The sequence below is a fragment of the Chaetodon trifascialis genome, chromosome 16 (assembly GCF_039877785.1).
Source record: "Chaetodon trifascialis isolate fChaTrf1 chromosome 16, fChaTrf1.hap1, whole genome shotgun sequence".
NCBI lineage: Eukaryota > Metazoa > Chordata > Actinopteri > Chaetodontiformes > Chaetodontidae > Chaetodon > Chaetodon trifascialis.
In genome coordinates, this window is record NC_092071.1 from 25,351,900 (window position 1) to 25,405,891 (window position 53,992).

The following is a 53,992-nucleotide window of genomic DNA, read 5'->3' on the forward strand; positions in this document are numbered from 1 at the left end:
ACGCCGCAAAGTGGACGTGGCGTTCAGTCCCAGGGTTTCTGCAAATTTGTCTGCTGTTACGGCTGAACAGGTGAAGCTGCAGAGTCGAACAAAGCTTTAACGAGTAGAGTGTGGACGTGGGTGTTCTAGTTTTCGATGTGCGTTTGTCGGTTGATGGACGGATAGGCGAAGCATGTACTCCGTTATTAATCTGTTATTTGGATTCGTGTAACAGAATCGTGCTACTCTTGTTCATTCATTTTTTTCTTTCTCTGAACAGAAATCTGGACTGCAAAACGGTGGTTTTTCATCTCTTAGTAAAATAGTCTAATTGTATGTTCCGTAAGTGCATGGTAAGGGCTCAGTGGAGACTTTCCTGCAAGAATCATTTATCTAAAACTTCAAAAATGAAAGAAAAATGCAAGAACGCAGCGAAGACCCGTAGAGAGAAAGAGAACGGAGAATTTTACGAGTTGGCCAAGCTGTTGCCTCTGCCGGCGGCCATCACCTCCCAGCTGGACAAAGCCTCCATCATCCGGCTGACCAGCAGCTACCTCAAGATGAGGACAGTCTTCCCCGACGGTAGGGCACTCTGGGGGAACAGTCAGAAAGCGGCACGCTTAACTGTAGACTATAAATGTTAATAATACACAAGAAGGGCCCATTCGAATTTCTAATTTTGCAAATAAATTTATATTCATAACCGACATAGACAACAAACATATGCGCCTACAAGCTACAGTGACCTATTCAAATGTTTAACCAATGTAATACACTCATATGCACATAAGTCAAAAAAGCACCTTCCATATGTTGTGTTATAATAGGCTACAGTAGGTGTAGTGAATTCATAGCCACTTCTTTAGGGAAGCATCACAAAATCACGGATCATCGCCAATTTTCTAAATCAAATTTTTTTGAGGAAAAAAAAAACACACACACAACAGAATTGAAATATGAAAAATATATTCAATTTTTATATGTTTGTATAAAATATGGAGAAACTATATTTGTTCCGGTGAGGCATGTAAGACGAGGAAATAAGGAATTCCGTAAGAACATTTGTATAACAGCATAAACATCAGCCAAAGGGATTTTTCACGACCTGGCAGCCCCAGTGTTGTTCTTGTTAATAGATTCTAAAATAAATGATTTATCAACACTTTAAAAAGCCATAAGTTACGTCTTATAAAACCTATATCACGGGTGCGTAATTAGAAAGTGATTCCCGTCTTTACCGATTCAAAAACAGTGCTAATATAGTAAATAAAGCTTAAGATAAGCTTTTAAAAAGTTAAAAGAAAAATGAAAGCTACTTGAGTGTAAATACACTGTAATAGACTCTATATTATCATATAAAGTCATCATCATCATCATAGAAAATTATTATTATTAGTAGTAGTATTGTTATTATTATTATTATTACTATATAATAATAATAATAATAATAATAATAATAATAATAATAATAATAATAATAATAATAATAATAATTGTTTTATGTGTTTTAGTATTACTTCTGCACAACGATTCTCCACGCAAAATTAAAGTGAATTTCAGGCTGGAGGTTTCCACCTTCACTTAATCTCTCCGCTGTTAAACTAATTTTGTTAATTACTGTGTCAACAACGTTGTATAATTTAATTGTATAATTTGAACGCCTTACTCATTTATCAAGTTGAATTATTTCATTAGACCACATACAGCTATGTTGGGGCAGGTTAGATTGCAGGCAAACAGAGATTTTCCTCTCTGTCATGATTCATAAAGTCAGAGTCAATACATGGCCTTGTATGGCCGGGCCACCCGTTGCAGCAAAGCTGTCAATGCGCCCTCCTTGTCCGAGACGCAGTAAAGCCTCAACGACAACACGTATTTGTATAGTACATTTGTATTTGCCTGTGTATTCATTCACTCCATTGGCATCTGAATTCTCAGTGCTCATAATACCAACGACTGCTCCAATGGCGTTCTTTAGGAATCAGAATGTCATGGATCCATTTTGTGAATTTGATGTCTTGTATTTCCACTAAAGCCGCAGGATGTGAGACAGCACGATTAGCATAACAATCTTTATTTCACAGGTCTCGTTCTTGTTGTCATTTGTAATCATAAATTAATGTAGGAATAGTCAGACCATAATTGGCCGATTATAGCCTATGAAATGACTTTTCAAACTCAAGTTATCTGTGGGTGCGTGGAAACAATTTGATGCATGTATGTGTTATAATGTTAATATAGACAAAATATAGAAGACAGGATCAGACAGTCACACATTGCCGTTGATCTCCTTCTGGTGCCAATACAATTTTATATTTGATAATAGCCTCGCATTAATACGCGCAGTGGATGAAGCGTCACGATTTCTTGAATCAATTTAGTGACTCACCTGAATGGGGCCACTGTGTCATTTGTTAATTCAAGGCGTTTTCCCTCAGATTGGCCAAAGCAATATTGAATCCCGTGGGCAGCAGTGGCCTACAACTGAAGCCATTTCGTTGTTTGAAAAGTAGCTGAGGTAGTTCACTTGAAATGTAGCTTTTATTGTATGCTTTTATCTCGACTGTTTAAACATTTCATTGCTATTTGATCGGCTTCACATAGTATATTTATGTGTCTGTGTGTGTGCGCGCGCGTCTAAAATGAATGGTGACTAATTCAAACTATATGACACCGATAGAAAAAACTAAATCTATAATTTTCAGAGTTTGTTTCATTAAAGTTTAAGTTTCTTTGATACCGAAGACTTAATGGTCAATTGGTCCAGATACTTTGACCTGTTCTGTCCCGTAATGCTCTGTTTGACCTGGGGGTGTTATGCAGTATCAGTGGTGCTTTACTTTAGTAATTCCATTTTAATAGCCTCTTCATAATTAGAATCTAAATACTTTATTGATCCCTGAGGGGAAATTAGGTCAGTTGCAGTTGCTCCAACAGTATTAAGAATAGAAAGGCAATAAGAATGTCTTAGAGAATGTAAAAGAACATGTAAAAATATGTGAAATACATATGTAGAAATATGTACACTATACAACAATTAAAATCAACTTGCCTTTAGAGATAGTATTCATTGTGTGTTATGTTGAACAATATACTCAACCATACATTTATTTTGGATCACTCTCACTGTTACCAATATATTTTGGAATTTGTTTCTTGAAAGATTATTGTGTGACTGGGACAGACACACACAGCCAGGAGCACCTGATTGTATTTTGTGACAGGCTTCTATCTTGTCTACTACAAAACAGAAAAAAAAAAAAAAAAAAAGTATTTGATACCAGGCTGGCAATTTAATTCTCAAAAATAATTATCGAGAACTAGCTGGGACTGGATTTGTCACACTGTTGACTCTCCTAGCTTAATGACAGTTGGTAGCCTATTTGATTTACATTGAAGAACTATAACATTGTGACCACACTGAAAAAAACTAATTTTGACTTGATTTTAATGTGTTAAGTCTTCTTATATTATTTAATTAAATCCACAATATACTGTCTGTGAATTCAACAACTTAATTTTATGCAATTAAAAGTAACTAGAATAAAATATGTACAACTGAATTCAACACATCATGCTGGTTGCCACCCACCATGTTCATACATGTTACCGCTAATTTACAGAGATGGGACTGAATTTTCTCTGTGCAACTTGCTGTCTACAGTTTGAAAAACACTCCATAAGGCTTTCTGGTTTCGGTAAGTAAGAATTTCATAACCATTTGTATGCTGTACTTTTACTTTGATGGTGCCCTGTTTAAGCTTTTAAATGTGTTTTGAGCTTGAAATAAGTAGTTATGGCTATGAACTAGCTAAGTAAAAGGTCAGCTAGTCAACGTTAGATGTAAGTTTAGCTAACTAGGTAGCTAACCTCACTAGGGTTTCAAAAAATGCACATAAGTTAAGTAATAGTGGTTGACCATATGGGTTTTTCAGGAACTGATGTTTCCACTACTAACATCAAGCACATGAGACACGCTTATCCTGGAATTAAAGTTTTTACTTTTTTTTTTTTTTTCAGTCATAATGTCTGGTGAAAATAATTCTTGCATTGAGCGCGAGTGATACCAAACTCCCTTCAATAAATACACAGTTGTTTTGTAGATGTAGGACAAGCAACATGGATGGTATTTAAAAAAAATAAAGTAACATTAAGAGCTACTGATTAATTTGGAAGCTATTTTAGCGGTAAATGTAGTTTTAGTAACAATGTAACTCAACAAGCTGTCCATCCTCTCACTTCTCTGCTGAAGTTGGTTTCATTTTGGAAGTGGCGCTGGCGGTATGAGGATGAAGCCGACTTCAGTGAAGATAGTCAAAGAGGACTTAGCCTTAGTTTAGCCCTTGCTAGCCCTCCGTCTCCTCCCCCGCCTCCTAGTTCTCCCGGCTGGCGGAGTCCGGTTGACAGCCTTCTAGTAACCTGAGGAACATTTAGTAACTGTGCTGCTGTTTTACACTAAACCTGCATGTGGTGTGAACGCTGTTGTTTTACTACTGCAGTTGAGTTAAGTGAGTTGTATTGCATCTTTCCATGGTTTGGTTGTTCAGTCCATGTTCTTTTAAGTATTGTTGACTGTGTAACGTTATAGAACAGGGCATTTTATTATGGTTCCTTCTGGAAAGAAATTGACCTATTGCTAATCCCCACCCATGCTCACTGGGACAGAGGATCTACATAGCCAACTTCTGGAGAGAGGATTCTGTGGGCACACCTGGTTTCTGTCTTATCAAGTAGAATGCCACAGTGATCAAACTAAGGAGTATGATTTGCAGGTTCACATGAGTACATAGTCAGATGATTTGCAGGTTACATAGGGACAGAAAAATACATGAAAAGAAAAAGGAAATAATTCACAGTGATTAAAATGGAGCCTAATTATAACATGGGGATGAGGGATATTTTTTTCCATGCCGAGAAAAGAATGGATACGTTAACGTTATTCAGAATTCATCAGGGTTTCTGAGAATAGTGCATGGTCTAGCTGCTAGTCAGTACCGATAATGCTAAAATTAACTTTTTGACTATATTCTCCCTCTATCAAGATTAATATTAAAAAAATATTTTCAAAGAAGGAAAAGGACTCATTTTGAGGAGGAGCTGGACAGTCTGGACCAGAGTAGCTGCTAAGCAGTAAAACAGTAGATAATGTAGCGATATTGAAGGCTGCAATATAGCGATGTAAAGATACAGGAGAGACTGACTGTACAGAGAGATGTAGCAGGGCAGAGAAGCAGATTTCTCAGTAAAAGGGGCCTAATTTGCAAATCAAAATCAAGCAACAAACAGAATAGTGTAGCACTGTTTATATATATTTTTAAGTTAGCCTCTATCTTTGTTGTCTTTTTCGCCATCAACTCCTGAGAAAGAAAAACACATTAAACCTAGTCATCTGACCAGCTTTAAAGAGAAAAAAATGAATCAAGTTTAAACAACCATATAGCCTGCAGATACAGTGTTATTTTTTTTAACATTACCCTGGGTTAACCGGAATAAGTTTGACTAAAACAAACTGTAAACTAATGTCTGTGCTATCAACAATCTTAGTTGATAGGAGGACAAAATTAAGACTGGGTGCAACATTTGGATTTATAGGGATAAAGTAGCTACAAAATATCCTTACACCAATGACTGAACACAGTGCTCTTTGATTTAGAAATGTAATTTTCTTCTGTGCATAACAGATAATGCTGAATTCTAGCGCATAGCAACAATCCCACTCGAGTCAACCTTCATGGCACAGTAAGACAGTCATGTACCTCATTTGACAGCTGTTTTCCTGAAGAAGGGAGGCGGGGGGGGTAGTCCAGAGCTGTAGGTGGTGGTGGTGGGACCTTGATGAGGGTTGGAGCAGAGGGGTTTGAGGGGAGCTGAGGTATCAAGGACTGCAGCTGAGGGGAGACGACTGGCCTGGAGAGGTGTGAAGAAGTGGGGCCCCAGTGAGAGGAGGCTGGAGCGGGGACAGAGTCAAATCTATTATATTATATTATAAACAACTTTAACTCATTTGCCCAGGCCTGATCTCCAGTGGTGGCTTGTCCATCCCCACTTTTGCCATGGCCGGAGATATGTTTCAGACCTCTCCACACATCTCGGACATTGTTCTTCTCCAGGCGCTGCTTCAGTTTCTCCATGTAGTTTTTCTTACACCTCCTGATATTATGCTTCAGCTCCCGCTGTACTCTCCACCGCTCCTCCTTGTACCCTGAGATGAAGGCCCTCTTCCTCTCATTTAGCAGAGCCTTCAGTTCAGGGGTCACTCAGGGGTCACCCAGGGCCTGTTGTTGGGAAAACACCATACTCTCTTGGATGTCATAGTGTTTTCCACACAGAAGTTGATATAGTCTGTGATGCAGTGAGTCAGACTGTCAGTGTCCTCCCCATGAGAGCTGCATAGTATGTCCCAGTCCTTCAGTTGCTCACATCTCCTCAGTCCAGATCTTCACAGCCTTCCTCTGTGGAGACTGTCTTTTCAGTACCAATGTGCATTCTGGCTGCAGATGGACAAGGTTGTGATCAGAGCAACTGAGAGGGTGGAGGGGGGTGGAGGTGTATGCGTCCCTGACATTAGCATAGCATTACCAGTGATGTGGTATGCATCTGTGAGGAGGTTGTACTGCCTCAGAACACGGTATCAACATACTGTGCAGTCCTTGCACGATGAGCACTTTTTGTAAACCATCTCCACCTCATCTTCGGCACCCCCTGGGCCATCCTCTGTTGTCTTGCTTGTGTATTCCTCAAATACAGATGTCTTTAACCTCTTCCACTGTCCTGCCAGACCAATGAGTTTGCTCTGTAAATTGGCAGCCATTGCTCTGTCATCAAATGGCAGCAGACACTTGCTCAACTGTTGAAATGCTGCCTCTGGGAAACCACCAGCAAAAGATGTTACCTGGTTGAAGTTTTTTGGGTCCAGAAGTGCCAAATCAGTATACAAAGTTCCATTTTTCAGGAATCGCTGATGGATGCTCCGTAAGACGGTGTCCATGATTTGATTATGGACATCAATCTCGTATGATGTTTCAGCATCAGTCACAGCCTCATCTCGGCACATCTCTCCAGGCATGGATTTCTTCCTTCTGCCACGTTTCTGTGGCAGAGAGGCCTCAGCCTGCAGCTCAGTCTCCTCATTTTGCTCCTGTATTCGATTGTTGGCCCACTGGACAAAAATGTCAGCCGCTGCCTTGACCTTCTGGAAATCTCTGCTCATATCTTTCAGCTGTGTTTCTGCAGCCACAGCCATCTGGTGAGCTGTCAGAATGTCCATTCCACTTGTCTGGAGGTATTTCAAGACTGGTGAGGTGACTTGAAAAATTCTCAGGAAAATCTGAGCTGTAAGTATTGTTTCATACTTCAGGAGTTGGGTGATGTATCCCATTGCATTGACTCGTGCAGTGGTACTGATGGTCTTTACATCTTTAATGGCTGAGAGGGTGTGGAGAACATCAACATACAGGGCCCCATCTGGCTTTCCAAAAGAGCCAAATACCTTTGACAAAGCAACATCTTTGGACCACCAGCGCGTTTCTCCAATGGTTGCAAGACGTCTCTGTCTTGGGTCTTTGCTCTCCTTCTCCCAGATGTTCATCCTCTGGTAGGAATCTCTGATGAAGACAGCAATGTTGTTTAGCAAGGAAAAAAGAGAGCCACTTGCCAATACACACTGTGTTGTGTCTGCCAGCACAAGGTTGAGGATGTGCCCGTAGTACTACACATGGACTTGGGTGGGGGACTTCTCGGACAGCAGTGCAGAAAAGCCATTGTATTGGCCTTGCATGTTGGAGGCCCCATCAGTGGAACTTCCAATACACCGCCTCACATCCAGGTTCATGGTCTCCAGTACCTCATTCACAAGTTGTGCAAAGTACAGCCAAGTGGATGCTTCACATCTGATCACAGTCACAAGTCATTCGTTAACAATGTCTGTCACATAAATATCATGTTATGGATGGAGTACATGCCAGATTCCTGGATTTCAGTGGCGATAGTGACCTTCATTAGGTATTGGATAGTGGTGATAATGTAGTTGATGGTTGTTTTGGATAGGAAAGTGACAAGGGAACCTCTACCTCCTTTTGAGTCAGACTGATGGATTTGCTTGCTTTTTTCAATGCTGAGAGTGAGATGTTCCTTGAGACAGACATCATGTTTTCCCAGCAAAAGAATTATCTCTAAAAAAAATCCCGTGATCAATAGTGTCATCATCCAGTGTGTATGCTGCCTCCACCTGCTTGCCTCTGTGGCTCAAGCCCCTTTTGCCGATGAGCTTCATCACGTCTATGATGCGCTCCAACACTTGTCGCCTCCTGCAGACTTGCTGTCTGTGAAGTGACATCTGAGGTCCCATAAGAAGGTCCTTAATAGTCTTATTGGAGGACCAGAGGAAGTATGCCTCAGCGCAATTTCTTTGATTATCACTTTGCTCGTGCTCATTGACTCCAAGGTGTATGTGTGTGAAGTTGGTCATGCCAGTGATGAAGGAGCTGCTATCTCTAGGATTAGCATAAGCCATGCAAAGAAAGCAGAAGAGTGCTTCTGCGTCTTCATTGTACGATAGCCATTTCCTGTTCCATCTTTGTGAAAAAATGTCCTCTGCACTACAGGCTTGTCTGCCTTCTGCTGGGGTTGAAAATGGAGGAAGAGGTCTAATGTCTCTGGCTTTGGCTTGGTGAAATAATTCACTGCTGCATGGTGGGCACTGACTTCCTGGTCCTGGCTATCTCTGTCAACAGCGGGAACATCTTCAGACTACAAAAATGATTAGCATTGATAATTATGTTAGTAAACCACTAAAACTGCACTATCAACAAAATATAAGGATGGCAGTATTTGCTGTTAGTGCATGAATTAATGGATAAAAAGCAAACAAGGCAAACAAGCATTATTGTCATCGGCCTTACCATAACAATAACAATGCTTTGTCTGGGATCTTCTCCTCTGTCCACAGCTGGATCATCTTCAATCTAGATAAGAGATTAGTATTGTTAATTATGCTAGTTAACCAATACAACAACAACATCATAAGTAAATATTTAAAAGAAATAGTTTAGTATCAGTAAAGTATGTACATGAGATGGTGTACGGGTATTAATCCTTATTAAGCCAGACACATACACATTAGGGCTGCACAATTTATCATATTTTGATTATGATCAAGATAATGACATACATACTAAATATAGCCGAGACAACCTGAACCAAAATAAATAATAAAGTTAATTAAGACATGGTAATAAATTATATCTTGTAGCCTCAAATTATGACTTAATGAGCTGTATCTTTTGTGCACATCAGCACATTATTTATTTTCCTCCCCATGATCACCATTGGGCTCCATACATGTTTATTTATCATAAGTCATATTGTTATCGCAATATTAAACAAGGTTATCGCACATTGCGGTTTTTCCTAATTTCGTGTAGCCCATCTGTCTGATGATGATCCCATGTAGGATGGGCCATGTATAGACACATAAATAAACTATTCATTCATTTATACTCATCAGAATCAGAATCCGAATCAGAATCAAAAAAAGCTTTATTGCCAAGTACGGTTTTACACATGCAAGGAATTTGTTTTGGTGAGGTTGGTGCATGACACATCTATTAAAAAGAGCTGATGTTCAGCTTCCGCTTGAGGTCCTGGGACATGATAGTTCCCAGGAAACGGAAAGACTCCACAGTGTCAATAGTGGAGTCACAGAGGGCGATGGGGGCAGGTGAGGCTGAGTTTTTCCTGAAGTCCACAACTATCTCCACTGTTTTTAGAGCGCGAGAGCTCTAGGTTGTTCAGATTGCACCAGGTCTCATTTCGTATTATAGTATATTGATTAATTGACTATAGTATAGTCAATTCAAATACAGTAACAGGTTGATTTAATTTGATTTGATTTTGCCTATGGATAATGTTATCGTCTGGTTTAAATCAACCTGTCTGTGAATATTCTCATTCATCCAGGTCATTGTAAGCTTCAGGGAATTCAGTCGATCGCAACTGGGCTTTGTCAGTTTGTCTTGGAAGACGTTTCGCCTCTCATCCGAGCAGGCTTCATCAGTTCATGCGCACCAGACTAGATAGGACAGCTCTAGTCTAATGAAATGGTGTTAGGTTCAAGTATTTATCCTCTGAGTGAGGCCAACCCCCAAAACCAAGGATGGTATCACTCTATTGTGAGGCAAACGATCCCCCATTAAGCGTCTGCCTCGTTAGTGTCCCATTCTTGTCATTGGGAGGCTCCTTGAGCCATGTGTGAATGGCTTTGTTGTATATTTTTAGAGGCTAAGTTTTTGATTCCTTTTTCTCATGGCCCGGCCCAACGGCCCACCAGGGTCATCCCCAGTATCGCCTTACGCCAGTCCGCCCTTACCTTTGACCACCAAGGTCCAATAAGATCATGGTCAAAGGTTGAGGTCACTGTGACCTCACAAAAGATATTTTTGGCAAAGCTCAAGAATTCATACTCTAAATATGACAAAATTCACATAAATCTCTAATGGGATATGTATATTTTTTTATTTAACCGAGTCAGGCCCATTGAGGTATATCAACCTCTTTTTCAAGGGAAAAACTTATTACATTTTATTAAATTCCTTCAAAGTCTTGACTATATATATTTTATATTTTTGTCTGAACAGACATGGGTGTAAACTGCATCTTTACTTGTTGGCAGGGGCATACAACCCTGAGGCAGTTAAATCTATAGTTTTAGGTCAGGGTGGAAGTGTTCTACATTTGTAACATATGTCTTTGTAATTATTTATGTAGTTTTAATCAATGGAATACTTTTACACAGGCTACAAGTGATAATCTTTAAAAGGGCTTCAGTCCTCAAGGGACTTTGCCTCTACCTTGGTGAAGATGATGGACATCTCATTCTGGAGTATATGGTAGGTCACTGTAATACCATTTTCCAGGCAAGTATTGTGTATTGTATTGTCTTTATTATAGAAAATGTTTCTAATGTCATCACCCACTATTACTAGCCATTGTGTCAACACCAAGAACCTGTTGAAAAGGTTGAGAAAATAGCTTTCACAACAAGAAACACAAATTTGAGGGTCTCTCTTCAGCTCCGTCCAGCTCACTGCCGCGTGAACGTCCAGTCAGGTCACCTCTGGTCAGTCTGACCCTGACTGTCACACTAGTGCTTGGTGTGTTAAAGTCTTATTTAGGCTCTTTCTCCTCTGGCTCTCAACAAAGGTGGACGCTTTTTCTCTTGCTCCCTCCCTGCCCTCATCTCCCCTGCTGCTGCTCTTTGTCTTGTGCTGTCTCTGTCTGATCTATTGGAGCCTCTGTCTGCGTTCTCTCCGAAACCTAAAATCATGGACTTGATCAGCTGATCTCTCAATGCAATCGACCAAATTTTTTCGACAAAGGGACTGGGTCAAGGAGAGCCCTCCTGCCCTGATGGAACGTTTGCAGCCGGATACACGATGGACTCCTGGGAGAATTGGAGGATCGTGTGCCTGTCGATCCTTTCCGTTTAGGATGTTGAAGATGTCTACATATTTGGATTTATGATGACAGGCTTTCTGCTGTTTGGAGTTAGCAGCTTCCTGATTTATCGCAAAGTTCGGAAGATGTTGGCAGCACTTTTGGCTATCGAGAAGCTGCCCGTCATGACTGAGGGAATGTGCAGGGCTGTCAACACTCAGACTCAAGCGACTTGTGAGCTCGATTGCAAACTGGATGCGATTCCTGAACTCATTCGCAGGGTGGATGCCAACTTGCAGAAGTTGTCAGCTTGGCTCATGTGAAATTGGCCACCGAATTTCGATATATTTGAATTATAGCCACTGGGAGACTCAGAGAGACTCAAGGCAGACAAAAATTGCAGTGTCGGCCTAACCCAAACAATTGTTATCTTCATTGGCTCCCCGAGATAACTGGCCTTCCCAAGGTCGGTATCTCTCCACTCTCCTGGATTATGCAGACAAGACGCTCTGGCCCTATCTTCCTCCCCCAACACCCTCTACTCCTGTGAACTTTGTTTCTGGATCAGAACTCTCCGAGGTCGTCTCCATGGCTACGGCTGTGTCTTCGTCATCGGTTATCAGACGGCAGCGACAATGTGTTGGACTGAGTGGAGATGAAGTACACGGCCTTACACATACGCACACACGAAGACACATATAACACGCACACCCCCTCCAACTCAACGCCTTCGTGGCTCCCTCCTCACTTCTTCCTTGTCGCAATGTAGAATGGAGGGTTGCTGCAAGGTGCCCAAATGTGGCTGCATGCACGCACCCTCCCAGTGTCTGTGCTGCGACACCTCCCCTCCCCATCACACCCCCCCACCCCCACTCCACATGTAAAAGTCTTCGAGTTTTGTTTTAATGTCTTATTATGTTGCTTGTGTGCCGAGGTGTTTTTTTCCTAATCCCACACTGTGCCCCACCCCCCACCCCCCCACGAGGATTTGCTTTTTTCCCTCTTCCACCCTTTTGTTCTCCTTTTTTTCTCAACTAAGTACAGGGGCGCTGTTTGTGAGAGATTGTGCGACCCACAATTCTCCCGCTCCTGTACTCCCCATGTTATGTGTCATTGTCCTTTTTTATGTTTCTTGGACGGGATGTAACTGAAATGGAATTTCCCCTCTGGGGGACTAATAAAGGCACTCTGATTCTGATTTTGTTTTGCAGAGGGTCCAACAGTCTGGTCTTCCATCTCAGTCCTGTCTGCCATATTGATTAGCTTTGCACTGTTCAATTTAGGCAACTAGTCTGCATTCAAACTGCGTCTGTGTCCTTCCTGGTTTGGTTTGACTTCCTGCTGGTGGCGGTCTGTATTGTGTGTACTTCAGGTGGTAACCCGTTAGGTGACATAGTAGCTGTGATATATCACCGAAAATCCTATTAGTAACATGTTATATTACTTCTTAACTACTGAGAGTAATATATTGCCTGTAATATGTTACTATTGTAACGCCCCAACACTGCTGCCATATGGTCCCATTCCAGTATGGGAATTTTTTTATTACATGTCTGTGTTTTTGTCACTCATTGACAATGTTGTCATTTGCCACTAAATCACATAGTATCGGCTCGACTTGACTAAGAACACCTCGAACTGCAAATGGGGTCAATTATGATTCTTTCTATTATGAATTTTTGATCTATGAAGGTTTTATATGAAGACTCAATTGTCCAAAAGCAAGTTTGAATATGGCTGCTGCTGTGTTTCTCTGAACCTGTGGCTGATTCTCAATCTAACAAAAATCTGAGGAATCCTGTATAAAACTTAAAATTTCTGCTGTTGTTTGAAGCAAGAGACTTAAAACCAACTCAATAGTGCAAAATTGTGGACATTGCCTGTATCATTGGAGGTTTTTTGCTCTATTTTGGATCTTTGCTGCTGAACTCTGGGCCTGGTAGGCCCTGATGACCACCATGCCTCCTAAAGGTCTGCAGTGTGAAGGTTTTTCTGAAGCATCCTGAGCAGCCTTTCCTCAAATTCTTCCTGAGCTAAAGGTGAATAAGTGAAGAAAACAGCGAAACCGATCTTAAGATGCCACCAAAGAAAGTCAACTCTGGAGTTGAGGAGGAGTTGGAGGAGATCAGGAAATCGCTAAACTTCATGTCGGATGAACTGAGCAAAGTGGCTAAACAACAAGGTATGCTACTTGGTTTAATGGATGAGATAAAACAACTGAAAAACCTGATAATGGAGAAAGACAAGAAAATAGACAACTTGGAACGGCGAATCGATGAACCTTGAACAATACACAAGAATGGATGATGTAATCATAAATGCACTGGAGACTTCACACCGAACCTATGCTAGAGCTATGGCAGGTGGAGGTAAAGACGGTGAGGATGCCCCAGCAGAGGAGCTACAAACACTTGAACAGCAAGTTATACAATTCCTCGCAACTAAAAATGTGCATATTCAAAGTCATCATATTGCAACCTGTCACACGCTCCCCAAAAAAGACAGCAAAACAAAGCCGGTAATCATTGTTCGGCTTGTGAGCCGTAAAACCAAGATTGAACTACTGAAACAGGCAAAGAAACTAAAGGGGACTGGTGTGTATCTGAATGAACATTTAACAAAAAAGAACGCTGACATCGCCAGACAGGCACGTAGCCTGAGAAAACAAAATAAGATACAAGCTACGTGGACAAGAAATTGCAAAGTAATGATTCGACTGAATGGTACACCCGAGGAAGCAAAAGCTGTATTGATAAGAGATCTCAAAGACTTAGAACAATATAAATAAAAGTGAAATGATCGCAGCTGTCAATGAGAACTTTGCTCTTTCCTATGGAAATGTGTGAAGACTGGAAATTATGGACAATGGATTGTGGATAATATTTTGGCTTTTGTGGGGGAGCACTTCAGCGGACAGTGAAAACAACACAATAAACAAATGACAAGTGTGGATGAGGATTATATGTTTCCATTCAGAGACTTTGAAGAGGAAGATTTCTGTGGAGCCGACTGTCAAGGTGGGCAGTTACCCAACACACAGACTGAAAAAATTAACTTTAAAACCTTTGAATATGCAGAGCACAAGATGTATGATCCTGAAAGTAATTTTGATCCAGACAATTACTATTACAATAACAACACCAACAACAACATTTGTGAGTATTACACAGATGACCAATTCAATATAAGTATTAAAATGGAAAATGCATTGTCAGTTATACATTTCAATAGTAGAAGCCTTTATAAAAACTTCTCTAAAATTAAAGAATATTTGAGTAAATTTAATAAGTTCAGTATAATTGCAATATCAGAAACGTGGCTTGATGAGGAGAAAGTCAGTGATATGAAACTGGAAGGATATGAATTATTTACAATGAACAGGGTGAATAAAAAGGGAGGGGGGGTTGCCTTATATGTGGATAGAGCTTTGAGATGCAGCCAGATTGAATGTATGTCAAACACCATAGATAATGTATTGGAATGTTTAACCATTGAAATTCATATTAAAAAAGCTGATAATATAATCATAAGTTGTGTTTATAGAACACCAGGATCATGCCTAGACACATTCAATGAAAAACTAGCGACCATGTTTAGCAATTCAAATGATAAAAAAGTGCAAATAATTTGTGGTGATTTTAATATAGATTTGCTAAACCCAAATGGACACCAAAAAACAACAGACTTTATCCATACAATGTACAGCAACTGCCTTTTCCCTGTAATTATAAAACCAAGCAGAATAACAATTGACACAGCTACACTGATAGATAATATATTCACAAATAAAATTGATTATGACATAATGGGTGGACTTCTTATAAATGATATAAGTGATCATCTTCCTGTCTTTGCAATTTTTCAAAATTATTTCAGGATAAAAGCTAAACAAAAGACTTGTACACTTGAAATGAAAAGATATCGAACACAAAGAGCCATCGCTGCCCTTAAGGTGGACCTAGGGGAACAAAACTGGAATGAGGTTTATGTTAATAATGACCCTAATAATGCATATGATGCATTTTTGTCAACCTTAATCCTGTTATATGACAAGCATTGCCCTTTAATGAAAGTCACCAGGAAGCACCAGTGCTCAAATAAGCCATGGATTACAAAGGGAATAGGGGATGCATGTAAAAAGAAAAATATTTTATATAAGAGATTTATAAAACAGAGGACAAAAGATGCTGAAATAAAGTATAAAACATATAAAAATAAATTAGTAAATATTATAAGAACAAGTAAGAAAGAATATTATCATACATTATTGGACCAGAACAGGAGCAACACACAAGAAATATGGAGAGTATTAAATAGTATAGTCAAAAAGGGTGCTAATAAAACTGGTTATCCAGAATACTTTATAAAAGATAAAGATATTATTATTGATAAAATTAAAGAAATAGCCAATGAATTTAATGATTTTTTTGTACATGTTGGTTATAACTTAGCAAAAGACATCCCCGAGACAAGAACTAACAATGAAATAGATCAACATATAACTAAAAACTCCTCCTCCATGTTTATTAGTGCTGTAAATGATAGAGAAATAATTGATATTATGAAAACACTCAAGAATAAAAAGTCCACTGATTGTTTTGATATAGACATGACATTAGTAAAAAGTATTATAGAATATATTGTGCAACCATTTACATACATTTGTAACCTGTCTTTTCAAACAGGTATTTTTCCTTCGAAAATGAAAACAGCAAAAGTTATTCCTACCTATAAAAGTGGAGAAAGGCATCAATTTACCAATTATAGACCAATATCACTACTTCCGCAGTTCTCAAAAATCTTAGAAAAATTATTTGATCATAGACTTGAAACATTTATTGAGAAACATAATCTTTTAAGTGATAATCATTATGGCTTCAGGGCAAAAAGGTCCACCTCGATGGCAGTGATGGAACTTGTGGAAGGGATATCTACTGCAATAGACAACAAGGAATATACAGTTGGTGTTTTTATAGACTTAAAAAAGGCATTTGACACTATTGATCATAGTATATTAATGAATAAACTAGAGAGATGTGGTATTAGAGGATTAGCATACATGTGGATGGAAAGTTACCTGGATGACAGATATCAGTATGTGCAATTAAATAATGTAAAATCAAATCAATTGAAGGTCACTTGTGGAGTCCCTCAAGGGTCTGTGTTAGGCCCTAAATTATTCATATTATATATCAATGATATTTGCAATGTTTCCAAACTGTTCAAATGTGTTTTGTTTGCTGATGACACCACTCTCTACTGCTCTGGTAAAAACCTAGAACAGCTTCTGACTACAGTTGAAAAGGAATTAAATATTCTGAAATATTGGTTTGACATTAATAAGTTATCTTTGAATTTAAATAAAACAAAGTTTATCATTTTTGGCACCAGAAAAATAAAAACTCAGGTTAAAATCAGGGTCAATTGCATTGAAATAGAAAGAGTGAATGAAAACAAATTTCTTGGTGTGATAATTGATGATAAACTTTGTTGGAAGCCACATATAAATAATGTGAAAACCAAAATGTCAAAAACCATTGCTATACTTTATAAAACAAAGGATGTTCTCAACAAGAAATCACTATACACGTTATATTGTTCTCTGTTACTTCCATATATGACCTATTGTGTGGAGATATGGGGTAGCACATATAAAACCAACACTCATCCTATTTTTAAGTTACAAAAAAGAGCTATAAGAATTATAAATCGATCACACTTTCTTGAATCAACTAATGCATTGTTTCTCAAGTCAAATACCCTTAAATTTTATGATTTAGTTGAATTTAAAATGGCACAGATAATGTACAAAGCACACAATAATTTACTTTGCCGTAGTACTCAAAGGCTGTTTGAAACCAGAGAGAGTCGGTATGATTTGAGGGGAACAGGTTTCTTCAAAAAAACTAAGACAAGAACGAATATTAAGCAGAGGTGTGTTTCTGTTAGAGGTGTTAACTTGTGGAATAGCTGTGATGATGAATTAAAAATGTGTAGTTCACTTTCCTCATTTAAAAACATGTATAAAACGAAAGCAATAAGAAAATATGTAAATCAGGTATGAAGAAGAGCAATAACAAAATATTGAAATTTTTGGTTGTGTCTGTATTATTGTTATGGAATCTTATTGGTTTATTTATTTTGTAACATGTTTTGAGAATTTATCCTTTTTCTCTCTCTCTCTTTTTTTCCTTTTCTTCAGAAGACTTATGGTGTAACTCAGACCATGTAGTTAAAGAGTCGCCTTGCCAAAGGTGTTTTTGTAAAAACGGTAGGCAAAATAAGCATGAGCTTCAGCCTACACCTTTTCGATTAGCTTTATGATGCTTGTTGAAATCTACTATGTATTTGTTGTGGGTGGATTTTAAATGCTAATAGGAAAAAAAAAAAAAAATATTTGTAAATTGTTCATCAAGCCAAGGAAAGTGATTTTAAAATCTGTGACATTGTTCCAGTGTAACGTCTATGGGCCGAGCGGGAACTAACGGGCAGGGCCAGTGGGAGAAACACTGCTGCGCATATTCAGTGGGCCGCACACCCTGAAGTAAATCTGGAAGCTCGAAACATTTTTGGCTCATGCGCCAGGCGAGCAATTCTTATGTGATTGAAAAGGCACCTTCATTTAGTCTGATATGAAGTTTTTATAATACATCCATGTGGTCAACACTCCAGAGAATGGTCTCTGGCCACATTAGCTCCCAGAAATTAATTTCTTCAGACACATGACACATGTATTGTCCTTTTGTTCTTATCACTCAGAAGATGTATGTCTCACCAACAGTGTTGAAATTCAAAAACACCTGGGCCACAGCAATGCACATAAAACATATCTGGTGTAAGCATGATGTTTATGGCAAAGTACATGTGAACAAAGATTTTTAGATTTTTTGATTTTTTTTTTAAATTCAGCCTTTATTTACACTGCTGAACAAGAAAGAAATATAGAAAGACAGAATATCACCTCACTTCTCTGAAGAGGTTGTTTGGTCAGATGAACATTTCTCATCAAGTAAAGTTCATGCCATTAAGATTAAATAAATTCCATAAACTAATGTTTTCCTTTATCTCTTATTTTCTTAAAATATACAGGACATCCCTGGGGTTGGGGCTCGCTGGCGAGCGCCTGGTGGCCGGGTCTTTGCCCATGGGACAGCCCGAAGGAGCAACGTGGGCCCGCCTTCCTATAGGCCCACCACCCGCAGGAAGGATCAGAAGGGGCCGGTGCTATGTGATATGGGTGGCAGTCGTGGGCAGGGGCCCCGACGACCCAAACCCTGGACAACGACTCTGGCTATGGGGACATGGAATGTCACCTCACTGTGGGGGAAAGAGCCTGAGCTAGTGCGGGAGGTTGAGCGGTACCGGCTAGAGATAGTCGGGCTCACCTCCACGCACAGTCTGGGCTCTGGAACCCAACTCCTTGAGAGAGGCCGGACTCTCTTCTACTCTGGAGTTGCCCACGGTGAGAGGCAGCGAGCTGGTGTGGGCTTGCTTATAGCCCCCCAGCTCAGCCGCCATGTGTTGGAGTTCTCCCCGCTGAGCGAGAGGGTCGCTTCCCTGCACCTTCGGGTCAGGGATAGGTCTCTCGCTGTTGTTTCGGCCTATGGGCCGAACAGCAGTGCAGAATACCTGGCCTTCTTGGAGTCCCTGGGAGGGGTACTGGAAAGTGCTCCAACCGGGGACTCCATTGTTCTGCTGGGGGACTTCAATGCTCACGTGGGTAGCGACAGTGATACCTGGAGGGGTGTGATTGGGAGGAACGGCCTCCCCGATCTGAACCAGAGTGGTGTTCTGTTATTGGATTTCTGTGCTAGTCACAGTTTGTCCATAACGAACACCATGTTCAAGCATAAGGGTGTCCATCAGTGCACGTGGCACCAGGACACCCTAGGCCGGAGGTCAGCCTAACCTTCGGCAGTATGTCTTGGACACTCGGGTAAAGAGAGGGGCTGAGCTGTCAACTGGTCACCACCTGGTGGTGAGTTGGATTTGCTGGCAGGGGAGGAAGCAGGACAGACTTGGCAGACCCAAACATACCGTGAGGGTCTGTTGGGAACGTCTGGCGGAACCCGCTGTCAGGGAGGTTTTCAACTCCCGCCTCTGGGAGATCTTCAACCAGATTCCGAGGGAGGTTGGAGACATTGAGTCCGAATGGACCATGTTCTCCACTTCCATTGTTGATGCAGCCGTCCATAGCTGTGGCCGTAAAGTCGGCGGTGCCTGTCGTGGCGGCAACCCCCGAACCCGGTGGTGGACACCGGAAGTAAGGGATGCCGTCAAGCTGAAGAAGGAGTCCTATCGGGCCTGGCTGGCTCATAGGACTCCTGAGGCAGCTGATGGGTACCGGCAGGCCAAGCGAGCGGCAGCTTGGGTGGTTGTACAAGCAAAAACTCTGGGAGGAGTTCGGGGAGGCCATGGAGGAGGACTACCGGTCGGCCTCGAGGAAATTCTGGCAAACCATTCGGCGCCTCAGGAAGGGGAAGCAGCTTTCTGTCAACACTGTTTACAGTGGAGATGGGGAGCTGTTGACCTCGACTGGGGATATTGTCGGGCGGTGGAAGGAATACTTCGAGAATCTCCTCGATCTCACTGTCATGTCTTCCGTAGAGGAAGCAGAGACTGGGGACTTGGAGGTTGATTCATCCATCACCGGGGCTGAAGTCACTGAGGTAGTTTGCAAGCTCCTCAGTGGCAAAGCACCGGGGGTAGATAAGATCCGCCCTGAGCACCTCAAGTCTCTGGATGTTGTAGGTTTGTCTTGGTTGACACGCCTCTGCAACGTCGCGTGGCAGATGGGGACAGTGCCTCTGGACTGGCAGACTGGGGTGGTGGTCCCTCTTTTTAAAAAGGGGGACAGGAGGGTGTGTTCCAACTATCGGGGGATCACACTCCTCAGCCTCCCTAGGAAAGTCTATTCCAGGGTACTGGAGAGGAGAATCCGGCCGATAGTCGAACCTCAGATTCAGGAGGAACAATGCGGTTTTCATCCTGGCCGTGGAACACTGGACCAGCTCTATACCCTCCACAGGGTGCTTGAGGGTTCATGGGAGTTTGCCCAAAAAGTCCACATGTGTTTTGTGGACTTGGAGAAGGCATTCGACCGTGTCCCTCGCATCATTCTGTGGGAGGTGCTCCGGGAGTATGGGGTTGGAGGCCCTCTATTGAGGACTGTATAGTCCCTGTACAACCGGAGCAGGAGCTTGGTCTGCATTGCCGGCAGTAAATCGGACCTGTTCCTGTTCCTTTGTTCCTTTGTGACCGGTTGTGTTCATCATTTTTATGGACAGAATTTCTAAGCGCAGCCAGGGGCTGCAGGGGGTTCGGTTCAGGAGCCGCCAGATTTCGTCTCTGCTTTTTGCAGATGATGTTGTCTTGTTGGCTTCCTCAAGCCAGGACCTTCAGCATGCACTGGGGCGGTTCGCAGCTGAGTGTGAAGCAGCTGGGATGAGAGTCAGCACCTCCAAGTCCGAGGCCATGGTTCTCGACCAGAAAAAGGTGGCTTGCTCCCTTCAGGTTGGGGGAGAGTTCCTGCCTCAAGTGGAGGAGTTTAAGTATCTTGGGATCCTGTTCACAAGTGAGGGAAGGATGGAGCATGACATTGACAGGCGGATCGGTGCAGCGGTTGCAGTAATGCAATCGCTGTACGGGTCTGTCGTGTTGAAGAAGGAGCTGAGCTGAAAGGCGAAGCTCTCGATTTACCGGTCAATCTACGTTCCTACCCTCACCTATGGTCATGAACTTTGGGTCATGACTGAAAGAACGAGGTCCCGGATACAAGCGGCTGAAATGAGTTTCCTCCGCAGGGTGGCGGGGCACTCCCTTAGAGATAGGGTGAGGAGCTCTGTCACCCGGGAGGAGCTCAGAGTAGAGTCGCTGCTCCTCCACATCGAGAGGAGTCAGCTGAGGTGGCTCGGGCATCTTTATCGGATGCCCCCTGGACGCCTCCCTGGGGAGGTGTTCCAGGCATGTCCCACCGGGAGGAGACCCCGGGGAAGACCCAGGACACGCTGGGGTGACTATGTCACTCGGCTGGCCTGGGAACGCCTCGGGATTCCCCCGGAAGAGCTGGGGGAAGTGTCTGGGGAGAGGGAAGTCTGGGCGTCCCTGCTCAGACTGCTCCCCCCGCGATCCAGCCCCGGATAAGTGGGAGAAAATGGATGGTGGATACAGGACATCGAAGCAGATGACATCCAGAGAGACCTGCAGAAGACTCTCATGGCATATATGGCATCAACAAGGACAGCGGAGAAACTGGAGAGTATGATGACATTGGCATCTTTGTTGAAGGAGTCATCATTCTGGACAACATTGGCTCTGCACCCCGAGCTTGTGCGCTGATGCAAGGAGTCATCTATGCACTGAACTTGGCTTTCCCTAAGGAGCTGAGATATTACTATGAATTCCTTCAGAAAGTGCTCATGCAAATGGATGGTGAAAGGCTTTCTGCCAAAGTCTGTGGACAAAAGAACAACATCTGTGTTTTGTAGGACATAAGGATCTCTTCAGCCGCACTTGTGAACACCGTGAAGGTGCATTGTTGTTTCTTGTTATGAGGGGCAGGGGTAATGCAGAGCATTTAAGGTGATGTGAAATGTAGATCCAGAAGATTTTGCAATTTCTGGAACAACGCAGGGCAGCGCAGGGCAGAATAATTAACGTGGTGAGGATCGAACCTGTGATTTGTTTTGTTTTGTTTTTGGTTCTAGAATTGCTTCTTTGACCACAAGGCCAGCCTGCCACCAAAACCCAAAAAGTTTAAATGCCATACTTGTACTCCATGTTTTGTAATGTGTAACATAGCAAAATAAAGTTGTTGTTCAAATATATTTTGTTTAGTTTATATGTCTCTACTAATAATTTAATAGTTTAGATTAATCTTAATTTTAGTATGCAGGAATTAAATAATTTAATTGATCACAATGTACAATAACCAAGTTGAGCTAGTATTACAAATACAATTAATTTAAAATTACTGAAAAATATTGAGTATGGTCAATTTAAAAAAATATAAATTAGGATTTAGATTTTTTAATGTATTTTCAAATGAATTAAATCATCTAAATCTAGATATATTTTCAAATTGTATATACTAAATTTTTTTTAATGTATTTTCAAATGAATTAAGTATATACAACTTCAAAAAATATATCTGGATTTAGATAAATTTGTTGCTTGCAACCACTTTCAATAATAAAATTAAATAAATTCAACAAAACATTTGTCAAAACACAGGTGAAGTGCATAACATTGATTATCTCTTCATCATGGCACCTGTCAGTGGGTGGGATATATATTAGACATTTTGTCTTCAAAGTTGATGTGTTAGAAGCAGGAAAATGGGCAAGCATAAGGATTTGAGTGAATTTGACAAGGGCCAAATTGTGATGGCTAGATGAGTGGGTCTGATGGAAAGGAGTCAGAATACATTGTGCATCGCATTTTGTTTCGTATGGGGCTGCATAGCCGCAGACCAGTCAAGGTACCCATGCTGACCCTTCTACTGCCTAAAACGCGAACAATGGGCATGTGAGCATCAGAACTGGATCAGAACAATGGAAGAAGGTGGCCTGGTCTGATGAATCACGTATTCTTATACATCACGTGGATGGCCAGGTGCGTGTGCATCACTTACCTGGGGGAACACATGGCACCAGGATGCACTGTGGGAAGAAGGCAAACCAGCTGAGGCAGTGTGATGCTTTGGGCAATGTTCTGCTGGAAAACCTTTGGTCCTGCCATCCATGTGGATGTTACTTTGACACGCACCACCTACCTAAGCATTGTTGCAGACCATGTACACCCTTTCTTGGACATGGTATTCCCTGATGGCTGTGGCCTTTTTCGGCAGGACAATGCGCCGTGCCACACAGCAAAAAATACTGTTAGAAAACACTCTTAAGATCAGATATTGATTGCTAATCTGGAAAAGGTTCCACAGTCTAGTACATCTGGGAATAACGTATGTATTGGATGATTTTATCATGGCAACCCATCCAAAATTTGTTGAGACATATTCAAAACCATACTGAACATCATAGTGGTACCAGAGTGAAAGTAATTAGCCAAGTGTGTAATAGACCCGCCAGTCCACAGTGTCAGTGTCATGTTATGTCGAGCCAAGGCATGACTAGAATATATAGAATGGAATTTATGGAAGTGATGATACGTGTGTGTGTGTGTGTGTGTGTGTGTGTGTGTATACACAGTATATATCAGTCTTTGTCCTTATGATTTTCATACCATGTTTGTTTCTCTCTGCAGGTCTTGGTGATGGATGGGGTCAGTCAACAAGGTTTAGTCCTCTGGACAGCATGGCTAAAGAACTGGGTTCACACCTTTTACAAGTACGTACAGGAAACAGCAAACAATGTTCTAGCACTGTTTACTCTTCCATACTCTAGTAGTGCTGCTGTTTATGGGTGGGCAATGCTATACTCTATAGAGTGGGGGTCAGGAAACAGTAGCAAATAGCCTGCGCACTAAATCTGACCTTTCACCAAATATTTAAACTTGCAATTAAATTTGAAATTTTCCTTTTAGATTACATCAATATGTTTGGGCTAACATGTTCTATTTACAACTGAATAGTGGAAATAATCAGTGTGTGAGCTATGTCATGGCTTTCTGGGGAGCTCTTTTTTCTTTCGGGAGGATATTACGCCACCACGCGTTGATGGTGATTGCAAGAATAGCATGCACATCGGTATTTTTATTGGAGCGAATCAACCTCATCATGCATAAGGTTGATTGACTCTAACCATACATCAATAATAGCCTAATTTAACATAGGATCAATGATAGTGATGATATAGAAAGATAGAAATGCATGGCAAAAATAGTGTAAGAAGAGATTTATTTTTGTAAACAATTAACTGGAGGATATTTTTATGTTGATTAACTTTAATTAATTTAAATATTATTTGTTTGCTCTTCTAAATTTTATATTGACCTATATTCTTTTCATCCTGTGTTTTAGATTGTTAAAAGTCAGAGGAGTGATACATCGCACCTGTATCTTCCTTTCAAAGGGAAGTTCTGTCTGATTGTGGCCTATAAATCACAGGAAGACTCACAAACCAATCATACAGTCTGTAGCTCTCTCCACAACAACACAGACACAGGTCGGTTCTTTGAAACGGGCGTTTATTGCTTGGGCACATCTCTGCTGCATCCTCTCCTTGTTGCCATCACACTTACGCCACTTACGCCGTGAGAACTATATTCGTGAATAAACAGTGCAAAATATCTCAATTAGTTACAAGGCACCATGACATGAAAAAAAAAGTAAACATAAAATGATGCTCAGCGCCGAGATTAAAAAAAGAACATTTACAAATCAAACAAATACCTCGTTGGCCACTTGTTGTAAAGAGAGGTTTGAAGTCCATGAAATCCTTTGCAGTCTTGTAAGTAACTTAACGTCCTTTTAATGTCTGCTTAGGCTTCAGACATCAACTTAACTTGAACGAAAAACAGGCAAGGCGTCATGAGACGTTTGCCATGCATTGTATACAGTCCCACAATGAACTTGACCGTAGGTGCGCCACAAATTTTACCTCTGACACCTCTAAACAGATTTTAACACCTCAATTTTAACCTTACATCAAATTATTTATTTATTTATTAACGTATTTATTGCAAGAAAATTCCTCACTCTTATGAATTATTTATCAGTATATCATGAACATACATTTTATGTAACAGCACTTACTCTCCCACCAAAATCGCTCATTAACGTGAATGTGAGATTTTCTTATATTAAGCAAACATCATAAAAAGGGATCAACTAAATGTTTGAAGTCTGAAAAATGTTACTTTGTGACTTAGCTGGCCTCAAGTAAAGTGACTTCTTTGTAAATGGAACTTTCAAGCTGAACCGTTCTGGTGAGTAGCTTTCCCTTATCAAGTGTAGTGTCACTGACTTGAAGCTTCAGCTTTCGTACCATGCCATCTGCACTGGAATTGGCTTCCACAACCCTGGCAAGCTTCCACTCGTTTCTTGGTGAGCCATCATCTTGAAGTATGACGATGTCATTTACTTGTGGGTTTCGTGTCGTTCTTTGCCATTTCTGTCTTTGTTGGAGATTTAGCAGGTATTCTCGCTTCCATCTTTGCCAAAACTCATTGGCTAAGAACTGCACTCTTTTCCACCTTTTGCTTAGATAAAGATCTTCTTTACAGAACTGTCCAGGAGGTGGCAGAACAATTGATGAATTCATGGTCAGTATGTGGTTTGGAGTGAGGGGTTCTGGACCAGTGGGATCATGCAGATGTTCAACACTTAATGGCCTGTTGTTGATTATAGCCATTGTTTCATAAAGAAATGTTCTCAGAGTTGTGGTGTTGAGTCTGCTTGCGGACTTGTCTAGCATGACCGTCAAAAAGCTTCGAAATGTTCGAATCTGGTGTTCCCAAACTCTGCCCATATGGCTAGCTGCTGGGATGTTCGATACAAATTCATGGCCGATTGCTCGTTGACACTTTTGATCCATTCCCTTGAGCAGCTCAGAAAACTCTCTCCTGGCTCCCATGAAATTTGTTCCTTGATCACACCTTAACTAGCAGACAGGGCCTCTGATAGCCTCAAATGTTTGAAGTGCATTCATGAATGTATCTGTTGTCAAGTCATATAGTGTTTCTATATGTACTGCCCTGGAGCATAAGCAGGTAAACAGCAGTCCATATCATTTCAATTCCTTTCTTCCTTCCTTTACAATGAAGGGGCCAAAACAGTCAATGCCACAGTATGTAAAGGAAGGGGATGTCTCAGTCCTCTCTTCCGGCAGATCTGCCATTTGCTGAACTTCCATAGTTCTTCTGTATCTCCTGCACTTTACACATTTGTAAATGTGAGAGGAAACAGCACTTCCACATCCTAAGATCCATATTCCATTTGCGCACAACTCGTTCATGGTCATGCCTCTTCCTTGGTGGTGTACATGCTCATGATGATATTTAACAAGCAGGGTTGACACATAAGTTTTCTTCAGATGTATCACAGGATGCTTTACATGACGGTGCAGAGCTGACTGGGACAGCCGTCCTCCCACCCTGAGGACATTGTTCTTGTCTAAGAAGGCATTCAGCTGGTGTAACTTGTTGCGCTTGCTCAGGGTGTCTCCTTTCTGGAGCTTAATTTTCTGGATGTCTTCAGCAAAGGATTCTCTTTGCACCAGCCAAAGTAAATCGGGTCCTTTCAGCCAGTTAGACTCCTTCAGTTGGCCCCCTTTAGGCTTTGGTTGGCTATTTTCAGACCTAATATGTCGCCATTGTTCAGGGTTTGTGCTAGATCTTCTGCGTTGGATTCGGTTGGCTACAAAGGTATGGAACCTCTTAGCATCATTATTCACATAGCCCAGAACCACCTTCGAGTCAGTCCAGTAATACACTTGCAGGTTTTCGATCTCAAGCTCCCTTTTGATGACATTAGCATTGTGAACTGAAGTTACTGCTGACGACAACTCAAGTCTTGGGATGGTAGTCAGTTTTGTAGGGGCTACTCTTGCCTTCCCATCGACCAAAGAGCAGCTAATTTGTCTTGCCTCGCTTATTGCTCAAAGATACGAGCATGCACCATACCCATCAGAGCTTGTGTCTGAAAAGCTGTGAAGCTCATGCCTCATGACTTTGCCAAAGTTTGATAGGAAGTAGCTCCTTGGGATCTTCAGGGCTGCCAGTTGAAGCAAGTCTCCAAGCCATGACTTCCACTGTGGCAGAATGAGCTCTGGAAGATCTTCATCCCAGCTTACCTTGTCTCTACACAGTGTCTGGAGGATCTGCTTGCCTACTAAAGGGGCCAAAAACCCTAACAGATCATAGACAGAGGCAACAGTCGAGAGAACCCCTCTCCTTGTCAGTGGGTTTTCCTTAACTATAATCCTGAATTGGAATTCATCTGCTTCGATACACCACTGAACTCCATGTGCCGCTCGATGTGAAGCTCTCCTAGAGCCATGTTCAGATCCTTTGTTTGGGCACATTTCTGTGGTGGTATGGCAGCCACTACTTCCTTGTTGTTGGACACAAACTTATGCAGCCGAAGGTTTCCCGTTCTGCACAAGGCTCTTGACTCTTCCACTACATGTATGGCCTCTGCGGCTGACCCTTCACTCGTTAATCCATCGTCGACATAAAAGCTTCTCTGGATGAACTTGATTGACTCTTCGCTGAGCCTTCCATGGCCCTGTGACGCCAGATGTTTGAGTCTGAAGTTGGAGCAGCATGGTGATGAAGTGGCCCCAAACAGGTGCACCTTCATCCTGTACACCACGGGTTTGGAGTCCAGGTTGCCAGTGTCCCCCAGAGGAACCTTAGGTAGTCTTGGTGTTCTCTTGCGACATAAAACTGGTGAAACATTCTCTTGACATCACACATGATGGCTATTGGACCCTTTCTTAATCAACATAGTACTCCACTTAAGGTGTTAGTCAGGTCTGGTCCTGTCAAGAGATGGTCATTTAGAGAAGTTTCTTGGAAACGTGTTGAACAGTCGAAAAACCACATGGATCTTCCCGGGCTTGTGCAGGTGGTAGACTCCGTGGTGCAGACTATACCATGCTGGTTGGTTATCGAGTTCAGGCTGTGGAACTTTCTCAGCGTCCCCTCGGCTTATTATGTCATTCATAAAGTGGACATAGTCCTTGTAGTATTGCTCAATTCTCCTTAAGTGTCGGCTTGTTGACAATTATAGCCTATCAAGAGGCCCACTTCACAGTCCAGTGGCGGTGGAATCTTCTCTGCCAATTGTTCCAGATGAGGCCATTTTTGAGCAGTTTCAGAAGTTGGAATGTGTGACCTGTCTGCTGGAATGAACTCTCATGTGAAAAGTGGTGGCAACGGAATCCTTTTCTTCAAGTTGGATGTTTGTGTGCCTAAGCCTTCTTGTATGACTCTGTTAGTAGTTGCCATTGCAGCTATTTCTTTGATGTCCACTTTGTTTCTTGAATTGTCATCTCCCTTTGGAGGTGCTGATCTTTGATGTTCTTTGAACTTATCATCATGCAGACATGCTGAGTGTTGCTTCTGACACCTTTCACACGTGCCTCTATTATCACACTTCCTTGAGTCGTGACTGGTCTTTAAACATCCAAAGCAAAGCTTCTCTTATTGCACAAACTTGACATGATCTTGAACTGTTTTTTCAAAAAACTTCTTGCACTTGGCTAGCACATGTCCTGTTCTTTTGCAGAAGACACATGATGGGATGCTGCTTTGTGCTGTATTTGTGGACAGTGTCTTTGCTTGAATAATTTGGTTTCGTGGATGCTTTGGCTTCTCATTTTCCACACTCTTGAGTGCTTGTATCGAGGACATGGGATCACAAGCAAGATCAGCTTCCCTCGACAGGAAGTTTACAAACTCTTTGAATGGTGTGTGCTCAGTGTTTACTTGTCTGGTTTCCATCACCTTGCGATTCCATCTGGACACTAGCCAATCGGGCAATTTCAGCAGAATTTTTTGACTCTCGTTGCAGTCGTTGAGAATTTCCAATGTTTTAATGTGGGGCATTGCTGCCTCACAGCTCTTGAGAAAGTCTGCAAATTCTCTTAGGTCACATCCATCTTTGGAGCTTATTTTTGGCCATGCATTCAGCTTGTCTCTGAAGGACTTTCCAATTATGAATGGGTCACTGAAGCGTTTTTCCAGCAGTTGCCAAACCGAGTCATATGCTGCTTCACTGCCTAGTAGGAAGAATCCTTCAACGGCCTTCCTTGCAGAACCACCTGAGTACTTTCGAAGGTAGTACAGTTTTTCATTCTTTGGAATGTTTTTCCTATCTATTAATGTTTCGAAAGACAATCGCCAGTCCTTGAACTCCAAAGGATCTCCAGTGAATAACACAGGCTCTGGTGTTGGGAGACGGTTGGCACTTACAGCTTCAACGAGCACATTGACCAAATCAGAACTGTTCTGCACTTGAGGTATGGATATTGAAATTGGTGGGGCTTGAGATACCTGTTGCAGACCTTGGGGGCTGGGACCTTAACTTGAAACTGGTAAAGGCTGGAAAATGAATGGGTGACTTGAAGCATGGGAGGCTTGGTCTGTGACTGGGGATGCTTCTGGAATGAATGGGGGGCTTGAGACTTGGAGGACTTGAGTTGTGGCTGTGAGAGATTGGGGAGTGAATGGGGGACTTGAGGCTTGGAGAACTTAGGTTTGAGCTTGTCCTGCTGGTTCATTGTCATCCAGCAAGTCATTCGCTTCAAAATTTTCTTCAACTTAATCATACACCTTTACTCGAGCTCTTGCAGCATTCAACTTCTTCACTTCTTCCAGACGTTCAAGCTTTCTATGTTTCTCTTGCATTGCTTGTTGTGTGGCTAGGTTCTCAAATTCTAGCCTTTGAAGCTCTGTTGCCTGTCTTTCTTGTTCATCTAACACTGCCAAAACTTCCTGAGATGCAGCGGCTTCAGCTGCAGCCTCATTTCTTTTGACTGAGTAGATGCTGGAGCAGGTCGAACGACGCTTTGATCGATGGGTCAGTGGTCTTCACAATGCCTTTCTGCCTTTTGAATGCTAAATCCTGAAAGTGATATGCATGAGTCGACTCTTTGCTGCAGGTCTGGTTCAGGAGTTTGTATTTGATGCAACTCTTCATAAATTACCTTTACATCAGAGCAGGTGCTGTCTATGTTCCGAAACAGCTCCTTTAGTTCATCTTGGGAGGTATCATCAGTCAATATTTCCTTGCCTATTCTTGCATGATATCTCCACTTCTCATAGATGATTCTGTACCAACGGTGTACACTCTTTAGCCTCTCACCTTGAAGTTCTTTCCCTTTCTCTGTTAAGGTCCATGTTCTTTCGCTTCTTCGTAGCCCTTTCACCTCTTCTGAAGATGCAGTGTCTGTAGCCTCAGGTTGGGCAGGTGATTTGGCATTTTTCGGCAGGTCTCAGTGCTTATGTGGGACATTTTAAGATAACTTGAATGGCTTCGGGACTGTACAACCACAGAGCTTGAATTTGACTTCAATTTCAAAGCAGAAATAATGAGATTACATTTACCTTCACATAAATGCAACTATAAACGTCAGTTATATACTTTCTTCACTTATCCTTCACATAAGAAAAGGTTGTTGCATCAATGGAGTAACCCATTAAATTTCACTTAATGGTCCATTAAACTCTTATTTTCATAAACACAACCCTTGCAAAACTTAATTTCGGCCTTTAAGGATGTCTTTGCTTTAACCTTTACTGAAAAATCGTTCACTTGCTTATGGGGTTAAATTTAGGTCGGTGCAATGCTCCTTAACCTCACAGCATGTAACAACCATGAATACTGGCACATTAGATTTATCCCCAAAAACAATATCAAGGCGAATAGAGCTGACTCCTCTCGTTGCAGTTTCCCAGTTGAACCACTTCTCATACCGCTTGAAGGATATGGTAGAGCACTTCTTGGCTTCAGCTTGAAACTTGTGCTTTAACACAGTCTTATCACCGTGGCTTGCAGTCCCTATGGCAACACAGTGGATCTTCGTCACGTTGTCACATCGCTGCGGTTTCGTCATCTCTCCTGCAACACAGACACAGGTCGGTTCTTTGAAACGGGCGTTTATTGCTTGGGCACATCTCTGTTGCATCCTCTCCTCAGTCATTTTACACCGCAAGAATCTACCAACCTGCAAAATGAAAATTTCTACAAACTAAAACTTGTAAGAACCTTGTGAGGCAGAATGGAACAAACCATGATAAAAGTACAGTTGATAATATTACCTCTTATTGTATTTAGTGTATTTTAGCATAGAGCTAGTTCACCCTGTAGTGTGATATTAAAAATAAAATAAAATGTAACAACAATACAATGTAGGCTAATTGAAATGATATTTGTTCTAATAGCCTTCGAATTGTTCGGATGCTTACTATAGGAGAAAAAACGTACCTGGGCAAGCAATAGATTTAGGCTATGATTTATTGCTTGTATTTTCAAACAATGCGCTCTTCTTTACTGTGACAGAAGGATTTGGGGATATGAGAAATTTCCCATAATTGTGACAAATGCAATGGTATCTAACACACATTTGGCTGGGCTTTCTGGTGTGTGAAGTGTGAACTCTAAAAACAAAGAGCAGGACTGAGCTGCTATCATTACTCTAAATTCTACATGCATCTTGGCTCACACACATATACACAAACAGTGGATCGATGGGTCTTGAACAGATATTTTTCTAATGAAACCTGTAACCCATCATGCCCATTCCCTTGGACATAATGCTTGATTACTACTGTAGGTAATAAGCTATTTAGGCAGACAGCTTAATGACAGCAGATAAGGACAAGTTTAATCCATCTGTCACACATTTACTCGTGTTTTAGGTTTTTAAAAGACTCCAAAAAAGATGTCACCTTCCAAACTCTTGAGACACAAAGTATCAGTCATCTTAGAGCTTCAGAGAGATGCCAAACTTGACAGGCCTGCCAATGCCAATGCTGCAGTTACTATTCTATGACTGGACAGTTGCTGTTTGGAGGAGGGGTTTAGTGAAGGGTCAGTTCCTTGTTTTAGCAGTAAAGTTACCCACTGAAGCAACATATCCTCGTTTGCAGAATTTAATTAGCTATATGAAGTCACAAGTCATCTGCACAATTGTCTGAATTTTCCTGATCTCTATTCAAAAGAGGGCCAGGAATTTTATTTCATCGCTGACTCTCATTGGCCATTGTAGACTGTGGACAAGACATGAAAGACTATATTGGGTCAAGTTCAGTGTCAATCAAAAGGTCAGTGTAGTGGCCATTTTGCTGCCAGTATATTGCCTATGGGTAAATGGTTATAATGGAGAATACATGGAAGATTAACACATCTGCTGACTAATTATAATTATAGGATTATTATGTTTTAGACTAAATATATTACTGGATTGCATCATCTGGACCTTTGTCATTGTAACAAGACTGCGTTTGTTGGAATGATATCAATCGATGGATTACCCTGAGACTTCATTGGTTAGTTGTCTCAATTTTGTAATCTTGGCTGTGTGTTGGTGGCATTGATTGTACCTGCTTTTCTGATTGTATCTTGAAATGCACAAAATTATCATACAAAATTCATTTTGCACTATTTGGTAATGATGGAAGTGGCTGTGGTTTATTACAACAAAACTAAATTTCACATTTAAAAAAAAAAAATCAAAAGAAATCACCCATACATTCCACAGAGATGGAATGCACATCCACTGAATTCTGACAAAAGTCTGCCTTATTGTAACAAGTGGTCAGTAGAAAAGTTGTCAATAGAGAAGTGTGTGTTTTTCCAAACAAGCAAAATCAGTAAACATCTATTGCACAACACGTCCTCACTCAAATGCTACTAAAATCTACTCTAAAAATTGCTATGGTAAAATGGCTCTATAGTGCCCCCTACAAGTTGCCCTCATGGTACCTTTCACCTAGATGTACAAAATTTGGCAATTATAACATCCCAAGATTTAAAAAAAAGTCTCTAGGGGCCATGACCTAAACCCAAGATATTCACTTTGATTTTATTTAGTATTTTTAGTGTATATTTTTGCCATTTACAGGGGTCATATTTTAATGAAATCCAAGCATGTACCTCACCTCCACCTCAATCTTGTTCATCTTACGAATGTGTAACAGGCTCGTGGAGGACCCAATTGCAGTGCCGGCAGATGGGAAATACGGCAAAATGTACAACTGGGGTAACAATGTGCCATGCTAAGCAGAGAGCCAACTCAGACAGAGTTACTGTTATGAGAGTGGATCGCACATGGACATCACTGACAGATTTCGACGTGGTCGAGGAGGAGCAAGCTCTTTCTTAAGACCAAAGTGGTAAGATCTGCCCACCCGCAGACACAGGGACTTGACAGGCAACCAAAGCCTCATACGGACCTCCTCACATATCCTATGAGCTCAGGGATGAGTGCAAGGATTCAAGGCTTGGCCCCACTTGAGTACCTCCAGCTGCAGTGCAGGGGGAATGAACAGTAGCCCCGAAGGGCAAGTGCTATGGCATGGCTGGTCTTCACTGGCGGCCTGGACTCTCTTCTATATTCCACAGAGGACTGGAGCCACCAGACAGGAAGTGGGCAGGATCGGAGTGGACTCCTGGGGAACTTTCTCCTCCTCCTGAAACTGTCGTGAGAGACCATCTGGTTTGCCGTTACATGAGCCAGGACAAGAAGACAAAACAAAATTAAATCTGGTGAGGAAAAGAGCCCACCTGGCGTGCTGAGAGTTCCACCTCTGCGCTGAACAGATTCAGGATTCAGGATTCAGGATTCAGGATTCAGCGTTCCTTTCTTGATCCCCGAGGGGAAATTGTTTTTGTAGCAGTGCTCCATACAAGATAGAATTATAGAGTTAGAATGAAATTAGAAAAGAAAGAAAAGAGAAATATATATATATATATATATATATATATATATATATATATATATATATATATATAACAAAATATACAACACAATAAAATATACAGCATTAAAACAAATATATATACTAAACATTGGATGTGCAAAGTTGAAATTGGATGTTCAAAATTGAAATTGGAAAATATATATCAGAACAGGCAGTGAAAACTCCAAACTCCATTCAGAGGGAGGAGTTGTACAGGTTGATGGCCACAGGCAGGGATGATTTCCTGTAGCATTCAGTCTTGAGTTTTGGTGGGATGAGTCTCTCACTGAACATACTCCTGTGCCTGGTCAGCACATCATGTAGTGGGTGTGAGACATTGTCCAAGATAGTCCATAGCTCAATCAGCATCCTCCTCTCTGACACCACAGTCAGAGTCACACTCCATCCCCACAACGTCACTGGCCTTGTGGATCAGTTTGTTGAGTCTGTTGGCGTCTGCCATCCTCAGCCTGCTGCCCCAGCACGCAACAGCGTAGAGAATAGCACTTGCCACCACAGACTCATAGAACATCCTGAGCATAGTCCGGCAGATGGACCTCAGTCACCTTAGAAAATAGAGAGGACTCTGGCCCTTCCTGTAGAGAGGGTCAGTGTTCTTTGCCCAGTCCAGTTTATTGTCAATATGTACCCCCAGGTTCTTGTAATCCTCCACAATGTCCACACTGACCCACTGGATGGAAACAGGGGTCACCGGTGCCTTGGTTCTCCTCAGGTCCACTTCCAGTTCCTTGGTCTTTGCCATTTGTGTGGCAAATTTGTCCACAGCAGCCCTGTACTCATCCTCATCACCCTTACTGATACATCCAACTATCGCAGAGTCATCAGAAAACTTCTGAAGGTGGCAGGTGTCTGTGCGATAGTTGAAGTCCATGGTGTAGAGGTTGAAGAGGAAGGGAGAGAGAACAGTCCCCTGTGGGGCCCCAGTGTTGCTGACTACTCTGTCTGATACACAGTGTTCCAGGCAAACATACTGTGGTCTGCCAGTCAGGTAGTCCACAATCTAGGGGGGTGTCCACCTGCATAGCTGTCAGTTTGTCACCCAGTAGAGCTGGACGAATGGTGCTAAATGCACTGGAGAATTCAAAAAAACATAACCCTCACAGTGCTCGCCAGCTTGTCCAGGTGGGTGTAGACACGGTTGAGCAGGTAGATGATGGCATCCTCAACACCAAGTCGGGGCTTGACCATGGGCCGGAGCTCCTCCATAACGAGTCTCTCCAGGGTTTTCATAATGTGGGAGTAGGGCTGGGCGATAAAACGATAATGATATGTCTCGCGATAGACACGTAATCAAAATCAATAAATAATGCGTTCGTTAAAACATTGGATAATTTTTTTCTTCGTCGAAAGAAACCAGAAGTTGCAAAGCATGATTGGTTGCATGAACAAAGGCACTCACTCTCAGGTAACCGAGCAATGTAGGGAGAAATCACTAATCAGTGGGAGTGACATGCTAACAGCCAGTAATGTTACAGTATCACATTCAGTTGCGCCATCTTGTTGTCTCGTGTTTGATGCTTCGCGAGGAGTGAGATGACAAATAGAAAGTGAGTGCTGCAGCGAGTGAAGAAATTATTGATAAAACGGGGAAAGTCAGCTCACCAGTATGGCAGTTTTTTGCATTTTATAAGTCAGACCGTAGTCAGACCAATGTGGTCTGTAACTTATGCAAAACATTCAATATTCCTTTATTCGTCCCTCGAGGGGAAATTCCGAAAACATCCAACAACATCTGCAACCACAGCGCCACCGCACAAGCAGCAGACCACCATGCAGAGGTATCTGCTTCAGTGCCTTATGACAAATCATCTAAAAGTCACAAAGAAAAATGAAAATGAATAGTTCATGTATGTTTAGAGTAAGAAGAGTGACTAAAGTTATTCATAGGTCTAGGCTGGTTTTATAGTTCAGTCAATCTTTCTGTACTGTCTATCATGTTTGTTTTTTTGTATGTTACAGATGTCAAGTCTACCTCAGTTTCTGCTATGTTTACAAAACACTGCACATATTTGAAAACATTTTATTCACCAGAAGGTGAATCAGCTTGTGAACTTCCTGACACTAAACCCACAAGAAAAAAAGTTTTCAGGTTTCTCTCGGTTTACATTTTCACACTTTCATTTACATTTATTATTTGAGTGTTTTCCATGGTTGTGTTGACTTTTCCTTTCCTTTCTACCTTGATAGCTGAGGGGATTATAATCAGAGGAAGGTTAAATTTAAAATAAAAATGCTTAAATTGAATGTATTTTCCTGCTGGTCCATATGTTAAATAGGTCATAAAAAATATGGGGGTGGGGTTAGGGTTAGGGGTTGGGGGTGAGAAGGGGGGGGGGGGGGGGGGTGGTTGATGACAGACAGCAGAGGAGTCAGAGGGGGGATGAGCCAGGCCTGGAGTGTCAAATCTATTAAAAATCAGATTCAGTTCATTGTTCCTGTCAATGTTGCCTTCAACTCATCTGCTGTTTGTTCTGAAACCAGTGATGGTCCTCATACCACTCCAGACCTTTCTCAAGTTGTTCTGCTGGAGTTTCCACTCCAGCTTCCTCCTGTATTTCTCCTTGGCCTCCTTGATTTTTACCTTCAGTTCCCTCTGTATTGTTCTCACCTCCTCCCTGTTCCAGCTCTGAAAGCCCTGTTCTTCTGATTGAGGATGACTTTGATGTCCTTTGTCATCCACACAGAAAGTGATGTAGTCCATGATGCACTCTATGAGCCCATCAATGTCCTCCCCATGCGGCTCACAGAGTGCCTGCCAGTCTGTCACCTCAAAACAGCCCTGCAGTGTCTCATATGTCTCCTCTGATGATCTTCTCACTGTCTTTGTGGTCATAGGCTGACTCCTCACCAGAGGCACATAACAGGGAGTGAGGTGCACAAGTCTGTGATCTGACCTGCCCAGAGGGGGGAGGGGCGAACAGCTTTAAGCATCCTTGATGTTAACATACAGCAAGTCCAGGGTTCTCTCCTCTTTTGTGGGACAGCTCACATACTGCATGAAATTGGGCAGTGTTGTTGCCATGGTGATGTGGTTGAAGTCATCCGAGATAGCAATGAATGCAGTGGGTGTTGAGTTTGCAGATGGGCCACGACGGAGTGAATGATGTTGCATGCCGAAGTCGGGTTGGCAGAGGGGGGGATGTAAACAGCGACGATGATGGCATGTGAAAACTCCCTGGGCAAATAATATGTCCTGAGCCCAACAGCCAACAGTTCAATGTCCGAGCAACAAATAGTTCCTTGATGGTAATGTGACCAGGATTACACCATCGGTTGCTGACTAGAACGGTGAGCCCCCCTCCTTTACGCTTACCACTCTGGGTGCAATCCCGAACAGTCTGAAAACCACTGATGGAGATGTTGTCGTCGGGTATGTCCTGATGCAACCATGTCTCAGAAAAACAAATCAGATTGCACTCCTGGTACTCCCTCTGACTCCTGGCGAGTGCTGCTAGCTCATCCGCCTTATTCGCCAGTGACCTCACGTTGCCCATGATGAGAGAGGGGAGACACGGGAGACACGGCTTATATCTGCTCTTCTTAATAAGCCTCTGTTGTCTCTACCCAGCTCTTCCTCCTTTCTGTCCTCCCCTGCATCCTCTGTGTATTTCTCTCCAGATTTCAGCGGGAATCTCTGATGTTCTGGCCGGCCTCAGCGCGATCAGCTGATCTCTGGAGTAAACAATGCTCTGCACATTGGTACTGTGTCCCAGTGAGAGTAGCAATTCCAAAGTGAAAAAACAAACCAGAACTCTCTCGGCCAACATGTTTGGAGAGGGGCACAGCTTCAAAATGACGGTCATAAAATTGCAGGTATTGATAATAAAAAAATAGATTTTGTAAAGAATTTGTAAAACTAAGAAAAGAAACAGGAGTGTCTGCGACAGGGTGCATGCACGGTCGGCACATGCGCACTTAGATGTACTCCAGGTTCTTTTGGTCCGTCCACACCAGGAATGGCTCCTTGGTCCCCTTTAACCAATGATGCCAATGATGGCACAGGGGTGTATAACTTCTGATCCATAGAGGAGCACTGGAGCACTGGGACAGGACTGCTCCCACCCCACCCTGAGGCATCCACCACAAATTGATTGTCAGGATATGCCAGTTGCAGGATGGGTGCAGAGATGAACCGGTCCTTCAAGGTCATGAATGCCTGGGCCGCCTCTGGAGTCCACTGGAACTCCACCTTCACCGAAGTTAGGGATGTCAGGGAAACCTCCATTGAGCTGTAGTTCCTGATGAACTGGTGGTAAAATTTGGTGAAGCCCAGGAAGCATTGTAACTCTTTTCAGGAGGTGGGGACCAGCCAGGATGTCACGGTGGAGAATTTGCCAATGATTGACCTCCAGGAAGGTGACAGAGGGCGAGTGGAATTCACATTTCTCTGCCTTGATGAAGAGTGAGTTCTCCAGCAGGCGCTGAAGGACAGCTCAGACATGGTTCACATGTTCATCTCAGGTCTGGGAGAAGATGAAAATATAATCCAAATTAACAAAGATGAACTTGTTCAGCATGTCTCTCAGTACATTGTTGACCAGGTCTTGGAAAACAGCTGGGGTGTTTGTGAGGTCAAATGGCATCACTAAAGTACTCACAGTGCCCCGTTGGTGTGTTGAAGTCCATTTTCCACTCAGATCCTCACCAGGTGGTAGGCATTGCAGAGGTCCAGGTTGGTGAACATGGCAGCCCGCTGCAGGAGTTCAAAGGCAGAGGAGATCAAAGGCAAGGGGAACTGGTTCTTGACCGTTATCTTTATCTACATTTAGTCCACGGTACTCGATGCAGGGTCTCAGGGAACATCCTTCTTGCCCATGAAGAAGAACCCTGCCCCTGCTGGTAGGGCTGGGCGTATTGATCTAAATATCGCTAGTATCGATACCAAGGTGCCTATCAGTATGGGATCACTACTAGTGTGATGAGATCAATACTTTTTTTGCAGTTTCTCATCTATACGTCCAGCAAATTACTCGAATTTCCTCACAGAGTTCATGCAAGCGGGCAGCTTCTCTCCAAGTCTGTCTGTGCCGTGTGTAAACAGCGCACCTCTCTCTCTCTCTCTCTCTCTCTCTCTCTCTCTCTACTTGGTATCGGATCGATACCATAATTCCTAGTATCGCCCACCCCTACCTGCTGGGGAGGATGATGGCCGGATGATCCCTGCCCCCAAGAAGTCATTGATGTAGGCCTCCATAGCCTCTCTCTTGTGGCCGCTCAGGGAGTACAGCCAACCCTTGGAGCTATGCCTGGGACTAAGTCTATAGCACAGCCATATGGGTGGTGCAGCAGCAGGGAGGTGGCTTTGGTCTTACTGAACACTTCCTGGGGCTTCTGACAGGGATATGGCTCCCTGCTGACAGCTGGCTTCCTTTAAGCAGACCTGGTGACACCCCAAACACCAACCCAAGTCATCTGTCTCCCAGTCAATACAGGGATTATGCCTCCTGAGCCAGGGGTAACCTAGAATGAAAGGGATCTGTGGTGAGGACAGTATATGAAAGTGCAGTGTCTCATGATGGTTGCTTGAAAGCAAGATATGCATAGGAACAGTTTTTTACGTGTTACTCGCCCCAATATGTGGCGATCCAAGACGCTGGCAGTGATGGGTTGGGCAAGTTCCACCCTAGCTGGCATTTCAGGATCCCTGTTATAAAGCTCGGGAGGGTTAACGCGGGACTCCAGACCGGCAGGCACAGTAGTGGCAGGGGCGTGACGACGATAGGCAGGCATTTCCACCAGCTGCTGAATCTGGTCAGAAATCACTGACAGATTTTGGCATAGTCGAAACAATTCTCAGAGGAGGAACAAGGTCTTTATTATCACCGAGGTGGTAAGATCTCCACACCCACAGACACAGGGATTTGACAGACGTAGTAATCATATTAGGTGAGGTCAAATACTGGACATCAAACAGGCAAGGAACGCTGGAGAGTTTTGCATTATGCATAGACAATCTGGCAACAGGAAGGCGTGCCAGCACTGCTTAAATACCTTCCTGATAAGTCTAATTGAGAGCAGATAAGCAGGTGTGGGGCATGGTTGAGGAGCTGCAGCAACAGGTAAGTGCTGGCTGGGACAATAATGAAAGGTTGTTAACCTATGAATTTACATCAAATGGTGGGTCCATGGTGAGGGGTCAAATTTCAATGTTTGATTATGTTTCATCATGAAACAGCAAGTTGGTGTAAATCAAAAATGCATTATACAATCTGCCTCAAACTTCTCATTTGATAAGACTCCTGGTCTGACAACATATACATGTCGATATTTAGTCATAGTCATAGCACCACCTCCAGGCAAAAGGAAATAACATGTTTTATAATATGATGTTCCTCTCTTAGCGGGTTGACCAGTTCCACTACTGTGAAAATTGTGCGTTCTCATCAAACGGCATGTCTGTGGCGGTGAATGGTTAATTTCAGTGTTGCTGTAACTCAAATAAACAATGTTCAATCTTCCTCAAATTTCAGGTTTGGTAAGCATTCTGAAGCTTAAGAGAAATCTACAGTCTTGTGTGACAAATAAAAACATGAAATTATCAGGGTGTGGTGTACAACTGGTATACTGGAACACAAGGTATAATTACCAGGTGTTCTCTTGCACCACATAATGGACACAGTGACATTGAACTCCTTCATGCAGAGTCCAAAATTGAAATTGAAAATTCTGAGCAGTGTCAATTAGCTGATGTCAAGTAACAGGGCTGCAGCTATTGACATGTACGAAGGTGCGCGGGTCTGTTCAATCTGGCTTGCAGTTTTAATTCAGGCCTGAGCACTGACTGGTGCAAGGACCCTATTGTAATGCAAGAAGTTATTATTCTTTTTAGTATTTTCCAGTATTTTTTGGTTTAACATCTTATGCCACCATGTTGTTAACTGCATTTAAAAGTAAGAAAAAAAAGGCCCTCTAGCTGCCAGTACCACTCAGAGCATGCATTCAATATCAAAGTGAAAAGAAAAAGTAGAAGGAAATGTAAATGAGGTGCTGATTATGCATCACGAGTCAATATAATAAAATAGCTGTCAACGTCCATTCTTACAGCATATAAACAAATGTACTGGCACATAGTAACTTTGTAAAAATGAAAATCACTAACACTAATAACTGGTGTTTGACAGTAACTACTTTGTAACTGCTCCCTCAGACTCTGGATGGCTTTGTGTTTGTTGTTGCTTCTGATGGCAAAATCATGTATATCTCGGAAACAGCATCAGTCCACCTTGGTCTGTCTCAGGTAAGACCATCCCTTCTCTTGAGTATTTAAATCAAAAATAAAACACCAGATGAACTGTAATTAGTATAATTGGTAAGTGTCTGTGAGTGTGTGTGTGTGCGTGTGTTTTTGTCAGGGACATTTTGCATTTTGCATTAGAGCTGATCTCTACATACAGTAACAGCACATTTATGAGTACATACTGGAAATTTTTGTACTGCAGGTGGAGCTAACAGGAAACAGCATATTTGAATACATCCACCCATCAGATCATGATGAGATGACAGCAGTGCTGACTCTTTGCCAGCCCCCACACCATCAATTCTCTCCAGGTACTCAAACACTGTCAACCTTGAGGCTCTTGTGCATGTATCATAATATATATATCACACACACACACACACACACACACACACACACACACACACACACACACACACACACAAATTCTCAAATAGTGGCCAGGGTATTTATTTCAAAAGCACAGGAACTTTTATTTGAAATAGGATTCTCTCATAGACAATCTTTGTTTGCTAATTAATCTGTTAATGGAAAGTAAACTATTCATACTTTATACTCAAAAAAGCTGGTAAAAAGCTAAGAATAAAACCTAGTAAGTTTAGTTAATATTAGTTAATATTAAGTGCGCGTGCCTCACAGCAAGAAGGTTGCCGGTTCGATCCCCGGGTCAGGCGGGGCCTTTCTGTGTGAAGTTTGCATGTTCTTACCGTGCATGCGTGGGTTCTCTCCGGGTACTCCGGCTTCCTCCCACAGACCAAAAACATGCTCATTAGGTTAATTGATGACTCTAAATTGTCCGTAGGTGTGAATGTGAGTGTGAATGGTTGTTTGTCCTTACATGTTGCCCTGCAATCGGCTGGCGACCGGCTCAGGGTGTACCCCGCCTCTCGCCCATTGTAGCTGGGATAGGCTCCAGCCCCCCGCAACCCCGAAAGGGATAGGCGGTATAGATAATGGATGGATGGATGGATAGTTAATATTATAGTTTATATATACATATATATAATAGTTAATATAATAGTTTGAGTTAATATTTTTGATGGAAAATATTATTGTACAAAGACGATTATTATTATTATACAAAGATTATTATTATGACATACTTCAGAATTTACATAGTCTTTATTGTTTTTGTTTGTTTGTTGTTATTCAACTGCTTCAGTGGAGAGATAAGTCTGAATTACACTTTTTGGTCAGCGAGAAGCTGCACTTGTGTTGGTTGCCTACCACTGCTCAGTTCTAAGTTATATTATTCTGTATTTCAAATATTGCAGTGAAACTTGATACAGTTGAATGTTGTGGGTAATTCTTCTTACTGTGATTAGTAAGAATGTGGAAGGTTTGTCTTTGTGATTAGATTAGGTTTGAAATTAGGCTGTCATAATGATGTTATCAAGTTTAGGCTCAGCCTGGGCATGTAAAAAATGCATTTTTTATAGAAAGCCTGCATTACAAACTGGGACTATGGAGTCTTAAAGACATGGTCATTTATAAAACAGGGAGTGTTTAAAGATGTTATTCAGTTGCACAAGGGGAACGTCATATATGCTGCTTTGATTTTGATCATTCTTTTTTAATTTTGTGAGTCTTCATCATTTTCCAATCATTTCCATACCACATTATTGGACTTAAAAAAAAAAAAAAAAAAAAAAAAGCATTTTCTTGGATTATAAGACAGAGTGAGGGGCCTTCATTTTTAAAAGGTGGGCTGGAGAGTATGCCTTGAGACTATGCAATGCTATGAAAGAGGCAAAAAGAAAGGATTTTATGGCTGAATGTACAACCAATACAGACTCTGTTCTTGTCATTAAACAATGAAGCAACTTTGTTGCTTTTGACAAATGTTCAGCCAAATAAATTAATTAATTTAAATGTACATGTGTGAGGGTTACAATTATGTCTACACAAGTCATATAAATAGATAGAGCAACTATGTCTATATACATTTGTACAGGTTATTAAAAATAGTAAATGCCAAAAGAAATCTACTGCCATAAAAAAGTACTGGGAATACTATTGCACCCGAATAAAACAGTATTGCACTTGGGAACACTGGGTCTATATAAATGCACAATATATACAGTTTATAAGTACCCGTTATACGGTTGCCGATATGGATAATAAAAATTGGTATTGCAAAACTGAGAGAAGTATCCATCCATCCATCCATTATCTATACCGCCTATCCCTTTCGGGGTTGCGGGGGGCTGGAGCCTATCCCAGCTACAATGGGCGAGAGGCGGGGTACACCCTGAACCGGTCGCCAGCCGATTGCAGGGCAACATGAAAGGACAAACAAACATTCACACTCACACTCACACCTACGGACAATTTAGAGTCATCAATTAACCTAATGAGCATGTTTTTGGTCTGTGGGAGGAAGCCGGAGTACCCGGAGAGAACCCACGCATGCACGGGAAGAACATGCAAACTTCACACAGAAAGGCCCCGCCTGACCCGGGGATCGAACTGGCAACCTTCTTGCTGTGAGGCACGCGCACTACCTGCTGCGCCACCGTGCAGCGAGAAGTATCCAACTTTAGAAATTTAGAGATTGCACCGGGTGAAATGGATGGAGTGGCTGGGCTGCCTGGGGTGCGCGGTCTTTGGGGGCGGTCTCCTGTAGAGTCACATGGGGGGAGGTGAGTGTAGTCTGTGAAGTGGAGTGGAGCGGGGTTAAGCAGTGTGAAGAGGATGCTGTTGGTGTCAGGGGTGCTGTGAGGGGGAGGTGGGGGGTGTGGAGAAGTTGCAGCTTAAGGTCTGGGTGAAAGTGTGAAAGTGGGGAGAGTGGTAAGGTTAGTAAGGGATTAAGACTATTTGATTCAAAAGCAGACTGTTTCTAGCTACTAGTTTGGTTTAGGGTTGTGATGGCAACAAAGTGAACAGAGTAATTATCTCTGTTTGTTCCATCTTATTACACTTTTACAGGTTACTGCTGCCTGGTGAGGTGCACGCTTAATTATGCTGGTATGCAAAAATAAATACACTAAATCTGAGATAATCTTAGGAGTAAGAGGTGTTACTGATGACCAGAAGTCTGGTACATTGTATTCAGACTCGATCAGACGTTATTTGTATAGCACTTTTCATACATAGCAATGCAACACAAAGTGCTATAAATAATAAAAACAAAAAAATTAAAAATACTATATAATCTAACATGTGAGTAATACCTCTCCAATGTTTATTTGTGACAGAGTATGAAATAGAGCGCTCCTTCTTCTTGAGGATGAAGTGTGTTCTTGCTAAACGAAATGCAGGGCTTACATGTGGGGGATATAAGGTAGGTAAGGTACCAGGTAGGTACCACTGGGTTGTCATTTGCCCCAACATACATATGATGACTTAATTTATGATAACTTAAGGCTAACTTTATTCAGCTCAGGATATGATCTTATGAAGTAGCAGCAGCTGGAGTTGTCCTGCATACATTATGGTTTCTTGTGTTTTTTGGCTACCAGTTATTTGGCCAACCAATAGCTGGCTACACATTTCGGAAATTTGGGCTCTTTAGGTCCCCCTTAATAGAACAACAGCTCCTGTCAGATCTTTGCTTAGTCACTTCAATTAATAGAGCCCCTCATGATCATCATGAGCACACAGGTGAGATGTGTTTGTACTGTGCAACAGCTGAGAGAGCAGCCATAGTCTTAAACTAGACTGATAGAATGCTCTTGACATAAAATGGATCATAGTGATGGGACTACTGAGCAACCACAGTTTAAATGGTAGTCTGCTGTTTTGGTGTTGTCAGGTTTGGAAAATACAAGAATGCTCTGTTTGGCACAACTTTTTCTGTGACTCTGGATTCCATTGAACATAAACAGGTAATGACACGAGTTTTATGCGGTTGTTTCCCAGGTCATCCACTGCAGCGGTTACCTGAAAGTGCGTCAGTATATGATGGACACACTGTATGAATCCTGTTATCAGACTGTGGGTCTGGTGGCTGTTGGTCATTCCTTGCCCCCCAGTGGTATCACTGAGGTCAAACTTCACAGCAACATGTTCATGTTCCGGGCCAGCCTGGACTTTAAACTAATTTTCTTAGACACAAGGTATGGGAGACTCTTGACTGACTAGGTGGATGGATAGATAAAAGCCATTAAGTACATGTTATCTTGATGATCCCTTTCAACAAAAAAAAAAAAAAAAAGTTTGTAACTAGATTACAGGGTTGATGAAAATGCAATGGCATTGCCAAAAGCTTGTGCAACTTGCTCATAGTAGTACTTTGTATAAAGCAATTTAGTATTTTTTTACTATATTAACCCCCAGTAGCCAAAAGCTGCATGAAACTCAGCCATCTTAATCTGGTTGGTTGCAAATGGACAACATTCATGAGTTATGGCAGTTTGAATTAATTTGACGACATCCACAAAGGTTTATTAGCGAATCATGGAAAAACAACACATGATAGCTAAACTCAAATAGATGGACAGTGTTTGGGGTTGTCATGTTTCACTTATTCCTCATAGAAAACCATAAGGAAATCATCCAAAAAAATTATATAAAATCAACCAACACAAATATCAACACCGTAGCAAATCTCCTAAACATGCTTAACATTTTACATTAGCTTTTTACAGTATATGGACTGCTGGATTCTTAACTGATCATGTGTACTGAAGTGCAACATGATCCAAATCAACCCCTGACAGTTTGTGCCCTTTCTACTGTGTGCTGGAGCCAGGGTGGCAGAGCTGACAGGCTTTGAGCCTCAGGACCTGATAGAGAAGACCCTGTACCACCATGTACACACCTGTGACGTTTTCCACCTACGCTGTGCTCATCATTTATGTAAGTCCTCGAAATCCTTAGTCAGACTAAATGGGTAGGAAGGTAAGTAGAAGAAGAACAGACCAAGTTTTCAAAGGCCAAATGATCCAGTCATTGAAGCCCAGATCTAACAAAACAACAGCCTGTTAGACCAAAAAACACCAGTAAAAATGTGTTAATGAACAACCACAACACATTATTTTATGATTACCATGTGTGTCGTGATGGTAAGATTCCATGTGTATTTTGCCCCACTGAATATTCTGAATCAGCTAAACAATTAATTATTGTGGGAGACAAATATGTTGTCTTTCAGCTTTAAGAAGAATCTGATGATGTGCATGATTAATTACAATTATTCAGAGTGACATATTTCCATGTTTGATATAATGTAAGGTGTGTAATCAATGTAATTAAGGTGCTTCAACATAGAGTTCACCTTTTGTGAACTTTCGGGAAGAACTGAGGGCAACTGCTTTGGTAGGCAGAAATGGTTGATGGAGGAAAAAAATAACTGAGATGGTGCTGTCATCATGGCACATGTATCTGACTTTAATGTTTTATAATTACAGCAGTGAATCTTATAGCTGCATTACATTGGGGTCTGTTAAATTGATATGTATAATAATAAAATCACTATGTGAAAAAAATGTGACAATGTGAATGGGGGTCACTTGTAGTGATGAACCTACAGAGATATATCAGCTGAATCTACAGTACAGGGTGAGAGACTAGCTGGGGAACATAGTGGAGCATTTTGCTGCCAGATTCCTGTGTATATAGTCCTGTGTGATTCTGAGGAGCTAATGTCAGATTTCAACATTCCCCCCCCCCCCCCCCCCCATTGATCCTGATCTTTTTGTTCCCTGTAGTACTGGTGAAGGGGCAGGTCACCACTAAGTACTACCGTATGTTATCAAAGCATGGAGGCTGGGTGTGGGTGCAGAGCTACGCCACCATCATCCACAACAGCCGTTCCTCCAGACCTCAGTGTATTGTCAGTGTTAACTACGTTCTCACGTGAGTTGGCCCCTCCCCATGTAATTCTCCATTTAAAATCTCCAATACAAACTAAACCAGTACTAAAATATACAATGTATGCCTGTCTGTATGTACACAGTGACATTGAATGCAAGGAGCTGCAGTTATCTGGAGACCAAAGTCGAGCCACTAAGCCTGGTTTCAGTCTCATTTCCTCTCAAGAACACCACAAACAACTCACAACCAAAGCGATCAACATGAAAACCAAATTCAGAGCAGCTCCCTATCCTGAGGTGGGACTTCCATTTGGCATAAAGATGGTATTTCAGAGTACTCAAAAGATGAATTCACACATTTATGTTGAAAATTCTTTTGTGCCTCGATTATTTTCCTAAAATGACTCATATCTTAAGCATGTATTTAAGATTTTGAGGATTCGATTACAGGAATATCATTTGATCATTAAAAAAAGATTATAGCAAAACAGGGGCTCTATTTTCATTGTGCTATGAAACGTTGGTATCTTGCTACCTCACAATGTACTTTACCTGTCTGTTTGGGGGTTTAATGCTCACCACGCACTAAAAAACTGAGGCAGCTCAAAGCATGTCGCAAGTTGGCATTTTGGTAAGAAAGAGGTCACCCTGAAAAAATGTATCTCAGAATCAGGTCTACTTTCAGTGCAGTTTCACTTGTCTGATGATGACACATCATTTGGTGATTCTGTCAGCAAGTTGCAAACCTGGTGAAAAATGTATAGAAACTGAGGCGAAACATATAGATGTTATTTTTTACATAGCTCAAGGGGGACAGTACAGGTGAAACCAGTGTTATATGATGACGGCAACAACAGTAGGGATTTAGAAATGAACAGGGGACGTCTTCATACTGTATGAAATATTCTCCATCAATTAAAGTCTCTGCAGTAGGGCTTGGTAGGGATGGGTTCACAATTTTCAAGTCTGACTTGAAACAATGCAAACCTATCCTATAAACATCTGATGTGTAGAATTTAGGCATATATATATTTAGAATACCCCACCCTTCACCCTCCCTTATGGTGGCCTCTAAAAACGTGAAAGGCACTCTTGAGGGTTAGTGTTTGGTTTGTCCACTCTGGGTTACAGTAGAAACATAGTGGTGCAACATGACAGACTCCATCGAAGAGGATCTGCGCTCCCTGTAGTTAGAAAGAGCTCAGTATAAGGTAACAAAAATGTAACAATTGTTTTTGTCACATGATTATACACTAATCAAAATATACTCAACTAATATTATAGTTATACAATTTCTGCCATATTCTACCAATTGATCCTTGTGTCTTAGAGACTGGACCTGCATCATGAGTCTCCCCTGCTTCCACTCTGTGTACTCTGCCAGGCTGAATCGGGCAGGAAGGAAAAAACACACAACTATAATGAAACCAAACAGAAGACTCAGTACTACGACAAACAAAGCAAGAACAAGATCTGCACAAAGGCGACTAAGACAATGAGATAAATACTAGGAAGCTATGGCCACAAGATCAAATGGCTGGAAAGTCTCAGCGAGATGCTCTTATAATCTGGCAGCGTGCCGACTCATGAGATGATCAGTGGAGATCAGCCTCAGGTGCGCTGTCAGCTCGTCGCACCGCCAGGCCATGCCTCCACTGCAGACACGGAGAGAATGGTTAACAAAACATAAACAAACAACCAACATGGATGTCAGTCTTTAATAGCCACACTGCATGTTTGACTAAATACGGGTCCAGTAGGAAATACAGATAATACAAAAATTGTCCATGGATGTCTGTTATAAAACTACTGCTGCAAACAGAGAGAAAAAAACAAATGTGTTAAACACCCCTCTATTTTGGTAATCTTTTCTGTGCTGTTGAATGTTTGTTTATGATAGCAGCAGGCCACTAGCCATTTCCAACTGGACCACACGACTCGTCAGCTATCTCTCTCGGGTACCTCATCTCAGCTGGCTCAGCGGATCTTCGGCTCCCTGCACTGCAGAGGGTCTGTTGGATGGAGCATCAGCAGCCCCTCAGTACCCAACAAATACACAGGTACACTCTATAGCTATCAAAGTTTAAGTTACCGAGCGTAAATCTCATTAAGAGGTCATTCCACAAAACATAATTGTGGATTTTAGATCTCTCTGCTTGGGACCATGTTCACAAAAAGCTTAATTTTCACGGGTGGAATGCTGGCTTAGTGTGGACATAAGACCCCACAGAGAAAAATGTGTTACCATCAATTTCTAACCCTAGATGGTAGCTTGATTCTTTGATGGTGGTGGATGCTGCACTGTTCATGGACATGAACATGACATGGACATCATGGACAACAACTCTCACTTCTTCATGATACATGGAAATATGCCTCAGGCAGGGCCGTGCAGAGACCTTTGGGGGGGGCAGGTGCTCAAAGTTAAAAGGGGGCACATGGAGCACAAATTTGAAACACCATACAGAAACATACCTTGCAATATAACTGGTTGAATGGTAGCAACCCAAATTCATAAATAATGTAACATGGAATCACAACATACCATATCATTGTCCACACCTCATATATTTGTCAGAGGCCAGTGCAAAGCAAAATTAGTCTCTGTTTTACCTGATGGGGTACATTGAACAGCTTCTGTTGAGGGGGTTGGTGAGGAGGCTGCTGCTGCTGATATGACATTTCATACCTTTTCAAAAATTGTACTGTATAGCCACGGATTTAATCCATTCATAATTTGCCCTTTATTATTCCTAGTGCTAAATTAATAAAGTAAAAAATAATTAAATGATATAGAAATCATGTATTTAAATATTTTTGTGCTTTTATTCAGTTTGACTATTGACTTTGCACACCAAGACACCAAGGTTCTAAAAGTTATATAATTTGTATGCATATTATATTTAATTTATGTGTAAATGCTCTAAACAAACAAGTACTGATATGGTTAAATGAGAGGTTGAGAAAATCAAAATTGAAATTTTTCTATTATTGTTGTATTTCCATTGTAATAGTCCAAAATTATGTGAATATGCATATTGCATAGTTTTAGTAAAATAACATGTCTATGCCTTATTGCCTCTAGAAACATAGGAACATAGGAACAGCTTGACAGTAAAATACATGATATCTCTCTAATGCACTTTGCCCACTTTGCCCCCATGACAAGAGAAACATAAAGAAAAAAACAAACAAAAAAGCCTGACACAGGCTGTGTGCGGATAACTAGCAGCTATAACTTGTGAGAGGTGTGTATTGGATGACACAGAGTATGCTCATTGCTCACTTCACTTCATCAGTCATCTTGCAAGAATACACCGTGCACAAGCAAATACTGCTGCAAAACCTATTCATGGGACCAGTTGTTTACTCCCTCGGGTCTTCTTCGGTTTCACGACACTAGCAGTGGCTGTCTCCAGCAGCTCAGTGATTAGCAGCAGGGCACATCTGGGCACGTCAGGGTAGCGACGGCTGAGTGAGGGCACGTTGTGGATTGTCTCTCACTCCAGGGTAGTCACCAAGCTAAACAGAGAGGATGGGGATGTCCAGGTCTGCTTGATCACTTATACGATTGACAGCAACAGCAACAAAGCTGAAAGGGTATTCAGTTCCTTCACGTTCGAAGAGGAAGAACATAAGAAAGACTACAGTGCCAATTTAAAGATATTTCATTCCAAGATGGAAACTAGTACATGGAAGGGTGTGCTTTTATCAAAGGAGCCAACTACCCAGTGGCTGACTTAGGGCAGGGAATCCAGTTGAAGAATGGCTCCGAGGTTTCTAGTCAGAGGAGACAAAATACAGATGTAAGGTCAGGAGCACAGAGCATGGAACAGACTATCAAGAGCAGAACAAGAGCCGAGACAACATACTACATGGGATAACTAACAATCTGACAAAGACTGGAGTAAAGTACGGGGGTTTATATATTGAGTGTTGATTACTTGATGAACCTCAGGTGGGCGTGTGGGCTGGCAGCAGGACAGCACGTGAACCATGCCCAGTTCAGCTCAGGCAAGGACAGGACACACAAGAAACACAAGGCAGGAGGAACAAGAGAAAGACAAGTAAATAGGCAGGAGGATGCTGCCAGTCCTGACAGTCTGGGGCTAAAGCAAACAATGATCACACAAGCACATGTCTGTCCCTTGACCTTGCCTGGACTTTTGAGGAAATTCTTCCTGGTAAGGAAGAAGGACAGTGACAGAAAAGAAAGAGATGGGCTACCTATTAAAGGACAAAAAGAAAAAGAAAACAATGATTTATTGTTGGTTCAGTGCTAAAGTTGTGTAATGAAAATGATGTGAGAATATGTCTTTGAGGGAGTGATGTCATGGTAGTAGTAGTAGTTACCTTGAAGGCATCAGTGCACATCTTTCACGATGATCCAAGGTATCTGATGTTACTGTGGAAAAGACCGGAATGCACTGTACATTTTCCCATGTTGATATCGTGCAGCGTGTTCATTTAATGCCACTGTCTTCCAATATTTGAGTATTCTTCTTAGTTAGATGTCAAGCAAACACTACCACTACTTACTAGTACTTGAGGTTTGATGTTGTACATACATAGCTATACTGTATGTCACTTCTTATACATATGTACATGAAACTCAGAAGAAGCAATCTTACTGTTAACCTTGTTTATATTCTTGCCATTGTACATATTTTTAATTTTATGTTATGTTTGCATCCTATATATTTGCATCCTATATATTTGCTTTGTTCCTACTTTATACCACAGCTGCTACACAACAATTTCCCTTGGGATAAATAAAGTTCTATCTTGTCTTGTCCGTTATGACATACAAGATGGTATCATCAGTATAAAATAGACATTGCGCTGCTTAGTTAAAATGTGCAAATAGTATGTGGTTGTATTTTTTTGATCATCTATCAACCATTTTGGAGATTTGAAACCATAAGCAACAACTCTATTAGACAAACATGATCTAAAGCAGCTGTACGCAGAGTCAAAATCCAAGGTAAGCAGTGCATTTAAAACTGCAGTAGGTAAGATCGAGAATTTCCACGTTACTCCCCCTCCCTCTCCGCTGCACTTATGCCCTGCTTCCAAGCCCCTCCTCCCTGTGGTGTCTGTGCGGCTGCCGTGACAACCAGTAATGTTAGCCTTAGCATTGGCTTTAGCATCGGAAACAAGCTAACTCTGCCCAGCCGCTACATCACAGTCACTAACATACCATACGTGCTGCAGAGTGTTCCTGTAACAATCACCATATTAGTGTATTTGTTGTCTTAGCCATATATGCTGTTTTTGGCAGCGGCGGTATCAGCAGTTTCTCCTTTACAGGTGGCTGTTGCTCCACCATAGCTCTCACTAGCCTCCTGACGCCACTCACAGAGCTGTTTAACTGAGCGGCAGCCGGCAGCATGAGCGGAGGTAGGGGGTGGTTCACAGTGTGTGTGAGTAGTGATTGACAGATGTCAGACACTCCCTCAGACGCTCCTCTGGCTCTGATTGGTTGTTTTGTGTCAGGCGCGGTGGATTCTTGCAAATTGCAGGAGGAGCAGTAGGTGGGACCAATGGAGCCGTTTTTTGGTTGTTGTTTTTTTTCCACAGATTACGTGTTTCATGTACTGCTGTCTGGGCATAGGGACAGTTTTAGCAAATATGACAAAAAATTACTTTTATAACAGTTACCTACTGCAGCTTTAATGACAACTAGTGTTATGATCAATGGTATCAAAATCCTTAGAGAAATCTACAAAGAGTTATTTTTATTATGTGAGTTAATTTAATCCACAACATTTTCAGCACTTATTGCGCTATGAACAGGTCTTAAGTGTGACTGCTCTGTCTGAAGGATATTTCTCCATTATACATTCTCCAGGAATACATGCAGTCAGGAGTTGCCCACAGATTCTAGGATTTTAGAAAGACAGACAGAGGCCAGTAGATGCTTAGGTCACAAGTCTCACTGCCTTTGCGTAATGGAAATACCAGAGTTGTTTTCCACCATATTCATTAGCACACTTCCTGACATTCTAAAATTTTAAATACTTTATTGAGTACTGAATGTTCCAACTGCTGTCTCTTCTCTCTTTTAGCCGAGGTTCTGGTTTCTAATTTTGGCTTCTAAATATTGTCTTCTTTATCAGGCCACGTGCTGGCAGCTGACCATAGGTACCCTGATGAGATCTACCAGCATTGTTCTGGCAGTAGAAACCCAAGCTCTAACAGCAGGCTGAAGGAAGAACCCTATGAGCATTACACGCTTCCTCGTACTACCATGGACAGTAAGCCTTTAAGCCAGGATGACCAGCACAATGCAAGAGGTGCTGAGGGACTTCAAGGTGACCAGGTCCTGGCCTGCCCTTTGCTCAGTGGCCTGGTACTGAGTAAAGGTGAGCAGGGTGACTTGGTGCACAGCATGGGCCAGCCTCTCCCTGTGCAGATGATGCTGGAGCAGAGGAGGAAGCTAGGTACAATGAATGCTCCCTACACCTACCCAGCTGCAGGATATCCACAATCTGCTGATGGCTACCAGCAGTGTAGGGCTGCTATGGAGCTGCAGGCCAGGTCTGCTGAGGAGGATATGAGAATGGTGACTGGCATGAGGCATGGGGTGAGACTTCCAGTCCAAACTCCATATATGTCTTTGAAATTTCATAAAGTCTTGAGCAAACATGGTTCTATTAAAACCCAACCTTTTACCACACTGAGCCATATAACAGACAGCCACAATTACCACAATCAAGAGATGGCCTCTCACAGCTGCAACAGTCAGAGCACCAGGTCCAGTTCATCCCCTAAGAACCATAGAGAGATACCACATTACATCGGCACATCCGTCATTATCACAAATGAGAGGTAAGCTCCAAGACAGAAGCTCAGTAGACTCCAAAACCATAACCTGACTCTTTAACAGATTCCAGTCAGGGTCATTTCTGTTCTCTTTTTATTTAATATTTTATTTCTGCAGGATAGTTTGACATGCAATAAGACATTACGGCTTTTTCTTGCATTGTGGCCTTAATATAAAGGATCAACCTGAACCTATACAGATTTTGTGAAAGTTTTATTAACTTTTTATTATTATTCAACCCAAACTCTAACTAAGGGTTCAAACATTATCTATGATTTGAACCTCAATTTGTACTCAAAGACAAAAGCATATGTGTAACATTTTAATTTCCATACATGGAAATGCCTTGTCTAACTCGGGATGCAGCCTGATAGT

The 53,992-nt window shown here is 41.9% G+C and overlaps 1 protein-coding gene across 1 annotated transcript; it reads left to right on the plus strand.

Moving 5' to 3' along the window:
• Positions 1–386: 386 nt before the first annotated feature.
• On the plus strand, positions 387–53,626 carry sim2 (SIM bHLH transcription factor 2). Its single transcript, XM_070983523.1, has 12 exons — positions 387–561; positions 23,674–23,756; positions 40,946–41,035; positions 41,238–41,346; positions 44,233–44,318; positions 44,897–45,093; positions 45,729–45,835; positions 46,687–46,834; positions 46,935–47,088; positions 48,176–48,274; positions 48,692–48,851; positions 52,911–53,626. The coding sequence occupies exons 1-12, from the start codon at positions 387–389 to the stop codon at positions 53,624–53,626; spliced, it is 2,124 nt and encodes a 707-aa protein (XP_070839624.1).
• The last annotated feature ends 366 nt before the right edge of the window (positions 53,627–53,992 follow it).

Bases quoted from the DNA above. Each gene is read 5' to 3' on its own strand.
- sim2 (XM_070983523.1), top strand. From the start codon at position 387: ATGAAAGAAAAATGCAAGAACGCAGCGAAGACCCGTAGAGAGAAAGAG. The intron at 41,036-41,237 runs GTAAGACCATCC...TTTGTACTGCAG, and splicing joins TCCACCTTGGTCTGTCTCAG to GTGGAGCTAACAGGAAACAG. The intron at 45,094-45,728 runs GTATGGGAGACT...TGCTGGAGCCAG, and splicing joins CTAATTTTCTTAGACACAAG to GGTGGCAGAGCTGACAGGCT.